Raw genomic sequence first — 66,399 nt, 5'->3', positions numbered from 1 at the left:
CCACTGCTACGTGAAAATATAGACTAGAGAATACCTTTCCATACGATCATATGTTTTATCCATAGTTTCTAGTAACCTTTGACGTCGAAGCCATAAACTACAAATCTAGATTATTGTAAAACATAAACATGGTATGGCCTTGTGATGCGTAGGGAGGAGATGCATGTGAATAAGAGATATGTATATGGAAATGGTAGTGCAAGGTAAAGAGGGAGGAGGTCGACCGAAGAAGACATGGATGAAGTGTATGAATGCCGATAAGAGAGAAAGAGGAGTGAGTGTTGAGCGACTGATAGAGGAGAATGGAATAGAAAAAATGGCTTTACCGACCCCACCTAGTGGGATAAGGTGGAGACAAAGAAGAAGAAGATAAACCTTTTTACCTACAGGAAATTATTAAGAATAGTGTTGTTTTCTGACCAATTGTTATGACTACAAATTTGGTAACATCCCACTCCACCCCCCTCCACCACCACCACCACCCACCCCACTCGTGACCCGTAGCGTAAGTTTCCAATGTCGCGCAATACGTCACGACCTCATCATACTCGTAGGTTTGAAAATTTGTGAATGGAGAATTGCGATCGGTTTTTTTCTGTCCGCATAATATCCTGTCAGCTTCAGACGTATTTCTTTCCAGTAAATTCACCTTATTTGAATGTGAACTACGAATCATATTAATGACAAATGCAATTGAAGCGTGGGATTTCCATTTCTCGTTCGCAGTGAATTTTCACAATGTCTGCACTCTGGCAGATATTCAACGTTTAATATTCATGTCTAGTGCTTCGGCAGATATGCTTCCTTCACAGAAATTAGGTATTCGTTTCTCAGCAGGAACTTGGACGTAAAAGCTTGAATACTAAAGATGCCCAGCCATTATAATTACATTCTGTTAATTGTAAGTAATGAAATCATCGTTTGTTCTGTAACATTACGCAGCCATTTTGTTTTTAGTTATTGTATTGTTTTGGGTTCTTACTATTGGCGCATAGAGCTACGGATAACTGGTGTTAGAAATTTACCGGCGTCAACAGACATTACAACGTGAACGCTTCCATTCATCTTTAGCAATGACATCGAAGACCCGATGGTAACTTTTCAATAATCCACAACAAGATCGAAATAGTCATATTTCAGTCATGCTTCTCTATAGAAAAGGTTTTATTGATGGTTCATGATACGGCCCACCAAAAGACTCCTTATGTTCTTTCTGATATTTTGGAGATAATATACAGATTTAACAATCTCAAATATGTATACAATGTATACATTTAATTAGAAGTTCCACTTTTTTTATTTATAGTTATATGTTCCTTGTGAAAAAGCATTAGCTATCTAATAAAACATTCACATCACTACATAGTATAAAACAAAGTCGCTTTCTCTGTCCCTATATCCCTATGTATGCTTAAATCTTTAAAACTACGCAACGGATTTTGATGCGGTTTTTTTAATAGATAGAGTGATTGAAGAGGAAGGTTTATTTCTATAATAACATCCATTAAATAGTGGAGAAATACTGTTATCAATAATAAATTACAGTCACGAAGCGAGGGCGGGTCGCTAGTTACATAATATAATCGATAATTACATATAATCGATGATACAGAATATAATCGATAATATTTTTTTCACTATTTAACCTCTGTAGTCACAAATTCATATAGTAATTAAGCTAGACAAATAATTAATAAAGATTTATTAAACTGCCAATTTTCCTCCAATTTTCGAAAGGACAATTTCACTCTCTCTAACTGTCCAGTTTTCATATATGTAGGTATTTTATCCAATCCAAAACCGGCTTGTCTATGGGACCGTTTAAATATTGGCACCTTCCTTGCTACTTTCGGCTTTCCTTGCCTTCCGTACAACCTTTCTTCTGGGAAACATCTTCAAATAGTGCGTGCTGAGATTTTTCAAGGATTGTTTTCACCAAAATATTCTTTTCTCAGCTCATTTTCCCCCTTAAAGGATTTAGTTTGGCTAAACGAACAAAATTTCGATCTTCTCGACAAGAGGACTTTCTCTATTTAGGTACACGCGGAACATTTGAAGAAGCTTAATACGTAGCAAAATTCTTCAGAGCGTAGATAACCATAGTTTTCGAGCAATGCAGATGATCTACTATTTTTTTATACGACCAATTCTGATTACGAAGTTTTGTTGTTACTTCCCTTGTTTACTTTTCACAACTTTTATTTTTCCCCATTGTTTTCATATAAAGTAATCACAATTTAGAAAGAGCAATAAATGGCGCCAAAATTATACAAATAGTAACTTAAAGTCATAGAGCTGCTGAGTTTTCTCTATTTAAATTTGAATGAAAAAAAAAATTAAGCTTTCCTAATTATATTACTAGCCAGTAAGTATAATAGTAATACTAGGTTTAGATCTAATCTATACATTTTATGTATTTATGTTTTAGCCGATCATGTCTATCAACGAGTGTATCGCTAGAACAGACAAGTTTTGCGATAGCAAGAGAAATTCAAAAAAATTCAAACAGTTATTTGGTGTTGTTACATTGACAAAATATTCCCTTTAAAAAAGCGTTCTTAAGTATGTACCCACAATTATATAATAAATAACCTTAATACTTTTTGTTGCAATCATTAATTAATTTGACTATACGAGTACTTCTCTTCTATTCAAATACATTCCATTTCGAAATGTTTCCATAAGTCAGATTATTGACAAAGTAAGTCGACTCGTAAAAGCCCAATGCAAATAAAATGCATCCAAGATATGATTTTAAATCTAAGATCCAATCCACTTCGATGTTCAGCTTTGAATTCGAGCATGTAATACCATATGAAAGAGTCTATTTGGAAGTGAACAAAATTAAAAAGAATATCCTAAGATTTTTTGCTCAGGAAGGAAGTGAAGTATATTTGAATTTAATCAATATAATGCAATAACAATATATGAATTGAATTAAATATAATGTCAAACATTTTCATTATACGAAATATAATTTAAACTATATTTTAGATTGCAAAGTAACAAATATATTATATCATTTGATATAAAATATTTAAATTTTAGAAAAGCTGTAAGCTTCATAAAGATCACCAATGAAAAAGCCACTTAATTTATTCATCGTCACACCTTACATGAAGCTAAGCTTTGTTATTGTACTTTCATATATTCAGTACACGTATGCCCATTTAAATATAATGGGCGTATCATCTTTTATTAAAAAAATTCACAACCATTTCGGTCTTTTCTTAGAGAGGATAAAACTTGAAACAATATTAAAAACTAAAAAGACTCATTGCTGGTCTTTAGTTGGTATGATAAGTTCTAGTTTTACTATAGAACTTATCATACCAACTAGAGTAAAAAGTAAAAATTTTTGCATTGATTGTCCATATTTTTTTTCGGGTATTAGGTACGGACCTCCTAAGAGGTCCCAGCGCTAATTTTTTTTTATGTGTTTTAAGACTTCTGATCTGCGATTCCTATTTTAAATTCAAACTATATAAAAATAATAAACTACGAGTATTCAAAATCCATTTATGCATTGAAAAGGTTGATATTACGATATAAATATTATGGCTTTTAGCAAGAAAGGACCGTTCGGATTGTGGATCATTCCGTTTTCGCTACTTGTTTGAAACTTCAGGTTTTACGAAAGGACATCGGCTCTCTTTTTGTTGTTTTACCGGATGTTCCATTAGGAGTGTTCTGAGGAATTGTCCAATATGATTCCTCCATTTCTTTTTTGCCAGAGCACTATTCGTAATCATAGCTCAGTGAATAGATACTATCTAGAACCACTCTGTTAATTCACACTGCGTTTTTAAACATCTTTTTGCTATTATCAATCCGAATTTGAAATGAACTCGCCTCTCTGGTGTTTTCAGAGAGCTTTGACCTTTTCTTCTTCAAATAAGATATAAGAAGTGGCAATAGCATTTGCTGTTACCCTGATATTGCTGACGTCCATGAGCGACGATAACCACTCACTATTAGATGGGCTGTATATCTACCTACATTGGGAAAATAAAAATAATTAGATGAAATTTTGCGTTTTAGCTTCAGTTTTGAAAGCATTTGTCATCTAGTTGAACTAGACGCATATATTTGTTTTGACACAAACAAAACTATGTTAATAAGTACCAATAGTATCTTAAGACATTAAAAAGAAACCTTCGTTAATTTATATGAGCACTGGACTGTTATGGAGTATTTTTTGTAGTTGTTATTTTTGCCTATATGTAATTCATATGAGTCGTCTATTATCAAAGGTGGCAATCTGTGCATTTGGACAAAACATTTTTATTGACATGTCAATACAGATTTATTTGAATATAATCGTCTCCTTCAAAGAATACGGTTCAAAACCTGCATTAAATAAAGGTTAATAGTTAACCTGTTATTTATCTAAGATGTCGTTCCGAAGAGTTTTGTGACTGCCAATGGAATACAAAGTCAATAATTCGTTTTTCTGATTTACCAATCATTGTCCAAAAGTCAGATTGCCGCCTTTGATAATAGTCGACTCATATAAAGGGCTAATAATAAAAAAAAAATTTTTTTTACTTTAGAGCCTTTGCAAAATGTCAACAGGGATCAGTATGAGAAAGAAATATAATATTTACAAAATTCGATAAAGGATTATGATAATTCAAAATTTTAAAATTTGATGAGTTCGATTCATAGAACAAGATTGATTACACTTTACAATAGCTTCAGCGGAAAAAAATTCAACATTTCCGGTGTGTCATCGGACGATAATTTATTACGTTACCTCTTATCATCCGCCATTATAGAATGACCAAAATTTTAACAATATTGCTCAGAAAATTCTGTTTTGGCTTGGATTGTTGGATGTTTGGAGATTTCTACTTCATGTCTCGAAGTAGACAGTAAGTTTGGCTGCCTAATCACAATAAAATATGAAGAAGAAATACAGAATCGCAATTCCGTTATGTTTAATAAAGATTCGCATTCGAACATAAGACAAATGAGTCGTCTATTATCAAAGGTGGCAATCTGTACATTTGGACAAAATTTTTTTATTGATATGTCAATACAGATTTATTTGAATATAATCGTCTCCTTCAAAGAATACGGTTCAAAACCTGCATTAAATAAAGGTTAATAGTTAACCTGTTATTTATCTAAGATGTCGTTCCGAAGAGTTTTGTGACTGCCAATGGAATACAAAGTCAATAATTCGTTTTTCTGATTTACCAATCATTGTCCAAAAGTCAGATTGCCGCCTTTGATAATAGTCGACTCAAATATGAAAACGTGTACAAACAGCGCGAAGCCAGAAAAATGCACAAGTGGCTATAAAAACTTTTCTTGGGAGCTCGAATCACAAAGCTAAACTGAGGATTCAAGCAAAAATGACGTTTAAGAATTTCATAACAAGAGGAACCGGGAAAGGGAGTAACGCAGCTCCGTAAATTAAAACTTGCGCAATTTAACTTTTTGTACTACCACGAGAGCCGCTCTGTGATGGGCGATCCTTTGTGGCCTTGTTCCTGCCTAATTCGCATGTTGACTTCTTATTTATTCTGTGCAAATCGTGTTTTTTTTAAAATTTAAAAACAACAAAACCTTTTATTTTATTTTATTGCTTAGATCTGTGGACGAGCTCACAGCCCACCTGGTGTTAAGTGGTTACTGGAGCCCATATACATCTACAAAGTAATTGCGCCACCCACCTCGAGATGTAAGTTCTAAGGTATCCAGTATAGTTACAACGGCTGCCCCTACCCTTCAAACCGAAAGGCATTACTGCTTCACGGCAGAAATAGGCAGGGTGGTGGTACCTACCCGTGCGGACTCATAAGAGGTCCTGCCACCAGTGAATCGGAGTTACTTAAAATACGAATAAATCTATGTGAATCAACTGAAGAGCGGGCCAATAATATTAAAGCCAATGTTTTTTGCCAATATTTTCTTACGATAAAAAGTCAGTCTTATTGCCTATCTATCTAAACGTAATTCCAGATAGATTTATTAAAGCATATTCCAGAAAAAAAAACATGCCTACTAATTTATATCATTATAATATAATCCTCTGAAATTGAATTCTAAGAAAGTAAGTAATAATCAAACAATATAAGTGATTCGAGGAATTGTTTTCCTAATGAAGAAACGGCAAGATTGGTTTATTCCCATGTTATTTGTTTTCAGGTAAATATTAATATCGTAAATACTGGTACCCATAATTTCATTCAAACAAAATAGCTAATAGGTACGGGTGTATAGAAATAATAAGCTTTGTACAGTAAGCAAAGGATCTTACCACTTATAGATCATACCAACATTATATTCTGATAAAAAAATATAATTTGCGTAATCACTGGTGGTAGGACCTTTTGGGAGTCCGCACGGGTAGGTACCACCACCCCGCCTATTTCCGCCGTGAAGCAGTAATGCGTTTCGGTTCGAAGGGTGGGGTAGCCGTTGTAACTATACTGAGACTTTAGAACTTATATCTCGAGGTGAGTGGCGCGTTTACGTTGTAGATGTCTATGGGCTTCAGTAACCACTTAACACCAGGTGGGCTGTGAGCTCGTCCACCCATCTAAGCAATAAAAATAAAATAAAAAAAGATCCAGACAGACCATTTTCAAGTAACATTTTCGGTTGTAAAATAAGATGATCGATTTCTTCGATCATATCATCTATTATTCACTCGTGTATAAAATCTTGATCTTAACAAAGCACGTTCAATTTTATTTCTTATCTGTCAAAGTAGCAGCCTTCGAAATTTGTAAGCCATCGGGTATCGATCAAACGTCTTTAAACACGATATTTTCGGCATTCGATCCTCAAAGCCTCGTGAAAATCGCCTTACGGCTGTCTATCGAGTGGATCTAATGAAAACGTCCATTTATTCCCCTGTCCGGTCTAATGGAATCGATATCGGCAGATCTTGATTCTCGTTTTGACAAACTCTTTAGACGAGACGAGCCCCAAAGTTTAAATTAAAATTTAACGCTCTGTAGTTTTAAATAAACCTCTTTTGTTTAGGAGCTCGATTTTTTTTAGAAACAATTACGATAATGGCAGATTTTATTGTTTTGTGTTTGTAATCAACCTAAAAATTTCAAGCATCAATTGGCAGAGAATGAGAAACACCTAAGAAAAAAAGAAAAACTTAAAATTGTTAATAGCGTTTGTATACATCCAGTTGAGAGTTTTATAAATCAGGGTCCAGAAGATAACGAAGACTTTTTTTTTCAAACAATCCTTACCTAACACGTTTTCGCGGCGAACGAAGGACGATGATCCAAAATATCATTGTAATTATATTAATTATTATTATCATTAGTAAGGCGTATTAAATGCAATAGATACTTCTGCTACGAAGCAGTTATAAGGTTTAGGCAACCTCAACTTGGTCTTGAGGTGGCTGCCGTATCCACAATTTAGATGTTTAACATCCGGTAACCGCTTAATACCATGAAAGCTGTTTGTCGATCTACTCTAAAAATTAACAGAAAAAAAATACATTGTAAAAACGACGCAGAAACTAAGATAAAAACTATACGAAATGAAGCTTCGATGCGGCTTCCCATTCATTACAGTAAAGCAAAAAACATGTCACATAATGTTAGTTTGTGGACTGCAAAGATTTTGGCGGGCGGAGCTGTGACGTCATGACATGTATTTTCCGTCTGTAGAAATACATGCTTACACTTGAGGCCATAACTGAAACGTATTTCAGGTGTTATTTAATATTATTTAACTCGCGAATGGAGGGATTCATTGATACTTTTGAATTTTGAACATAAAACTAAATCCACAGAAATTTTATACATATTTTTTATGTAAATAAAATCAAATATATTATTATGTATGTAATAATGCAATCTATATATATTATATGAATCGCTGTTCGTTAGTCTCGCTAAAACTCGAGAACGGCTGGACCGATTTGGCTAATTTTGGTCTTGAATTATTTGTGGAAGTCCAGAGAAGGTTTAAAAGGTACATAAATATTTTTTAATTATATTTTTTAATTATATAAAAATAACAATTTTATTTTTCCTTAAAGGTGTCCCCCAAAAGTTTAGGTCTTTTATTTATCGATTAAGGCACTACGAAGTCTGCCGGGTCAGCTAGTAATGAAATAAAAATGTATCTAAATTTCATGAATCAAACAGATTTTAATGGGGTTTACAGTTGCACTACCTTACTATGGGTTAGAGAAAATGAAAACCAGACACCATTACTATTGCACAGTTTTTAAGGGCAAATTAAGTTTATGCTGCCGCAAGCAGAGGAGTTGGATAAGGATAACTAAATTTACTTAAAACTCTAGTGTATTAATTTATAGGTTTTTTTTTTAATTAGCCAGTTCCATTTTCACGAAATTTTAGCGATTGTATAGACTCCTCGACTATTTTTTTTATTTTTATTCTTTATTAGAGCCATACACCTATTAGGTTAAGTCGGCTAATCTCCTCGACTATGATTAGTACAACATATTGAATCTGTACTTTATTAGTTACTGAGTTAGTCGAAAAAAGACGCGTGTCCCTAAATCCAAATGTAGCATATCCGTGCGACAGCTACAAACATAGGCGGGTCGAGAGAGGTCTCGCCGGCTCGAATAATGAATGTGAACGACTTTCTAGCCCATTGTAATGCTCGTGACACATTCACACAAATTACCCAGTTTTTTTTTTTGTATATCCGTAACATAAGCGTGGAATGTCATACTGAGTATTTTGTATGGAATATACGAGAATAAAAATATACTAACACAAGCTTGTTGTGCCGATGTGTAGGTTACATAAGATACGAAATTAATTCGGGTGTTTGTCTGTGCGCCTGTACAACAAAATCCCACAAATGTTCAAAACCTACATATGCATAGGCCTAAAAAAACTATTAAAGAACATCTGTGCAATAAAGCTTACTATAAAGTCAATGATTATCTAGAAGATTGCACAAAGTGGGAATGAGTTGCTCGCTCCGGGCATTTCAATATTGCAATAATTGCTACGTTATAATGCTCATTTAAAAAATTATCTAATATTTAAAAAATAATAATCTAATATTTAAAAAAAAAGACATGCCCACTGAGTTTCTTGCCAGTCCTTCTCAGGGCGGAGGCTGGTTTTTGTGAATTGGCAGTAGTTCTTTTGACGTTCATGTACTTTCATTTATGTTGAATAAAATTTGTTTGATTTGATTTGATACTCTTCTATGAAAACAGGCTGGACAAGAAATATTACGGCTATATACCATTCGATTCTGGAAATTGTAGCGAAAGGTTTTTATTGTTTTCTCAAAGCAAAACTGTTACCTTAAATTAGTTTATGAATTCGAACAATCACTGTAAATTAAACTGTTATTGTGTGTGGACGACATGAAATGTTTCGTATTAAAGACGTAGGTACGCTTATTTTTAAGAATATTCATGATATGCCTAGATTGGTTTCATTTATGATCAAACGAGAAATACACGTATGTAGCTCATTTAACAATAAAAAAACATGGCCCATTCATTTAAAATGAAACAGTAAAGCAATTTGTCACTACACTCGAAGATTTTTCTCTTGTAGAACAGAATCCAATGGTAATTTGTATGGTAGCCATTTTCACAAGACCTATAGTATCATATTAAATTGTTCTTATCGTTATACGTTTAGACTTTGTTGAAGATGAGGGCGGTAGATCAAAGAAAATGGTTCTAGCAACATCAAACGACATGTCTTGTTATCACTAGACTTATTACGGTTTCTGCTAAGTTTATGTTACAGATGACGCTATTTATTTGAAAATAAAAATGGTAGCACTTGATATGCGAATATAAATCTTAAACATAAATGTATGCTATAAATTTTGAGGTTCTAGTACTTAGTGTGCGGACAAAATTTGTAATACAATTACATATATACATTTTTATGACAGTCTCAATTAAATAAAGTATTTTGAACGAAAAAGTTTCGTTTCATAATAACGTACCTTTAGAAAAATGGTACAAAAGAGAAGTTAGTTCCAAAAATGAGTGGTGTATTAATATAAATTTTCGACACGATTATGTAAAAAAAAAACAGAAACGGTAAAATTCTGGACTGCACGCAATGTAACACAATAATAAATAAACGACACGCGAGGTCATGCACCTTTTTTTTTTTTTTTTTATTTCTTAGATGAGTGGACGAGCTCACAGTCCACCTGGTGGTAAGTGGTTACTGGAGCCCATAGGCATCTACGACGTAAATGCGCCACCCACCTTGAGATATAAGTTCTAAGGTCTCAGTATAGTTTCAACGGCTGCCCCACCCTTCAAACCGAAACGCATTACTGCTTCACGGCAGAAATAGGCGGGGCGGTGGTACCTACCCGTGCGGGCTCACAAGAGGTCCTACCACCAGTAGGACCTAGATTGAGGAATATATAAAATAATGACGCACCTGGAAGTGGTCAAATTAAGAAATTTTCTTCCACTTCATAAACGCTGTATTTTTTTTTTCTCCACCTTATCCCACTAGGTGGGGTCGGAACAACTTTTTTTTCTCTTCCATTCTCTTATATCAGCCGTCATCGCAACACTCAGTCCTCTCTCTCATATCGTCATTCACACACTCCATCCATGTCTTTTTCGGTCGACCTCTTCCCCCTCTACTTTGCACTGCCATTTCCATACATCTCCTAGTTATATGCATCTTCTCTCCCACGTCCTTACGGATCCATCAGATCCAATAACCTTTGCATTAGACGCTTTCAGCTCTAACACTAGGAGCAGGCTTAGGGACCTCGGTAACCGTAATCGTCGAACTCGACAAAGAGTTCGCCGTGCAACCTAACCCATGAATCAGCTCGCTGAATTTCTCGCCGGATCTTCTCAGCGGGTCGCGATTCCGATCCGGTAGTAGATTCATTCGCGAAGCAGCTACTCTTGAGCTGTTAGGTCTCCTTCGGAGGCGCTCGGGTAGCTGTTAGCAAATCCCACCTCTCCTGGCTGAGCCTTTGCTCGCCCACGTGTCCTGGTGAAACTGGAAAGGCCTCCGGGCCACCAGTAATCTTTCATTCATTAAAAAGCATCTTCTCTCTACACATCACATGTCCATACCACGCTAACCGTCCGCTCTTTAATTTGTTGATTACCGGGGCTACTTTCACACTCCCTCTGATATACTCATTATAATAATTCTCATAATAATTAAAGAAAAGACACACCCTTTTTAAAAGCGTCAAAATGAGCGGTTGCAATTCAAATGGGATACAGGCAAAGTATGAAATTTTCATCTAATGTACTCGAAAAAGAGGAATATAAAAGAATTATTCATAAAGCTCTCCGACAAATAGGCGTCGGAGTGTATCCGTCTTTTCAGGACGTGCATGTTTCTGCTTTACTTATTTCTTTTCACCTTTCAAATATATCATGTTTATGAAGGGGATAAACAAATTTTAAAGAACGACATACACTTTTCAGTAAATTAATTATACATGTCTTGTTTCTTTAGCGGATAGGTATTGGTTTGTAATCCAGTTGTAGTAACCACTTTCTTGGGATGGAAGGATCGTGATTGTTCCAGAGAGATCCTTGCCGCTTGGCTAGGATGGATGGCGAACTTAAGTGCTCCACAGGGGGCGGCTTGTTAACAGTTATCCGAGCTACTCAGATCTACTCAGAGAAGGCCTAGTGGCTCAAGGGCAGGTGTTTCCCGAATCCATCTATCACCGGTTCGGAATCGCGACTCTTTGTGAAAATAGCTACTTAATGTAAAGTAATCTACACTTTTATAATTATGTATTTATAATGATTGTGAATGTTTGTATGTTTGTTATATATTCACAGCAATGGACAGCTGTTAATGGATGTAGACAAAAAAATATAGTTAAAAAACTAAATTTATAATCTAGATTAACACATAGGATGGTTTTTAGATATGTGACAATGCCCGGAAATTTCGATTATATCTCCTATAGCAAATATGTCAGTGTATGTATCTGGTTCATGATTTTAGGTACTATCGGATCTAAAAATCGACTAATAGTAAATAAAAAAATAATAATAAACAAATAAATAAAAAAATTAAAAGTGAGAAAAGCAACTTTTTATTCCGGGAAAATGCAACTTATATCCTTCATTTCAAATAAGAATCTTAATGCGGGTCTAACCCCAGGACATGCCTACTTTCAATAAACAAGCTCATGGAATAGCGGCGTGCCTATCAAATTCGATGTTCGAGCCTACAAAAGACGGTTTAGCGGTAGACAGCAGCTAGGCTGTCAGCAGTAAGCAGCTGCTTTGGCTGTACTCCGGGCTGCTTTGGCTGTATTGCTGAAGGCCGACAGTGACGGTAACCACTCATTATCAGGTGCTCGCCCACAATGGCAATAAAAATATCACCCATTAAGCCAACGTAGGGCCACTGTCAGTTAAGCCAGAACCATTTTCCTCTGTTTTGTTTTTTCAGTGACCAATGAGACGTCTTGAAAATTATTTGGCCACTCGTTGGGGAAATATGTGGAACTACACTGAATTTTCCATTTGAATTTCATCAAGTCTTCGCTAAATAATATTACGGATACCATACGTGAAAAGTAATTATAAATTACGGCCAAACTTAGGTTTACTGTTGGCGACAATACCCTCCTAGGAGAATATCTTTTTTTCAACTGGAGGCCAAATCACCTACGTGATCATTGTGCCGAAGGGGTGCGTGGGGTATATGGGATTCTAACAAAGGGGTTCACTAAACGAATACCCTGCACTCTTCTTCCAAGATATGTTCTTTTTCGAAGAGTTGTACAACACAAATGAAACTTTTGATTTTATGTTCTACCTTATGTTCCAGATGAGAGAGCTTCAGGTTTATGTTGTCTATAGGTTACGATAGCGATTTAATATTTCATTGTCTATGAACGGTGATGTGCTATAAAACTTGAATGTCAAATGTCAAAATGGACACCGGTATTGAACAAAATTGCTGGTACCTTGCTCGGTCGCCATCACGTCTAATTTAAAAAGCTACTATATGATCATTATTTAAAAGCCACTCGCTTATGGACTTTAACTAAATTGATAAAGCTTTTTCCTTATTTATTACAAAGGTAGGTGATATATTATTACTACAGAAAATAGGCACCAAGTATGGTGTTTTATTAAATTCTCGCAAATCGTAGACAAAGATAAAACTAGGTTTACGTAAGTTACGAGGACATTTATATAGAAACAACAACATAAACGACAGTTGGTGCTTATCTGAAACCTAGAATCTTCTTGTCATGTCAATGAAACTCCAAGTCAAACAAAATGTCAGACCTTAAGATTAAGTATTTTTGTTTTCGAAAGAATGTAAACAGTCAACATATATTTTAAAAAATCTAAGAGGTTAGTAAGGGCGATCGACGCTGAATTATTTTTCTCATTGTTATATTAATTATAAGTGCAATTCAAAATACTAATAATTAGACTACTAAATTAGAGCGTACAAGTAGTTTACTCATTTAGTATCGTACTCTAGTGCTTATGAACTGGTGGTAGGACCTCTTGTGAGTCCGCGCGGGTAGGTACCACCGCCCTGCCTATTTCTGCCGTGAAGCAGTAATGCGTTTCCGGTTGAAGGGTGGGGCAGCCGTTGTAACTATACTGTGACCTAAGAACTCTTATCTCGAGATGGGTGGCGGCATTTACGTTCTAGATGTCTATGTGCTCCGGTAACCAATTAAGACCAGGTGGGCTGTGAGCTCGCCCACCCACCTAAGCAATAAAAAAAAACGCAAATACTCCTGTTCTAAATGACGTACAAATCATAGATCCAGCTTTGCTATTGAACAACAGACCTTTGTTCATACCACTGCCACAGTAACATAAATAGAAACTGGATTAAAATGCAATCAATTGTTTCTAGAGAGCGCTTCGGAGTAGGTTGCGACAGGAAACATTTTTCAGTTCATTGTTTAACGGAGCAGTTTTAAAAATTCTAAGCGCACCATTGTTATTGAGGGCGCTAATGGAGTTTTTTGATGACATTATCGCGAAGCTTTTGTAGTGAATATCCAAATAAGGCAGTCCGTTACCTTTATAAATCTATTTATATCTATATATATAAAAATGGATTGCTGTTCGTTAGTCTCGCTAAAACTCGGCTAGACCGAATTGGCTAATTTTGGTCTTGAATTATTTGTGGAAGTTCAGAGAAGGTTTAAAAGGTAGATAAATATGAAAACGCTCGGAATTAAACAAAAATAATAATTTTGTTTTTCTTTTGATGTGTCCCCCGTCGGACGGATTCCTTTTGTTTGTTTTAAGTTTATTTTATACAAAAGCTTAGGTCTTTTATTTATCGATTGAGGCACTACGAAGTCTGCCGGGTCAGCTAGTGTCATATTTATATGGCACTGGCTATTTTTAAATAGCAAACATTAGGTCAAGTCGTTAAAGTTAGTCGTTAAAGTATTTTCAATAACATTGACGGCTCGCAAAACCCTAAGCAAATATCAAATTTAACATCACAATATAACTGTTTCAAATTTCAATGCTAATGTATTTCGTAGATAATAAAATATACAATATCATAAAGGCGAGTCAGCGTGATTAAAAAAAAGTTTGAAACAAAATTAAGGATGACCTTCACTCGTATTATGTAATTCCTTTACTTATTATTAACTGCGAGTTGATCCTAAGCCGCACGTAGATACATGTCGACTTCTTAAAAATTAATTCATCATAATAATCATCATCGGCCTACAGTTGTGGATAGCTGGACATATTATGTTTCTCCTTATTTATAACACTAAACGTCTTCTCCTCTTCCATTTCTTGCCGGCCTCACTTCTGCAAGTCAGAATTAAATATGTGAAATAAAATATGTGTTTGGTTTTTCTATATAAATTTTATATTAAAATGACCTGATTATTATTTTACTTGTGAGTATCGGTCTCAATTAACAGTTAAATAACACAAAAGGATTAATTTTTCTTGATTTTATTGCAGGCAATAAATAATATTGTAAAATAAAATGTTTCAATCATCATCATTTAAAGGGTAATTAAGTAATTTTCAATTTGCAAACTCGCAAAAACATACATACTTGAGAAAAATCATGAATTTGTTCTTGAAGTTGTACCATTTCTACCTTTATTTAGTTCACGATTTCAGCAGTATTGAAAGCATCTAGTTTAGTGTACGCTCGGCCAAAATTATCGCCCAAGACCTTTGTGTGTCATCGAATTAAGGTACAAAAGCACTCATTTTCTTTTATTCTGATTTTCATTCGGGCTTCTCATTTCGTCCTAATGGAATCGGGTTGTGTTTACGCTCGAATCTGGAAAACGATACATTTTAGTTCGTAATACGTAATGTCCAAAGTATTTTAAGCGTAATTTCTACCCTATTTTCTAGTTTGAAGGATTATATAATTAATGTTTGCCCGATTTCTGTCGAGCCGTAGACATAAGATAATGCTGTCTAGTTGTATCTGTCTGAAATGTAAATACTTTACATCGTTAATCCTGATTAAACAATTTCAGTATTTGTTGAGTCTAATTAGTTCTGTGGCTTTTCTTGTTAGTTTCTTGTCAAGGTTAGCACCTCAATGAAGTATATTATGTTTCTGACTAAAAAGCCCGACAAACTGAGGCCCTAAAAAATAGGCAGGGTGGTATTACTCATACGAACTCACAAGTAGGTAAGATTGTAATTAGGAATCATAATCAAATTTCCTTCGTCAAACGAGGTGCTGCTGACATCTATTAGCAACGGTAACCATTCACCATCGGGTAAGTTGTACGCTTGCGTGCCTACAAAGGCAATATAAATGGGGGCGAGGTGTATAGCAAATAGATAAACGCCGGTTTTGAACTATTCAGCTTAGGTATAATAATAATACATGTGTTTTTTTAGAAGGTACTACATCGCTTAATAAAAGTAAAATCTTGAAGACACTAACAGTAATAATCACTTTAACAGTATTCCCAGCAATAAAATACAAACAACAAAGAAGACTTACCGGGCACTCAAAAGTTCGTCGGAAAAGACGTAATAAACCTTTGAGTAATGTAATAAAAAATCGAATGAATTAAATGTTTCATTACAATTTTACTTGTCTGTGTTTTCATCGAGGCACTTAAAAGCATCTCATTCTCAAGGAACGAATTGCAACAACATTCGAAATTTATATTTGTGAAAAAGCAAGTTTTTAAGACCTATACCGCTCCCTTTTCCCGCCATTCACACACGCCACAACTCCTTCTATCGGGTCGGTCTATTACACAATACCTAACTTTTTCATGTAGGTACTACCTGTCCTGATTTGCCAAGGACTGCATTCCCACGAAGAGTTAAATTTAATTCTACTGGTCTTTAGTGAGTATAGAAAAACAACTTAAATATATAAAATATTTTATTAGGCTCACAATACACATCACAAGCTAAAGATACATAAAAAAACACAAATAAAAGAAGCAAAATCTGATTATTATTATTTATTGATATCATGTTAGTACAACGCTACCATGTAAGAATAATCATATCAAAAGAAGATTGAAACTAAAAATAAAGAGAGACATCTATGTCTAAATTAAAGGAAGTCGGCGCGGCCTAAAGAATCAGACACCTGGTGTGCTTATATCGAGTGATTATGCTATGACCAAACTGGCTGGCCGGTTGGTTGCTTTCAACTTAAGCTGTTGGCCTCTTTTGGGGGTACTTAGGCAGTTAAAAAACCCTCTCCTTCCGTCTGAGTGGTCAATTTCGCCCCCCTCCTGGTCCCAAGTCAAAAAATTATGTAATATTTTTATATTTAGTGGCATAAATATTATTGTATCTTCAAAGAAAGTTATGTCATAAACAAATTCATGAATTGACTTTATTGTTACTGATTAATTTAAATTTAAGTCATAAAGTGCACTCATATAAAGCGATGTTGGTGCTCAGACAGGTACCATTTTTTTCTAAGCAATTATAATGTTTACGAACACACGTTCGTGCCAATGATATTGTTATTCATGGCCTATGGAACACCACGGGCAAAGAATAACATCGTGTAATAAATGTCAAGCCGCAATAATTACACTTTCCGCAATGACTTGTAGTAAGCCGTTTTATGACCACTACGGGATGAGTACCACAACCCTATCGCTCTACCGCAAAGCATAACTCTTTCGTTATATGGTGGAACAGATGTACCAAGCAATTGAAACTTAGACATCTGAAGGCGGTTGGCATCTTTCGTTGTACCGGGATGGGCTCAGGGGGTTATGAGATCATATACGCATTTTTGCAACAAAAACCCATTATTTCAAGACTTGACTACTAAATCAAGAAAACATAATAAAAAAAACAGTTTATAAAATAACAAGAAGTTGCCACGGAACCATCATTAAACTCCTTCATAAACAGCCCTGACAAACTTTGAATATCAAGCTGAAACACACGCATGAGCGAAAACTATTTGTCGTGTAATATAATACCAATATTTAACTTAACGTTATTTCACAGCTGATATCCTCACTAGCAAACAAAGAAAGATCGGCAAGATTTATTTTGGGACCCAATACCGGACTTCAACAGCATTGCTCATTGACTTACAAAACAAGTGTTGATAGTACAAAATTCAGATTTCACGTCACGTACACGGTTTTTTTCCTATCTTCTTTCTTGAATTCAATTACAAGTTACAGACATTGGCGGGGTAAATGCTTTTGTTGGAATGAATGAGTCGGTCTCTTTGAAGAGTTCATAAACTGCTCCGTGTATCTGTTACTTAGATTGAGCGACAAACAACTTATTTGTGCCTTTCGTAGGCGTATGTTGGTTACTCGTTTTCTCTTGAACTTTAGTCGAAATTGGAGCTTGGTATGATTTCTGTTTTCCTTTTCTAGCAATGAACATTATTATTCTGTGAATTTAACCAAATTTGAACGTCTAAGAGTAATATTCAACTAAATAATAGGTTGGCCAACACTATATATAATAGATATGGTGACCAATTCGCAGAAAATAAAAAATTTGGATTGAAGAAATGTAAAGATATCAAAATGGATACAAAAATACAATACTTATATAATAATTATAAATTTTAAGGGAGTGACATAAACTCTAATTTTATTGTTCAAAGTGGTGAGTATATATTTTCTTTTCTGTTCAAAATATCAATAGTAAATTTTACGGAGCACCCCCCTACGAACAAAATATTTAATCAACAAATCACTATCCTTTAACTCCCAACTTTGAAACTGAGTAAAGTGCTTAACTCTACCGAAACTGGAGCTAAAGAACTTCTGTGGGAATCTAGAACAAAGTGCTAATTTCTCGCGTCTACTTATGGGTTTCCCTGAATAACTTAAAATAAATTAAGCCAAAACAACAAACAAGAAGTACCCACTAATTATTGTTCCGAAACACAAAATTTTGTTTGAAATACTTTTTGGGAATCGGAAAGAACGGCTCATCAAGTTCACAATGTTTTAAATATTGATTATCGTATTTAAGATGTTTGTTCCGAGCTAGATTTTTGGCATTTTACATAAATAAAGTCATAGTTAACGTTAAATAAGTTCGCAATAGATGGACACGTCGCAAAGGGCATTCTTAACCTAATTAGTTACTAGATACTCTTTGACTCTAGTCAAAACTGAGCACGTGTTTTTTTTTTTTAATGTAGATATCATTTATCATTACCTACTTACAAACTTAACTACTACCTACAAAACTTAAAGAATTTTCTAGGTCCTCCCTTCACCTGTGATGGTAATAAAATTCAATTAAATGGAATTAGTAAAAAACATCGGCTCGTCTAACACCGAACGAAAGCCGAGTCTAACTTTAGCGTTATTTCCATAGTAGGCTCCATTTAACCACAAAAGCGTTTAAATAATGCAGGCACATTTTCCTAAAAACTTGTATAGTTGAGCACGTAGTTTTTATTTTTACTCGAAAAAAGTATAACGAACCATGAAATGAATGCAAATGTTCGTGCTGTTGGGATTTACTGAAGGTGAGCTGTCTGTTTTAATTCACAACGACTTTAAAAATATACAATTATATTTGGCTCTAATTGTGCAAAAATATAATATAAGTAAACATAACAATAATCTGTTAACTTTAATTAAGTTTCATTTTTTAATATGTTCATCTTCGATCAATAATATGTTCATGCTAATCTTAATTCCTTTAACGTATAGATTTTTATCCACTCGAAAGCTTATTATAATCTAAACCTATAGATAATAATTAAGAATAGAAACTGTTATTTTTTAAAAGCTACGCATATTTATGTATAATAAGCTGCAATGAACTCACCATTTTTTAATTAATTCATTTAATTTATTTGAATTTATTCATTGTTTACAACCAATTGTAATCCAGTTTACTAACAGAGGAACTTTCTAAAGCACTTACTTGACTACAAAACATTTTTCGTACAAATCTACTTAACAATCTTCTCGCTGAAAGCCCTCGTCAACGAGACATCAGTCATTGTAGTGACGTGACTAATGGGAGTATTTAGCTGTAGTAAGCTGGAGTAGGCCCGAGAGACCTCCTGCCTAGTATAATGGACTAATCACTACATTAAGGTAAAAATCATAGAATGTATGATGTAGATATAATGATGTAATGATGAATAATGATATGATGATGTATAATGAATGATGAGATATTAGGTAGAGTCTACTAATTAAATTTAGTAGTGCATACAAGAAGACATACATACATACATAAGCTATTAAAATCTAGTGCGCTTAGCAGTGTGAGCCGCAATAAACAAGCTCTTTCAAAATCTCACGTTTCGCCGTGAATAAGGATAATAACTTAGATTTTTGAAAACTCAGATTGGCATTAATTATTTTAGAAGTTATTAATTTTTATTGACTATAATAGCACGTTCGACTCAGTTATTTTCAAATATACAGTTTCAATTTTATTTAACTAAAAAATTAAAGTTAAAAAATGAGACGAAATCGTAAATAGCATAACATGACAAACAGTTATTTTCAGGTTGATACTCTATCTAAGTACACCCCGGAGACTTGTCCCAAACAATTCGACTACAGACAAACTACAGACAGTAATTGGTGGAGATAACCAGTGTTTTGAAGTTTCAATATAATTATGTTTGTGCGAGAGAAAATTTATGGGACACTGTTTACATACCTTTAAAGTTACTACTTCAAATTTGTTAATGAGCACACGTTACTATTGCTATCGAAGTAGCCTTCCTAGAAATGCCAACAGCGACACAGTTTCAACAATAGGTCTACCTACAGGAAAGTAAGAAAGTTTACGAATAATTATCTATCTAAATAAAATTAATGACAGGTTGTCGTGTAGTTGTTGTGCGCGTATCGCTAAAAAACTACTGGATAGATTTCAATTCGCTTTCTTCCAGAGACAGATAGACAGCTGTTAGCAAATCGCACCCTTCTTGACTGTCGCCGTGCTCCTCCATCCGTCCTGACGAAACCGGAAAGAGCTCCGTGCTAAAAAGATAACTGTAAGTAAATGTAGCATTGCAGTATGGTACTGTTTTTTTTATTGCTTAGATGGGTGGATGAGCTCACAGCCCACCTGGTGCTAAGTGGTTATTGGAACCCATAGACATCTACTACGTAAATGCGCCACCCACCTTGAGATATAAGTTCTAAGGTCTCAATGTAGTTACAACGGCTGCCCCACCCTTCAAACCGAAACGCAATACTGCTTCACGGCAGAAATAGGCGGGATGGTGGTACCCACCCGTGCGGACTCACAAGAGGTCTTGCCACCAGTAAGCATATGCACTTTCTATATGCAACTTTCTTTTGTTTTTTACTTCGAAAGTGAAATTATATAGAAGCTAAAATAAGACTTAAGTTTATCTCTAATATCGATTCGGGAGGCTTTTAGTGCCTTTTGACAAATACCGGATTATTTGCTGACCCTAAAAATCTTACGACATTCATATCGCTGTGCATAATACATGAAAGCCTCCGTTTCTATTTTAATGTGTGTCTTGTTAACTAAATGTCATTGGAATAAAAACAGAAATACACGAAATAGAAGCTAAGTCTGGTGGTGATATTCTGAATCCACATGAGTAAGTACCAGGTATTTGTACCGAAAATCAATTATTAACCAAGCCATACGCGCTTCGTCTCATCTATGGCAACAATAAAACACAAAGCACTTTCATATAATAGAATCATCGATTCGTACTCTACAATTAATTAATTAATTAACATAATTTACATTAGTTATTGAAATCCAGTTTAAAGTTTAATAAGAAACAATGCGTTCTCATTTTTTCTGAGAAAGCTGTCAATGCCGTAAGTCTATTTTGTCCGAGTAGGGTGGTGGAGAATTATGCCCTACGCCCAAAACGCGTCAAATTGCCCCCAAACTGTCGCGGAAGGGTTCTACCACCGCCGAGGTTCGGAGCAACTGTAGGTTTCAGTCGGTACAACTCCGATATTCCCCGCTTTCTACCCCCAATGCGTAGGCGTAAATTAAGTGATTTCTCGTGACCTAAACAAACACCTGTAAAATGCAATAACTCCACAATATTGCGAACTCATTAAAACTAAAAATCGTAAACAGGACCTGTCAAATAATAATATTCATAATAATCACACAACTGTGAAAATCTTACGACAGTTAGAAACATTCACCATTTCTATCTACAATAATTATGAAAAGAGTTCGGCTATAGACATTAAAATTTCAAGTTAACTTTTATGTAACATCTCTTTGAAGCAACACTGTAACTAAAAGCCTGGAATAACCTTGTTAAGCCGGTGCTCGAGGAAGAAGATCGTGAAGTTTTTGCGATTCAGTGATTTCTCTGAAACGCGGTGCACTGTGTATAATGATATCATTAATCTTAGTAGGGTTTTATGCTCGTTCACCTCCATTTTATAACAATCCATCTTAAATATTACCTACTTTCTTAATGATAATTATGAAATCCTTCAAGAAATACTAAATTTTTTACTTCTATTTAATCTTTACTTTTATCCAATATAGATTACATTTTAAATTTTAAAGTCTCACAGCATATGTATTAGAAAGAAAACGGTAATTCATTAGGACATCTGTCGACTCACGAATCTTATTTAGTTAGAGCATCATGCGAAAACTACCGGATTAGAGCATCATGCGAAAACTACCGGATTAGAGCATCATGCGAAAACTACCGGATTAGAGCATCATGCGAAAACTACCGGATAGGCTTCGATGATGCAGAACTTTAACATACCATTACGAAAACACAAAGATACAACGATAAATGCATTTTTTATCGAAATACGAGGGTGGCACTGAAAATTTCGAGAATTAACGAAGTGACACAACATTACTATTTAAAAATGTATTTATTGCTTTTCGAAGTATTCTCCCCGAAATTTGACACATTTTTCCATACGATGGAACCAATCATTGAAGCAACCATTCCATTCGGAAGTTGGGGTTTCCAAAATGGCCGTTTTGTAGGCGTCCACAGCTTCTTCAGGTGATGAAAATCTCTGTCCACGCAATTTATTCTTTATTTTAGGGAAAGTATACAAATCATTAGGACTTAGGTCGGGGCTGTACGGCGGATGGTCTAATAATTCTATGTTTTTTTGCTCTAAAAACTCTTTTGTTCTGAGCGCGGTGTGAGAACTCGCATTGTCGTGATGGAGGATGATGCGGCGGTTGCAGTCTCTTTACGGAGTTCAGAAATGACCTGTGGCAAACAAATGCTAGCATACCATTCTGCATTAACCGTTATTTGTCCCTCAAGAGGAATAGTCGTAACATGGCCGGTTTTGGAGACAAACGTGGCCACCATTTTTTTTTGCAACACTCCGTGAACGAACAATTTTTGTTGGCTTTAACTCATTTTCGAACACCCAAACTCGTGACTGGTTTTTTGTTTCGGGTTCGTACGCGTATATCCAGGATTCGTCACCTGATACAATGTTGTATACAGCATTTGAGGATCCTGCGTGGAATCTTTCGAGAGTTCTGACGCACCAAGTAACGCGAGCCGCTTTTTGCTCTTCACAGAGCGAATGCGGTATCCATCGGGAAAACAACTTTTTTACACCTAATTGTTCATGCCAGATTATTTGTATTTGACTCATGCCAATGTCTAAAATTGCCTGAATTTCGCAGTATGTCACATATCGATCTTCCTCAATCAACTTACGCACAGCATCAACGTTTTCTTGGGTGACTGTAGTTTTTGGACGACCTTGACGGGGATCATCACTGAGCTTGACACGTCCACGTTGAAACTCAGCAAACCAGCGATAAATTGTGGTTTTGGATGGGGCTTCATCACCAAATGCAGAAATCATCCGGTCAACACACTGTTTTTGTGTTAAACCACTTCGAAAGTCATAATAAATTATCGCTCTTGAATTTTCTCGAGTCAATTCCATTTTCTCAACGACTAAACAAGTTTGACAAAACCTCGTGATAAGACCGAGAATCTTTTTTTAAATAAATAAATGGTATTCGATTTTTAAAACCAAGGAGCTTTCAATTAAAAAGATTTTATTAAGACAGGAACAGTGGAAATATTCCATTCCCGATACTTATAGTGCAGCCTAGTAGCATGGAGATTCCTACTAATGCTGACATACAATACGTCCTCACGCTAGTAAACCACACTGTGTTTATTATTCCAGCTGCTTGGAATGAAACTCTTTGATGAAAGGAACCGAACCGTCACATTACGTTCTAACGGAACACATGCCGAATAAACAACACATTGTTTATTGTCAAAATGAATGCGTTACAAACATTTATAGTTTTGCTTGCTTGTTTTTGCATTATTTACCGCGAATGCAGGCACCGTCGTCTTAACGTATATATTATACGTCTAAGGGTCGATTCGACCAAACAAGAGTAAATCTTATTCTTAGAATAACTCGTCAGTTAATCGAGAGTAAATCAATTTTACGTTTTACCAACTACAATTCTAAGAATAGTGGGCCTATTCGGGAATTGTTACTATACCGCCGTTTCGCACGGAATAACGGAGCTATTCCTAGAATAAAGTAATGGCGTCTGTCAGTCCAACATCTGATTTCTGTCATTTCATAAATATTTATTCTGTTTTAATTTCAAGTCAACGCAATGCACTAAATGATTATTAATAGTCTGAATGCAACGTTTAAACGAAAAAAGATAAAACCACACGACAAAACTTGACAATTCCCTCAAACAAACAAGAAATAAAAATAATACGTTTGACAGCTGGATATCTTACACAACAGCTACTTTTTCACACTAAAATACGACAAAATCGAGTTGACGATTTGTATGCTTTTACACTATGCCGTTGAACAACAACATTTATTTGCCGGATTTTATTTTTGTTCACCATTCACTCTGCTATTCGCGTATTGTTATTCCTAGCGCAAGTATACGTGGAAAAACGACTATGAATTTACTCGAGATTAAAATCATGGAATAGGTTATTCCTCGTATAGTTACTCGAGTTTAAATTTAAGTTTATACACGAGTAACTATACGAGGAATAACCTATTCCATAATTTTAATCTTGAGTAAATCCATAGGCGTTTTTCCACGTAAACGATAGTATACTTACGCTGGGAATAACAATACGCGAATAGCAGAGTGAATGGTGAACGAAAATAAAATCAGGCAAATAAATGTTATTGTTCAACGGCATAGTGTAAGAGCATACAAGGCGTCAACTCGATTTTGCCGTATTTTAGTGTGAAAAAGTAGCTGTAGTGAAAGATATCTAGCTGTCAAACGTTTTAATTTTATTTGTTGTTTGTTTGAAGGAATTGTCAAGTTTTGTCGTGTGGTTTTATCTTTTTTCGTTTAAATGTTGCATTATACAATGCCAGACTATTAATAATGACTTAGTGCATTGCGTTGACATGAAATTTAAATTAAAATTAAAAATGGTAAAACGTAAAATTGATTTACTCTCGATTAACTGACGAGTTATTCTAAGAATGAGATTTACTCTTGTTTGGTCGAATCGACCCTAAGAGCTATTACGTAAATCGAAATGTGGTCACTGTTTTACATCAGGTAGACTGTGTTATCCCATGCATAAATGGAAAAAATACCTATTCGACTGATGCCACGTACATTATCTGAATAAAGTATTTTCTTCGATTAACGAGAATCGTACGTATAATCAAAACTACATTTAGGATTCAATTTTGCATTAATCTTTTAATTCGTTTGGTTATTGTGTCGACAAAATATCGATGAATAATATTTTCAATAATTATAACATTCGATAATTACGAAAACTGAACATTAATTGACACGTTGGAATTAATAATATGAAAATAATGGACATGAAACTAAGCCGTAAGATTTTTTATGTCTGAATTTATTAATTTAGATTTTGTAAGATTTATTCAGATGTAAAATATTATAAAAAAAATTATATCTGTATCGATCTGAGAAAACTATATAATTAATTAGTAGAAAAACAATTCTCAAATTAAAAAATCTTATCTAAATATTTATGGCTTTTTCGTAATCATACATTTTATCAAATATTATTAGGAACTTAATTTTAAGTTTAAGCTTAAGTATTTAATGAGAATAAGTTCCGTAGCTCAAACTTAGCATAGAGTCGACCCTGTCCGATAATGCAGTAATTTATTGGTTCGTATTTCACGTACTCTAGACCCAGAGGGATCCATAGATTGCGACTTTCATTCTGAATTTCAGATCTCTAAGGAAATTTTCTCCTAAAAAGAAATACGTATCTTGATCATTTCAATTTCTGCAACTGAACCGATGCTGAAGGAAATGATGGTTAGCAATTTCGTGACTTATTACTATTTAATCATGAGATGAGGCCTATCATAGTTAAAATATGAGTATAAACAAGCATTCGTGTCTATTCAAAAATGAGGCTAAATGAGTCTCATACTCTATTTGTCCTAGAGTTTGGAATCGAAAAAATTTCACTACTTTTGAATTTCATGTGCTTCTTCCTCCCGTTATTGTATCTTCTTGGTATATTTTGTATGATTTCTCCACCTGAAATCCAATCCATAAGTAGCTTAGACTACAATAATAATGCCCTGAAGATTTATATCTATTCATTGTTACAAAAGGCTTTTTGTGCAGTGCCATTGATATTGTAATCCTACTTAATTGTTTTAAACCTACATCATTTTTTTTTCTAAGTACATAAGCTTATTATTGCATACATATTACAATTTCATTTCATTTAGTTGATATTGATATGTAAAAGAAGTGATTTAAAAAAGCAAATAAGCTTCGCCACTTTTTTTTCTTCAGATTTGTGAATCTCTTTCGAACCCATTTTTGATGTTATTTTAAAATGGAATAAGTATGTGAATTATGGGTACAGTTTGAGCTAATTTATTTCAATTTAAACCCATATCACCGTCACGTACCTCATAAAGTTTTGTCCCTATGTATTTTATGTCGTATGATATGAAATCTCATGGACAACCTGCGGTTTCTTGGATCCATGGACAACACGACGTGAATTTCACTGTAAAAAAAGATTAAAGTATCAAGTGCAATGGCAGATTCACATTTACATTATACATATTATTATATTGCCATGGTTAAAATGTTTAATAACACAAATGAAACCATGTGAGAATGTTAATTAAAAATATTGCAGCAGCTAAGTAACATTCATAAAGCACTTCAAGACTAATCTATACTAATATTATAAAACTAAATTTGTTTGTTTTAACGCGCTAATCTCAGGAACCACAGGTCCGATTTGAAAAATTATTTCAGTGTTAGATAGCCCATTAACCTAACAAACATGCACTTCCTTTTAAAATATTTTTAAAATATATTCGTGGTTATAAAAATTATTTGCATTTAAATAAAAGGGAAAAAATTTAAAAACCTTCAAATAGCGCATTGCAGGCGAAAATGGAAATCTGCGTGGATGGCTGCAATTAGTGTACCGAATCAAAAACCAACAATGCAAATGAAAGACCAAAGCCATTCCAAATTAATAGGACTTAGCGCTCTTGTTAAAGCTGACTATTTGGATTGATGAATATTAAAAAGGCTTTACATCCGTTTAATTGCGGTCATAATGGATTTAGCCTCTGACTTTCCTAAATACACGCAATACCTCTGTTTCCATCTACTTTCGTGCACTGTAGTTCCAACAGAATTGCTTTATCTTTAATTTAAAAAGACCCATTATCTCAATATTACCGAGCGATTTTTAGAATGTGAACATTTTATATGATACTAGCTGACCCGGCAGACTTCGTAGTGCCTCAATCGATAAATACACGACAAACAAAAGGAATCCGTCCGACAGGGCACACATCAAAGGGAAAACAAAATTGTTATTTTTATTTAATTCAGAGCATTTTCATATTTATCTACCTTTTAAACCTTTTCTGGACTTCCACAAATAATTCAAGACCAAAATTAGCCAAATCGGTCCAGCCGTTCTCGAGTTTTAGCGAGACTAAAGAACAGCAATTCATTTTTATATATAAGTATATAGATTTGGTGATAGTATACTATCGTGGAATGAATATTCGTCTATATTTATAAAATGTACCTATAGCTAAAGGATATGTCACATAATCTGAGCGGAAAAATTGTAATTTATTGTGTAACTTCCTAAACCGAATTTGTAACAGAATGCAGTGAAAATTTAAATAAATTTATCAGGTACTCTTAAATTTATTGTAAACGCATACATTATTTAACTGAAAGTTCAAATTAAATCTTAATAAAGCACGAAATCAACTTTCCATCATAGTAATTTCTGAGTTGGTTTTATTAAATGCTGTCTCTAATTTAATTACGAAGAGAAGCCTTTGCCCGGGCGAAATTAAAAAGGTAATTTTCATCAGTCTGGCGACACGCAATAAGAGTATATTTGAGAGTCGGTGTTAAAAAAATTTGAAGGAGAACTTAAATAAGATCGTCATTACTGAGATATTGTGGTAAAACGATTTCATTATGAGAAAATTTTCATTAAGACGATCATTTTCCTACAGGATAAATGTCGTCAACAACAATTAAGATAGATGAAAAAGAATTCATGTTCAAATTACTTAGCACGCACAAAAAATTTTGCTAAAGACGTCTGTTGTTTCTGAACTCTGCTTAAAATAAACCTGATTTTATTTACCGACATTATTATGAAACTATCTTACTAAATGTTACTATTACGGGATAAATCTACGCTTTAGCATATCTTTCAATAGCCAATAGCCAATAGCCAATTGCCACTTTTTTTAGTAGAATCTACACTGAATAAGTGCATGTATTTACTGCGACATTCAGACTTTTAATTTTGTGAAAGAAAGTGTCTTATCTGATATCTACAAAATGAACTACAGCTGTGGCATCTATTACATGTGACAGACTTAACGTACATTTGTTAGACTTTGTAGTAATATTGCTTAAATTCTAAGTACCGCGGTAAACTATAATAGTACCCACCCGCGCAAGCTATCAATATGCCGTAATGTCATGTTAATTACATTTTTTTTATGATAGAAAGATTACTAATGGCTAGAGGCCTTTGTAATTCCACCAGGACAGGTGGGCGAGCAAAGGTTCAGCCAGGAGGGTTGGAATTTGCTAACAGCTGCCCGAGTGCCTCCAAAGAAGACCTAATAACTCAAGATCAACTGCTTCGCGAATTCGCGAATGAATCCACTACCGTATCGAAATGGCGACCCGCTGAGAAGATTCAGCGAGAAACTGAACGAGTTTATACATGGGTTAGATTGCATGTCGAACTCTTTGCCGTGTTCGACGAGTAAGGTTACCAAGGTCCCTAAGCCTGCCCCTAGCGTTAGAGCTGAAGGCGTCTAGTGCATGTTATTAGATTGGATGGATCCTTATGGATATGAATTACATTGTACTCGCACTAAGCCAATTGAGACGTCTAGCTTATCTCATGGTTCACCATTGTCGTAATTAACACTTCAATTCACGAAGTCTACACTTCAGTTCAAGTTGAAAAGAACAAAATAACTTTTTTTTTTTTTTTTTTTTCGGGTAGAGGGCCGAACCTCCTACGAGGTCCCTGCGCAAAAGGGGCGCGCGGGGTATGTGAGACTCAACGATCTGCATGGTGTTGTGAGCAGACCGCGGGCCCAAGGATTTTAGGACCCACCCACTAAACGACTCCCCTGCACTCTTACACCCGACGTCCGATCCCCTCCGAGGTCAGAACCCGGATGAGGTAGGGGGGCTACCGCGGTCAACACTACAACCAGACGGCGCGGCTCACCCCAAGGACGCCCAGCCGACGGAGCCTTCGAGGCGAATCGAAGGCTCTGAAACGTCGGCCGTCTCGGTACGGCAGCCCGTCGGGCCGCCCAGACGGTGCCGCTGGTGTCCCGGAATACCCCGCTGGACCAGAACCAGCCTGCCGGGTCGGGACGCGATACACCGTCGACCGGTCGCTCTATTCACTCCACGGCAGCGCGCTAGAGTGCTGGTAGCGCGCCGCGCGGCCTCACCCCCTCAGGTCGCCCCTTGACCTTCACCGGGGGGAGGCCGCTACCTACAGGGGCCGGGACGTACGGGCGTATTCCCGCCTCCGGCCCCCGGCTCGACGGCGACGGATCGGTGCGGAAAGGGAAGAGCTCTCCCTCTCTCGCTCCGCCGCCTCCTTCTGTGAGATGGTGGACTCGCAGAAGTCGAGCATCGCCTTCCAGGACGCGTCGCTGCCGAGCATCGTAGCCACGACGCGCGGCAGCGAAAGGTCCTCTCCTATGACCGCGACGAGGGCGGCGCGTTGCTCGTCGAATCCAGAGCAACGCGCCAGCGTGTGTTCCGCTGTGTCTTCCTCGTCGCGGTCCGCGCAGTGGTGGCACTGCGCCGTCGGTTCCCTTCCGGCTATCTTGAAGAGGTACCGGCCAAAACACCCATGGCCGGTCAACATCTGCGTCAGCCGGAAGGTGAGGCATCCGCGGTCGCGGCCCACCCAGTCCGCGAGGACCGGACGGACCGCCTCGACGGTACGGATGCCGGCCGACGGGTCTGCCAAGCGGCGAGACCACGCCTCCAGCACGGACCGCCGAGAGTGGAGCCTCCGCGCTCGAACTACACCTTCGCCGGGGCGCCCTTCCCCCCTAGATCGGAGGTCGCTACGCCACCTGTAATCAGCAGCGAGCGCCTCCGCCTCCAGGTCCCAGGGTGGCGCCCCGGCGAGCAAGCACGCCGCCTCGAAGGAGACGGTGCGGTATCCTCGGATGGCCCTGACCGAGATCGCGCGCTGCGGACGTCGCAGCGCGGCGACGTTCTTGCGGGTCAGGGCCTGGCACCATACCGGAGCACCGTATAGTGCCATCGACCGCACCACCCCCATGTATAGGCGGCGCGCCGCCTCATCGGGACCCCCAACGTTAGGGAGAAGCCGGCTCAAAGAGCCGGCTGTCGCGATCAGCCGAGGGCCCAATTTCTTAAAGTGAGCGCGGAAGCTCCAACGACCATCCAGTTCGAGGCCGAGGTACCTGAGACCGGTCACCCCGACCCCGATGCGAACGCCTCCGATCACGAGGTGGGCATCCGCAGGCGGCGCCCGTCCCGGCCCGTGAAATAAGAGGGCCTGGGTTTTTTCGAGCGCCACCTCGAGCCCCAACCGTCGGATCCTTGCGACGACGTTTGCCACACCTGCGCAAGCCAGACGGGCAGACTCCCGGTAGTCCCTCCCCGGGGCTATGACCAGCGTGTCGTCAGTATAGCAGACGACACTTAGCCCGGGGAGGGAACCCCATAGGGCGCCCCGCAGGACCCAGTCGTAACCGATGTTCCACAGCAGGGGGCCAGGACAGACCCCTGCGGAACACCGCGCTCGACGGGGAAGCGGTAGACCGCCCCACCGTGTCCGACGCATACGATCGACCTGTCCTCGAGATAGGAGCCGATCAGCCGGCGGAGGTACGCGGGGACGCCGTGATACTCCAGCGCCCCCGCAATCACCGACCAGGGCAGGGTGTTGAATGCGTTCCTTATGTCCAAGGACACCGCCATTGCCACCCCGCCCCGGGTTACGGCCTCATCAGAGAGGGCACGCACGCGCAAAATCGCGTCGATCGTTGAGCGGCCCTCTCTGAAGCCGTACTGCTCCGCCGAAAGATCGGGACCCATCCCGGTCAGGTGCCGGACGATGCGGGCAGCCACGATCCTTTCCAACATTTTGCCCGCCTCGTCCAGCAACACGATGGGGCGATAGCCCGCGGGTGAGTCCGCGGGGCGCCCGTCCTTCCTCAACAGGACCAGTCTGCCCGTTTTCCATTTCGACGGGAACCGTCCCGACTCGAGGCACGCTTCAAAAAGCCCCCCGAGCCGGTCCCCTAGGGCCTCGAAGGCCAAGTTCCAGACCCGGCCGTGAACGCCGTCAGGGCCGGGGGCCGCGTCCTTCGCTCTCATTTTGGACACGGCCGCATGGATCTCCGCCCCCGTGATAGGGGGAGGGGGCTCCTCGGCAGCGGGAACGCTGGGGCGACGCGGAGGCGTGCCCCACGTGGCGTCCATCTGGGGGGGGAAGGTTCGGCCCCTAGCCCGAAAAAAAAAAAAAAATTCGTTTCCGTAAGTTTAAGTTTAGTTCCACGCTGGGGGTGAGTCTCGTGATACTTGGAACATGCGCAACGAACGTTCTCGTAACTGGTGGTAGGACCTCTTGTGAGTCCACACGAGTACGTAGGTAGGTACCACTACCCTGCCTATTTCTGCCGTGAAGCATTAATGCGTTTCGGTTTGAAGGGGACAGCCGCTGTAACTATACTTGAGACCTTAGAACTTGTATCTCAAGGTGGGGGGCGCACTTACGTCGTAGATGTCTATGGGCTCCAGTAACCACTTAACACTAGGTGGGCTATGAGCTCGTCCACCCATCTAAGCAATAAAAATAAAAAAAATTAAATAATAGATTAGAAATAAAAGATTCTTGGGGTCGATATTTGAACCCGTGTTCGGCATGGAAGTCATTTGGAAGGTAAACCCAAATTTTGATATAAAATGTTAGGAGTACTCATCAGAGCGAAACGGTATTTCGTACCCGAACAAAGATTTGGGCTTTAAAAAAAACAACTCTGGCCTTACGTTGACTACCGCTCCCTTCTCTAGTTCTGGCCGGAGTTCCCAAGTACCCGTACCAGTATAAAGTACCAGTACTTTGTACAGAAGGGGACCGTTCGGATTGACGATAATCCTGTCCTCACGGATCACTTGGAGCCTCTGGATCTACTGAGAGACTTCAGTTCTCTCGCGTGTTTGGTACCATTTCCTGCATGGGGAATGCTCTGAGAAATTGTCTGAGATAATCGTTTCATCTCCTTTTTACTATCACACCTCCCACCACCGAATCATAGTTAACCCATATTATCTGGAGCCGCTGCGTTATTAGACAGTGCGTTTCCAAAGATGTTTTTGGCCACGTAGTAATATCCAGCTCTGAACTCGCCTTCATAGTATTTCCAGAGTGCGACCACCTTCTTGAAACGACGTTTGCGGAGAGTACTCAATGGTAGGTAGCGACTTGGCTATGGCCCTGGCATTGCTGACCTCTATTAACGACGGTAACATTTTTAGGAGGGCGGTATCATCGTCTGCCAACAATCAAACACAAAAACAAAACGATAAGATTTTCGGTGTAATCATTCAAATCCTCAAGGCAGGTACTAAGTTTTTAACGGTATACACTCTTAACACGTATTCGCGACGGGCTACCACAAAAATAATCTTGCGTAATTACTGGTAATAGCCCGCATTGTAGTCCCGCACGCATAAATACCACCATTCTGCTTAATTCTAAAGCGAAGCAGTCATCTCTTCTAGTAGACCTCATGATTGAAAGTGGATTGCGTCATTCCGTCCGATGACCGTGCGTGATTTGTTCCGAGTTATTTCAGCTATTTCAATTGTGATATTATATGGTATTAATATTTATTAATATTTCATTAACTAGAAAATCCTCACGTATTTATAAACTATAAAAGTCGACAAAATATAGACAAAGCAATAAATAGAATACTAGCTTCAGTAGCCGGTAGACTAGATAACTATTTCGTATATATCAGAAAAATTTAAAGAATTTTAAATTACGTAACGAAGCGGAGCGGAATTTTCTACATTGAATGTTGCCTTTAAAGCCAAAACCTTCTCATTACAAGCTTTCGTTTTTGCCTCCAATAATGATTGCGCGAGCTGAATAAATTTTATGATTACGAAGTTAAAGACGTATATTTTATGAAAACCCTCAATCAGAGAATCGTTTTGTTCCCTCTAATCTAACTATTTATTTGACAAATCTAACATTATGTTTAACATTTTCAGTGCTCCCGGAAACAGAGGACCAAATGTCTCATCAGACATAAGTAGCTGTCGTTGCTTTTATGGACATCTATAGTGCCAATCAAGTTGGTGAGCCTCTAGAGTCTAGAATGATCATTGTGAATATATAATGAGTTGTGCTGTTTTGTAGTAAAACGACACTATGTGTTAGGTCTTCTAGAAACGTGTAGGACAGCCTATATTATTATTCCTGAATAAGTTACCGACACGCCAATCTTCAATGCGGCTTTACAAATAAACTTCAAGCGCAATTCAACGTTGTTTCTACAAGTTTGTGATGACGCGGCCAAAACGTTTCCTTTTTACTATTCCATTAACGCTCTCAATTATACGGCCTACATTCAAATGAATGGCGTTTGTGATTACCAAATTGGCTTTTCGGGTAAATTGCTTTCATTATAGACGCGTTATAAAGTTAAGCTGACTAATTGAGGAGAATTTTCACACCGATGTTTGGTGTCAAACTAAAGTTGTCACAGAACTTCGGTGTTGGGCTGTTCAGAGAAATTTTCTGTAAGGTTTCGTCTTTGTGACGCCTATGGTAAGTAATATTACATGTGATTCTTAAGTGTGATTTAATTAATTATTGAATGGAATGAAGTAAACACGATTGACTCGTATGAAGTAATGCGATTATGTTGATGCTCAAGTGCAAAGCAAGCAGGTACCAATTTTCTTAAGGAAATACATATTTAAAACTTGCCCGTTAAAGATTTTCGCGCTGAAGAAACAAAATTTATGTTTTACTAGTTTGTTTTGTTAAAAAATTTGATAAAAACAAACTTAAATAGCAAGAGACAATAATTAATGTTATCTGTTTCTTTGTGACGGCAGCCATCATAGAAGATACTTAACAAATGCCTGAATCCCGCTAACCACATTTTCAAGTTAATAATATGTTTGCATATAAACAAGTTCCAAACAACAATATTTAGCTCTATATTTAGGTTAATATTTAATATAGCTCTATATTTATCTATCTATCTATAGCTCTATATTTAGGTTAATATTTAATTTAATATTTAGGTTGAGCCCTGTGAGTTCACCTACCAGCCACAGCTTAGCTGGAATAGCCCCATTAGATTACCAGCCAATAGGTAGGGTAAACAACATTTAGAACCGTCTGTCTACTGAGTAATTTCAACCGCTCCGTGGAAGAGGTTTAATTCTATTTATACTGGTTGGGATTTTAGGTCGGTGTAATATAAAATTATTGTATTGTCATCGATGGTTTTCGATGCGTGTGCAACTTCAAGTTAATCGGACAACTTGAAGTTGGTGAAAATCACGTTCAAAGATTTCGATAAGCATTAAAAAAAGCATAGATACAAAGCCAATAAATAATAGCGTGTTAAAAATATCAATCGTAAAACTTTTCGTGTTACGATTAAATAACGCAAGACTTTCCTATTTCTACCTAAAAATATCTAAATGCTACCGACGTCGGTCACGCTCAATTGAAAGCTTAAATTCCCTGAAATAAAATTCACTGTGTTCATACATTTTATATGAGAATAAAATATGCATTATGTAAGAGCCTGGGAGCACTTTAAGAAAATAAACATGCGTTTTGGACAAAAGGTTTTAGAGAGCACAGACGTGCGCCCTATTCGCCCAACGTGTTTTGTATTCACAATATAATCCAAAGTATAATATATGTATGATCCACAGTACAACCCAGCACTTCAATGAAATATTTAATACATATCATTAGATTTCATTAGCAACTTTAACCTGATCATAACTATTTTTTCGGTTTTTAGTTTCGCGTTTTTATTTTCACTATATTATTTCCGTCGCTACGAATACTACAGTTATCATATTTGGCGTACAATTGAAGTGTTATTTGCGTCGACATTTAACTATAGCTATAACTACCGTTTTACATTTCATTTATCACGTTGTCAATGCAGTCTATTCGAGGTGTCAGGAATTTTATAATGACAACAAAAAAACGCTCTTGATCTCAAACCGTAAAAGTGAGTTTAAGTTGTGGCTACGACTCGAGAAAAGCGAAGTACGCACTATAACTTTAACCTCGTATAAATTTATAATACTTTGCCAAACTCAATTCAGCACATACATTTGTGTTCTCCTCGGTGCTTATAAGAAAACGTGTATCATTCTAGAACGTCGTCTAGCGCGGTTTTTTTGACTGAAGCTGACGCGAGCCGTCGCTTGCAAAAATGTTAAAAGTGGTTCGCAGCGAGTCTTCACAATAATCACTTCTAATAAATAAAAAAAAGCCCGCTGAGTTTGTTTCGCCGGTTCTTCTCAGGACTGTGCCTTTTTTTTTTTGGAACCAGTGGTAGAGTTAACATGGTTATTTATATTTTGACATTCAACAAGTGTGTCATACTGACATCTAAGTTGAAATCATGGAGTTAATAAGTACCTGTTGAAATAAATGATTTTGAATTTGAATTTGAAAGGGATACAAAGTTTTTGCTTTACGTATTATTATATAGATAATAAAAATTGAACCGCTTTGACAACAGTTCAAATATTAGATTTATTCCAGCAGTGTCACACGGCATGAAGTATTGAGTTGTTCCATTAAAGCGACATGCATCTTACATAAGAAATCTGACGACATATAATCTATCTTTTGTATGTTTAATAATAAATTATAACTCCTAACAACAGTTCATTGTTCCTTGGGATATAAAAAAATTAACGATCAAAATTAACTTCCCGAGTTTCTGTAACACATAGAACTTTTAAAATAATATAGCAGACTTCGTATGTAATACACTCACGTACTCGTTCTTCGAGTGCAAAGTACATTTACATGAATCACATTCGGATGACACTAGCGATGAATGCTTCGTCCTCCGTCCTGGCCTGAATTGAAATATTTATTTAACTCCCGACGAAGTGAGTGACGTGAGAAATTCAAAATTTATCAATAGGATCGACACAGTCATATTAAATCTTTTGCTGACAATTTTCTAATTATCTAAAGATAGATAATTTTTTAATATTTTTATATGTTTTAAGTTTGATTTTTTTTTTAATCCTACCTAAGCTGGTAGCCTGGAGCGGCTATTCTAGCGTAACCGTAACAAGTAGGTGAGCTCACGGGGCTCAAACCTGACGACGATGCTAACACGAACCCTAGCAAGAGCCGTGCTTCGCAGAATCTACCACCGGATCGGAAACGCGACCCACTGAGAAGATCCGGCGAGAAACTCAGCGGGCTGTGTCTGAGAGTTAATTTACTCGTCGAGCCCTTCGTCACAAGCGACGGGTTCGACGAGAACGGTGACCGGTGCTTGAAGTACCTAGAAGCACCGTTAGTGGATCGGGAGGATCCGAGATGACGTGTTTTGGGCGACGTCGACTGCTTTCCATTCTGTCCGCAGGATCGGTGTTGCTTTGTGAATAAGAGTGGACTGTATTATTAGTATGATTTTATTTATCTATAAGTGACAAAATAAAGAATTTAAAATTAATGACTATAAGAAATAAACAGATGTGTCGCCCATGACGGCTGGAAATGGAAAGGGGTAAGGCGTCATAGCGGACGTCGCTCGTTGACACCTTTGACGTTCCGAATTCAAACATACTCCCCGGTTGAAGTGTCTTCAATAATTGATGGGAAGTGGGCAGATAGTGTTGAAAGCGCGGCGAATGACACCTCGTCGTGTGTAGATGTCTGCAACTCTTCCAATATCGTCGCTACCACTGTACAGCTGAAGTATTCGTCCAAGTGGCCACAGTAGCGGAGATGATGATGATGGTTCCTTTACGATGACTAGATCACCCACTTTCAAAGGCTCTGCAGATGTTTTACACCATTTAGATTTTTGTTGCAACCACGAGATGTATTCTTGAGAGAACCTTTTCCAAAAGTGTTGCTTGAGATATTCTATTCTGCGAAACCTCTGCAGACTAGTGATATTGGTACTATCTGGTACTTGAGGATGTGGCGCAAATATCACTGATCGTCCGATAAGGAAATGAGCTGGGGTTAATGGAGTGAGATCGGATGGGTCATCCGATAGAGGAGTTAAAGGTCTTGAGTTTAGAATCGCTTCTATTTGTGTTAAACATGTTGCCATTTCTTCAAAAGTTAAATTTGTTAGACCTAATGTGCGCTTTAAATGATATTTTGTTGATTTTACTGCAGACTCCCAAATACCTCCGAAATGCGGAGTATAAGCAGGGATAAATGAAAATTTAATACTTGAATCTAAATTTCTAAATTCTAAATCTTGTGACAGAAATCGAGCCAACTCGTTAAAGGCTCCTACAAAGGTTGTGCCGTTGTCTGAGAAAATGTTGCGTGGTTTTCCCCTCCGAGCAATAAAACGGTTAAGAGCAGCTAGAAATGCTTCTTTTGTCATGTCTGAAACAAGTTCAAGATGAACAGCTCTCGTAGCGAGACACACACATACACATATAAATGATTTTACAAGTTTGCATCCCCTGCCTTTTCGGTCAGCTATCATGATTGGCCCGGCATAGTCAATTCCAGTGTCTAAGAATGGAAATTCAAGATGTAAACGTTGTTCTGGAAGATTACCCATCACAGGTTGAAGTGTATTTGCCTTTATTCGACAGCATTTTATGCACTGATGACATGTTTTTTTTGCTAAATTTCTACCGCCAATGGGCCAGTAGTGATGACGAATGCTAGCTAACAAAAGCAAAGGACCTGCATGCTTTAATGTTTTATGAAACATGTTGAAAATGAGATGAGTTATTTTATGTGAACTTGATAAAAGGATAGGATGTTTAACATTATAGTCATAAAATGAGTTGTTGAGCCTGCCTCCTACTCTTATTAATTCGTTTGAGTCAAGAAATGGTGATAGTTTTAATAGTGTATTTTTTACAGGTAATGTTTTGCCTGTACTTAGTAAATTGTATTCTTCAAAGAATGTTTCTTGCTGACTAAATTTTAATAATTTGTTCAATGATTGCTCTAATTCAGAGCTCTGCTTAGTAGGTTTCTTTTGACATTTATTTATAAACTTAATAACATATGCCACTATACGTTGTAATTTACAGAAAGAGGAACATTTTTCTGTAATTTTTGCTAAACAATGTGTGTTTTCAGTTATGTCCACTTGATTGGAACAAACTATATCTGGTAAATTTGAAGATATTTGAGGAAATGTTGGCCAATTCTCTTCACAATTTAACAAGAATTGAGGCCCTGACCACCATAGTGAGAACTTATTGATTCTGTCAGCACTCAATCCTCGTGAGACGAGATCTGCGGGATTTTCTGAAGACGGAACATATCTCCATGATCCACCTGCATTTTCTTGTATTTCAGAAATACGATGCCTAACAAATGGTTTTAGTAAATTTGGTGCCGAGGATAGCCACCCCAAAACAATAGTTGAGTCACACCAAAAGATAGATTTTTGAAAATTTAATGTAAGGGATTGACATACTTTTTTATGTAAGCGAGATCCTAACAGAGCTGCGCATAGTTCTAACCGTGGGATAGTGGTAGCCTTTATCGGGGCTATCTTGCTTTTAGCAGTTAAAAGATGAACATGCACATCACCCGTAGAAGTGATGGAACGAACATAGATGCATGTACCATATGCTTTCTCTGATGCATCTGAGAAGACATGCAATTGTAATTTGACTGGTAAATCACAAGTTATCCATCGGGGAATCTCTAAACTGTTTAAAAGAGGTAATGTTGTTTGAAATTCAGTCCAGAGATCATGGATGTCTGTTGGGACTGGGTCATCCCAAGAACATTTTGCGATCCACAATTGTTGCATTATGATCTTTGCTTTCACAATACATGGTACCACGAGACCAATAGGATCAAAGATCTGAGAAATTGTTGACAAAATATGACGTTTGGTCACCTTAACAATGGGGTATAAATTAATGTTGAAAGAAAATACATCAGCAGTACAATGCCAATTTAAACCTAACGTTTTTGATAACTCATTCTCACTTAGGTTAATGATGTCAGATGGATTATGATTACTTAATAAAGCTTGTGTAATTTCTGTTGAATTTCAATTCAATAACCATGTTCAAATGCTTTTCAATGTAGAACCAATTAATAAGGAAGCAAGCAAAGCATTGCGTTACATCATTGATATTACGAATAAGAATCTTAGGGCTTTATCAACATTAGGTCAACCGGTTCAACACTGGGACACTCTCATTATTCATTTAATGACGAGTAAGTTAGACCAAGTCACAAACCGTCAGTGGGAAGAGTATAGAAACTCATTATGTGATTCACCTACATTCTCTACATTCATCACATTCCTTAATAATAGAGCTGACTTATTGGAAACGATTGAACAGACAAAGTTGGTAAAATTACAGAGCGATTTATCGAAAAACAGTAACATTAAAACAAAAAGTTTAATTGTTTCTGAAAACAAATTAAAACCAATTTCATGTCCTATGTGTAAGCAGTCACATTTCTTATTCCTTTGTCCAGAATTTAGAGAATTATCAGTTCAGATACGTTTGGAAAAAGTTCAACAGTTTGGAGTATGTAGCAATTGTCTTAGAGTAGGTCACAATTCAAAAATTTGTAGGTTAGGTCCTTGTAAATATTGTACTGTTAAACATAATACTTTGTTGCATGTTCATAATGAACCTAATTCAAATAGTGCAACCATTGCTCTCTCAGCGGAACATTCAACTGAAAATAGTAAGTTATTGTCAAATTGTAACAATACAACTAGTTTTGCTTTCTCAGCTAAGCACACTACTGATAGTCGTCTAACATTACTTTCGACGGCCCTTGTTCAAGTGGAGGATTTCAAGGGAAATCAGTACACTGCACGAGTGTTGTTGGATAATGGAAGTACAGCAAACTTCATATCCAAAGACTTAGTCAAAAGGCTAAATTTATCCACTTATAAAATAAAATCAAAGGTAATGGGCATTAATGCAAAAATTTCAAACTGCGACGAAGCATGTGAAATATCATTTACATCAAAAAATCAAGTATTTAGAGCTAGCATACAATGTTTTGTACTACCTAAAATATCATTATGTATACCTCAAGTTTACATAAATACAAAGGCTATTCCTATACCTTCGGACATCCGTCTAGCCGACCCCAACTTCAATACTCCGTCTTCCATAGACATTCTTCTTGGAGCTGAAGTCTTTTGGGACGTCATAGGCGCGGATCGTATCCACATGGGTAGGAATTTGCCCATGTTATGTGATTCGAAATTAGGATGGTTAATTTCTGGGTCAATACCTCAGAATAGTCACCCACAACAAACATGTATGTTAATCAATAGCATACATGAAGATTTAACTCGATTCTGGGAGTTAGATTCTATTGCTACAAAACATACATTAACAGCAGATGAAAGAGCTTGTGAACAAATATTTATCAATACTACATCCCGTAACAAAAACGGACGTTTTGTAGTCAACATTCCTTTAAAGGAAACGCCTAGTGTACTAGGTGATTCTTATACATTAGCTAAACGTCGATTTTTTTCCTTAGAAAATCGTTTAAGCCGCAACGAAAACTTCAAACAACAATATGTAGAGTTCATGAAAGATTACATTAAATTAGGACACATGTCAGAAAATACCAATTTCAAGCAATCTGAACTGTCGAGCTCCTCTTATTTTTTACCACATCATAGTGTAATACGAGAATCAAGCACTACTACGAAATTAAGAGTAGTTTTTGACGGTTCCGCTAAGACATCATCAGGTAAATCATTTAATGACATCCAAATGGTAGGACCCATTCTTCAAAATGATTTACTGTCAATTTTGCTTAGATTTAGACAACACAAATATGTAGTTTGTGCAGATATAGAAAAGATGTATCGTCAAATACTCGTTAATGATTCACACTGTAATTATCAACAGATAATTTGGAGAGAACATCCTACACATGCTCTCAAAACATACACATTAAATACAGTTACTTATGGAATGTCTTCATCACCATATCTAGCTACTAGATGTCTCATGCAGTTAGCTCAGGAGCATCCTGATCCATCCATTCAGTATACTATAGCAAATGACTTTTATATGGATGATTACATATCAGGAAATGCTACTATTGATACAACAATTAGTCAATGTCAAAGTGTAATTTCTGCTTTTCAAGCTGCTCAATTCAACCTTAGGAAATGGAAATCAAATTCAACAGAAATTACACAAGCTTTATTAAGTAATCATAATCCATCTGACATCATTAACCTAAGTGAGAATGAGTTATCAAAAACGTTAGGTTTAAATTGGCATTGTACTGCTGATGTATTTTCTTTCAACATTAATTTATACCCCATTGTTAAGGTGACCAAACGTCATATTTTGTCAACAATTTCTCAGATCTTTGATCCTATTGGTCTCGTGGTACCATGTATTGTGAAAGCAAAGATCATAATGCAACAATTGTGGATCGCAAAATGTTCTTGGGATGACCCAGTCCCAACAGACATCCATGATCTCTGGACTGAATTTCAAACAACATTACCTCTTTTAAACAGTTTAGAGATTCCCCGATGGATAACTTGTGATTTACCAGTCAAATTACAATTGCATGTCTTCTCAGATGCATCAGAGAAAGCATATGGTACATGCATCTATGTTCGTTCCATCACTTCTACGGGTGATGTGCATGTTCATCTTTTAACTGCTAAAAGCAAGATAGCCCCGATAAAGGCTACCACTATCCCACGGTTAGAACTATGCGCAGCTCTGTTAGGATCTCGCTTACATAAAAAAGTATGTCAATCCCTTACATTAAATTTTCAAAAATCTATCTTTTGGTGTGACTCAACTATTGTTTTGGGTTGGCTATCCTCGGCACCAAATTTACTAAAACCATTTGTTAGGCATCGTATTTCTGAAATACAAGAAAATGCAGGTGGATCATGGAGATATGTTCCGTCTTCAGAAAATCCCGCAGATCTCGTCTCACGAGGATTGAGTGCTGACAGAATCAATAAGTTCTCACTATGGTGGTCAGGGCCTCAATTCTTGTTAAATTGTGAAGAGAATTGGCCAACATTTCCTCAAATATCTTCAAATTTACCAGATATAGTTTGTTCCAATCAAGTGGACATAACTGAAAACACACATTGTTTAGCAAAAATTACAGAAAAATGTTCCTCTTTCTGTAAATTACAACGTATAGTGGCATATGTTATTAAGTTTATAAATAAATGTCAAAAGAAACCTACTAAGCAGAGCTCTGAATTAGAGCAATCATTGAACAAATTATTAAAATTTAGTCAGCAAGAAACATTCTTTGAAGAATACAATTTACTAAGTACAGGCAAAACATTACCTGTAAAAAATACACTATTAAAACTATCACCATTTCTTGACTCAAACGAATTAATAAGAGTAGGAGGCAGGCTCAACAACTCATTTTATGACTATAATGTTAAACATCCTATCCTTTTATCAAGTTCACATAAAATAACTCATCTCATTTTCAACATGTTTCATAAAACATTAAAGCATGCAGGTCCTTTGCTTTTGTTAGCTAGCATTCGTCATCACTACTGGCCCATTGGCGGTAGAAATTTAGCAAAAAAAACATGTCATCAGTGCATAAAATGCTGTCGAATAAAGGCAAATACACTTCAACCTGTGATGGGTAATCTTCCAGAACAACGTTTACATCTTGAATTTCCATTCTTAGACACTGGAATTGACTATGCCGGGCCAATCATGATAGCTGACCGAAAAGGCAGGGGATGCAAACTTGTAAAATCATTTATATGTGTATGTGTGTGTCTCGCTACGAGAGCTGTTCATCTTGAACTTGTTTCAGACATGACAAAAGAAGCATTTCTAGCTGCTCTTAACCGTTTTATTGCTCGGAGGGGAAAACCACGCAACATTTTCTCAGACAACGGCACAACCTTTGTAGGAGCCTTTAACGAGTTGGCTCGATTTCTGTCACAAGATTTAGAACTTAGAAATTTAGATTCAAGTATTAAATTTTCATTTATCCCTGCTTATACTCCGCATTTCGGAGGTATTTGGGAGTCTGCAGTAAAATCAACAAAATATCATTTAAAGCGCACATTAGGTCTAACAAATTTAACTTTTGAAGAAATGGCAACATGTTTAACACAAATAGAAGCGATTCTAAACTCAAGACCTTTAACTCCTCTATCGGATGACCCATCCGATCTCACTCCATTAACCCCAGCTCATTTCCTTATCGGACGATCAGTGATATTTGCGCCACATCCTCAAGTACCAGATAGTACCAATATCACTAGTCTGCAGAGGTTTCGCAGAATAGAATATCTCAAGCAACACTTTTGGAAAAGGTTCTCTCAAGAATACATCTCGTGGTTGCAACAAAAATCTAAATGGTGTAAAACATCTGCAGAGCCTTTGAAAGTGGGTGATCTAGTCATCGTAAAGGAACCATCATCATCATCTCCGCTACTGTGGCCACTTGGACGAATACTTCAGCTGTACAGTGGTAGCGACGATATTGGAAGAGTTGCAGACATCTACACACGACGAGGTGTCATTCGCCGCGCTTTCAACACTATCTGCCCACTTCCCATCAATTATTGAAGACACTTCAACCGGGGAGTATGTTTGAATTCGGAACGTCAAAGGTGTCAACGAGCGACGTCCGCTATGACGCCTTACCCCTTTCCATTTCCAGCCGTCATGGGCGACACATCTGTTTATTTCTTATAGTCATTAATTTTAAATTCTTTATTTTGTCACTTATAGATAAATAAAATCATACTAATAATACAGTCCACTCTTATTCACAAAGCAACATATGTTGTTTTGTGAATAAGTTTTGTAATTCCGGCTCGAAGGACCATATGTTGCTTTGTGAATAAGAGTGGACTGTATTATTAGTATGATTTTATTTATCTATAAGTGACAAAATAAAGAATTTAAAATTAATGACTATAAGAAATAAACAGATGTGTCGCCCATGACGGCTGGAAATGGAAAGGGGTAAGGCGTCATAGCGGACGTCGCTCGTTGACACCTTTGACGTTCCGAATTCAAACAATCGGGAATAAGTTTGAAAGGTTCATGGCCCCTTACAAAATTTTCTATGAGTGTTTTAATCATCACTATTGAGAATAAATCTGAACGTTGTTAAATTGAACGAGAAATTACAAGAACGCATTTACAAGAACACTCGTGTAAAACCCTATGTGGCTTTCTCACGCTTCATAAGACCTGAGTGGTTCTCGTCAATGGAAGCCAGTCCTTTGAACTTAGCTGCATAAAGAACTGTCTCGTCGGTGTATTTTTTTAAAGAAAACACTCTCAACAATACTGTGGAAAATAAAGACAATTTCTAACTCGGGACGGGCTTCCAACAGCAAAATTAAATCCTACAATACGCAAAGCATATAAACTTTTTACTGTTGATAGGGCTTCTTGGTAACCCGTACCGGATTGGTACCAACTGTCATCTCCCTGTATTTATTTTTGCTACGAATAGGAAATAGGAATTATTAATGGAACAACTATAATTTATCTCCTCTAAGTTTAACAGCAGATAGGAAGTGAGTTCGACTTTGAATGTAACGAATCTACGTGCTTAATAGTAATTACAAATTTAATCATATATAAGTAGGACAATCGAATTCGCGAACTTCAACTACATCGAAATCTGGTGCAGAGTTTGGTAATTAAAAAGCACTTATCGTAAAGTTCAGAGCTATCTTTGTAAGCTGCACTTTATAAGAAAACTTATATAAAGTTTCGTCTATCGGGGTTGTATCGTGTTTGCACCGATAAATTCAGATAGCAGGCGCAGAATTCCAATATCGGGTTCCACATTACGACTATTTACATTCATTGCAGGCTCCACACCAGGAAGCTGTTGTATGAGATTGCTGTAGAATATTGCATCCGCTCTCCAAAGGAGCTATTAAATTTTTCTTACGAGCATAAAAAACTAGCTTGAGCCTTCAGCTAATAAAGATACTTTAAAAATTAGTTCGAGATATTGCTAAATGTAATATGTGTGATAGGATAGATGTAAATATAATGTGCATTACGAAATAACGTTAATAGCAAAAAGCAAAAAAAACACAGAAGAAAATTAATACGGCTAAGCTGAATTGCACGAGAGTTGTGGGGAATTGGCCACTTTTTAAGATTCATAGAAATCGCTGAGGCTCGTATAATGGGAATCGAGATAGGGAGTAACACAAACAAAAAGAACCTACCGTTCAAGGAAGTAGGACTTTAGTCTAATCTTATAGTGTAAGAGTGCAATTTTCTTTTTGACCTATCATTTAAATTCAATAACCTACATATATCATATATTATATCATTATTATCATTTGAGGGAGTTCATATAGAGTCCCATCTTTATTTCGCCGTAAAGTCGTGTTTTATGTAATTAACACCACAGTTGAAACAATATAAATTTTATTGATGTAGCGGCATAAACCATTCTAGCTAATTATATTATATTAGTTATTTAACACATTATAAATTATTTTTACGGTTTAAATATTTGGCGGTAAAAAGGACCCGTGTCACAGACTATATTCTTTTTCCCACCTCTCGTGCGTTCCGGCTTACGCATCATAAAAAAGTGCGTTCTTGAACGCCACACATTCTATCAATAAATCAAATTAATATTAATCTCTTGATCAATATCAACATCACATATAGGTATCAATTAGATATCAATAATGAAGAAACGTTGGTGGAGCTCCCCATAAAATTGTTTGCGCTTATAATCCAAAGTTTATTTTCTATCACTTTTATTACGCAAATCTCAGTTCAGAAGTGTAATGCCTAAGCGAGTCTAGTTTACAAAACTTAGCTGCCTGCTTAACTAAAGCTGAGATTATATGTTTTAAAATTATTAGTAATTATTAAAAAGTCAATAAGGATTTAAGTTACTGGCTCGGTAACGTATTGACTTAAAAGTCTTTATTTTTATTTGAATAATATAATAAGTTTAATTGTTATTTTAATACAAAATATCTTAAACTAAAATTTTACAAGAAAACGATCCAAATAAAACTATTAATTAATAAGTAATGTTTTTTAATAATTGAATTAGGAAAGGGATTCGTATTTTCGGTACTTGACTTGAAAGCGTGAACTTGGACTGGAAACTTGCACAACTAAAACAAACAATATATCCAACTAAGTTTGTATCATTTCAGCATTATAAATGTTATGAGAGAATTCTTCAGATTCTTAGAGAAAATAAGACAAATAGTTTTGGTAGACTGTTTAGGTGACGTCTCCCAAAAGTAATATAAAATTCGAAATGTGAACTCCCACGTGAATGCCAATTCCGCCTCCACTTTTTCGTGACATTTGACCAGACTAAGAAATTAAGAAAAAGACGCGTTAATATTTTTGAATATCAAAACATAGATCAAGCTTGTGACTTAGCTATTTTAAGATCTTGTGTTAATATCACAGCCCAGCCTGACATTAACTTAATTACTTGATATTCATGGATTAATCACAGTTAGGATTTTGAGATATGAGGTTGAAATATTACTTTGTAACTGTTTTGACATTGAAACCGGAACCCAAACCCAAATGATGATGGCACGTACTCATGCGTGCCCATAACATATCGCTACATAAATTGTGAGGATATGATGTGTTGTACGGGTATTTACCCAAAGGAATTTTTGTGGTTTTAAGGCTACTCACAGACATTCCGGCAGATATTGACTGTCATTCACAGAGTTTATACATATTGTTGTATTGTAATTATGTTTTGAAAATAAACTTTACTAATATAATTATAATTTTTCAGTCAATACGATTGCTGATCGTTTAATATAATGAAATACAAAAGAGGAAACTGTTATTTGACTTATGCCTTTAATTCCAGCAGTTTTGTAATAGGAATATCTCAATAATTGAATGAAAAATCAAAATACCGAACACGAGCTTACGGACTTGTAATATGTGATTAGTTGAGCCTGTAACCATCACTTCTTCTCACCTTTAAGGCCTGAGTTCGAAGTCTCGATTATAAAATGGCTGCCTCATTCTTTAAGCTATACCGTCTCGCGCAATAGGTCCTACCTTTAAAATAAATTATAAATTACCATAACTAATTTAAGTACTTTGTTCAATTGCTACCAACGCACGGTCCATCTACAAAAAAAACAGAGCTTACCACAGCGTGTTTCTAAAGGTTCTACGATTCTCATTACTCCATGACATGACTTTCTTCAAACGAGATTTGAAATCATTCAGCGACAGAAAGCGGCCATACCCTCTCGCCTACTTTCAGCTTTCAAATCAAACATATAATACATTTTTTTTTTAATTGAAGTGTTTACCCACTTTGTTTACATGTAAACATGCGTTTGAATTTTTGTGTGTGAAAATTTAGTCTTACTGTGACTTTTTGAATGAACAACTTTGTAACTGGTGATAGGACCTCTTGAGAGTCCGCACGGGTAGTTACCACCACCCTGCCTATTTCTGCCGTGAAGCAGTAATGCGTTTCGGCTTGAAGGGTGGGGTAGCCATTGTAACTATACTTGAGACCTAAGAACTTATATCTCAAGGTGGGTGGCGCATTTACGTTGCAGATGTCTATGGGCTCCAGTAACCACTTAACACCAGGTGGGCTGTGAGCACGTTCACCCATCTAAGCAATAAAAAAAAGAATGAACATTCCAAAGTTGACTATATACAAATAACAGTTCTCCTGAAATAACAAGAGCAACAGAAAAGTGCTCTCATTCCGAAATTGGTTTGAACCAAACCCGTTACCAGAAATTAAATTGCTCGCCTCAAATCGATGTCGTGTGGGTTAGTTCACCGTTTGTTGGACAGTAACGTTTTGTTACCGCGCCCGCATCCATTTACCAAAGTCTGCCAAATCGGTCCTCTTCAAAGCCTCTGGACCTAAATATCCAAATCGATTATTTGGAACGTTCACGCCACGTTTTGTGGAGTTATTTTAAGCGGGTTGCAGCCTATAGTGCTACATTGAAACGATTGAAAATTTATATGGCCTTTATAGCTTTAGAATGTTTTATTTTTCAATATTTTTACACAAACTAACGATGACTCGTGATTTTCATTTCTTAAATTTAGAATGCCAAAAAAGGCTATGTTTGCTATATATGTGGGTGGGATACCAGGAGTTCTGAACCTTGGACTATTTAGAATTGTCAATATGGTGGCCACCTACTAAATGACTCCCCTTCACTCTCACTCAGGAGCTTAATCCCCGCCCGAGGCAAAATACAGGAATGGGTTACGATGACCAGCCGGTGGAATCAACGACTCTATCCCTGTCGTATCGATGTGGTTGTCCATCAGACCCCCAGATGATGTCGATGCCGGGTCGGAACACGATACACTGCTCAACGAGCGCTCTTCAACTGTTACTATTCATCCAGTACAAAGCACCAAAATGCTGGTAGGGCGCAACGCAGACTCCGGTCCGCCCAGTAGCCCCATGACCTTCACTGGGTGGAGACCGCTTGTATTGTAAAGCGACATCCAACGTCCATTTTTTTTTATTTTAAAAATTTTAGCGTAGGGGATATCGCAATGACATTATTAATTTAATGATACCAAATAACCTAATTCAATCGTATAGAACATTAGTCGAACCGTAACAGGGACTGTGTGATGTTCTGCATAAAAATCAGATATATTACACTAACTCATCCTGCTTCGTAGTACAAATTATTTTATTTGGTTTCCGAGATTTCTCACTGTTAATTATAACGACCAGACTTGTGATGAAGATGTTCCTGGGGACTTAATGGGCCGACTCGTCTGTGCCGACCTCCGCCAGGCGTTTATAATTCAACGGAATTTATATTTGCACTGCTACATCAAGGAGCTGAAAGTAAATTGAGCTTGTTAAGGTGCTCCCGTAAATAAGGACTGCAGAAGATTTTAATCTTACGGAATTTTATGCGGGTTATTATGCCATTGTAATAATTTAATAGTTTAATTTGCAGGCATGTTTTGTGGGTTGCGGTTTTACCGGCATGATTCATTACAATTGTAGAAATAAAATTAAAATAATATAGAAATACTAGCGGACCCGGCGGACTTTGTTCCGCCTTAGAGGCAATAAATGAGCAGGCTTTTGATTTTACCAAGGTCTATTTTTCATTTGGATAATCGATGTAAATTAAAAAAAAAAAAAAAACACGTGTGGCACTCGGAGACTGCCGCGGTAAAGCTATTGCATAGCATTTTTTATCAACTTATGCAATTATAAATCGACAATAATAATTTAATATTAAAACAACAATAAAATAAGACCACGCTATATTTGTAAACATTAACAAAAACAAAACATTAACTGTCCCTTTCACACTCATAACCTAGACGGCGCGAGGGAGAGATGGGTAGACTTTTCATGATGTGCATGCGGCAGTGCGACGTCACGCCGCGCGCTTATTCACAAACACTACACAAGCGCAACGTGTGAATGTGTTTAACGCGAGCTACATAGTAGGCGTAGTGGGGTGTCAGGTTAATTTTGTTACGGAATTTCTTGATTCAGTCGCCGCGCTCAAAGCCCGCGATAAAAGCTATGCAATAGCTTAAAAGCAAGTATTTTAATGATTCTTTATTGGCCATGTATTTTAGTTGTTATTATTATTATTATTATTATAATATTTTCATGTTCTTCTATAGTCCTTTCACTCGCAATTTTTCGAATCCTAGTTGCATTACGGCTTCGTCGGGAAAGATATTATTGTGTTGGTCGCGGCATGGCTTTCTTATTGATTACCTATCTCGGCACAATAAGTTAATAGAAACTCGAATCAAACACATCAACCGGTCAATTTCAGAATTTGACTATAATTAACCATAGACTATATTATGTTTAGGGCGGATTCGACCAAACTTAAATTTAAACTCGAGTAACTATACGAGGAATAACCTATTCCATGATTTTAATCTCGAGTAAATTCATAGTCGTTTTTCCACGTATACTTGCGCTAGGAATAACAATACGCGAATAGCAGAGTGAATGGTGAACAAAAATAAAATCCGGCAAATAAATGTTGTTGTTCAACGGCATAGTGTAAGAGCATACAAATCGTCAACTCGATTTTGCCGTATTTTAGTGTGAAAAAGTAGCTGTTGTGTAAGATATCCAGCTGTCAAACGTATTATTTTTATTTCTTGTTTGTTTGAGGAATTGTCAAGTTTTGTCGTGTGGTTTTATCTTTTTTCGTTTAAACGTTGCATTCAGACTATTAATAATCATTTAGTGCATTGCGTTGACTTGAAATTAAAACAGAATAAATATTTATGAAATGACAGAAATCAGATGTTGGACTGACAGACGCCATTACTTTATTCTAGGAATAGCTCCGTTATTCCGTGCGAAACGGCGGTATAGTAACAATTCCCGAATAGGCCCACTATTCTTAGAATTGTAGTTGGTAAAACGTAAAATTGATTTACTCTCGATTAACTGACGAGTTATTCTAAGAATAAGATTTACTCTTGTTTGGTCGAATCGACCCTTAGCCGTCAGTTGCGTTGCAAAACGTGGTATAACAAATACCACGTTTTATGTCATGTGCCACAGGAACGTGATAAAAAGTATCCTTTTACATATATAAGATAATACTAGCTTTTAATATTTGTTCTCTGCTTTTAAGATTTGAGAGGTAGGATAGCCGTTATGTTTAGGTGTAACTACAACACTAGATGGGTCGTGAGCATCTTCATACATCTAGGCGAAAAAAATGTATTTCTGAGGGCAGTAATGGTTGTACCTTCGATCTGGCCAAATGAGTATTGAAAGCATAACATCTTGAAACTGGTATGGGTAAGCTCACTTATTTTCACGCATTAAGTAAACAGGAAAGTTTTTTGGGAGTAAATAAAAAATGTACCTGATTTAATAACCAATTAAAGGTTAAAATAAAACCTTTATGAATTATTAAAACAACATGAGTTTTCTATATTTCTGAGGAGTCGAAGTCTAGATTAAAAAACGATATTAGCACTTCTTTAATAATTGCCATGTAAAGTAAATATATTATTTAAAGACGAGAAAAATTAGACTGACGTCACTATTTGAGCACGAATATTATACATAAGATTTATTTAACGCATATCTATATATTAATACGTGAAGCAAAAACTTTGTATCCCTTTTTACGAAGATTGCACGGACGGAGGAGTATGAAATTTTCCACACTTATAGAGAATATAGAGAAGAAGTGCACAATGTTAATATTTTTTTAAAATAATGCATTAAATATACATTAAATCAATAAAAAAAACATTACACACACTACATACCATGTATTTGACGCACACACGCATGCATACTATTTATTGTCAAACTTTTGTTCTTGACGTCTGTGGTCAAATTGAGAATAGATTAAATATTGTTTGTCTTTGTTAATATTTTTTATAGTGTAGTCTTGGTGAAATTTGTGATTATAGAAGTATAAAATACAATCATAATAGTGTACAAACTTACAATTCCAATTAATTATAGTCGAATTTCGACTACTGCGGGACCTCTAGTTGCTATAAAACAGCATCGGCATTGATTTTGTCAAAATATCCATCCGTTATTCAGAATCCCTAAATGCATATCCAGAATTCAAAGTATTCCATGAAAATGATAGTGTTTTTCGTTTTATGCGACAACTAGCGATTTTGTATATCCAACAGATTTCATTTTGTATCTGTAGCGCAGATTGACGAATACGAGCTGTTTTTGTTTGTTTTAATAAAAATTCACATTCAAGCTTTTTGTTTACAAAATTTTAAGTCAGATAGGTTTTCATTTGAACTTACTATAAAATTGTGTACTGAATATACATATTATTATATATATATTTTTTGTTGCTTAGATGGGTGGACGAACTCACAGCCCACTTGGTGTTAAGTGGTTACTGGAGCCCATGGACATCTACGACGTAAATGCGCCACCCACCTTGAGATATAAGTTCTAAGATCTCAGTATAATTACAACGGCTGCCCCACCCTTCAAACCGAAACGCATTACTGCAATATTCTGTAGTACGTTAAATTCAATTTTCATATCGATTTTCCCTTAGCAAGTTTTATGGCGATAATTTAACGAACAAATTGCTAATGTTCAAGTTAGTGCGAAGTATTAATAGATTTAAATGGTTGAGCTTCCTACTTGCGTTTCTACATCAATGCGTTCCGTTCGTAGGATTGGGCATGCGTTCTTTCATCGCAATTAACCCTTCAACCACATGGCCCATCATGCTGTAACCGCCCACCGGAATGTCATTCAATTAAAACAAATTTCAGATATTTGTTTTAATTGGATTTTTTAAATTTTATTTAAGGATTACTCCAACTAGTGGTAAGTGCCTCCAATTGGCGCGTGAATTCAACGTTACTAGCAGTAACGGTATTTTACTAATATGGTAGGATCCACGTGTTTCCCGAGCGCTATAACATGTCATGTTTTTCTAAAATTTTAGATTTATTATTTATTTATTTATTACACTTCATGTAAAATTTATATTGGCGGACTTAATGCCTAAGGCATTCTCTACCAGTCAACCAAAGCTAGTGCGGAGTAAATAGTGGTAGGTGCAATGAAATATATATTAAGTTACGAATACATACACAAAAAAGTATATAACTAGTCAGGTCATAAGTATTCTCACACAGTAAAAACTTTTCTTTTAGAATGCTGGCCACAAAAAAGTTTATTGAATTCGATTTTCGAATTATTCATGAAAATAAAAATGTACACTTTTAGAATTTTAGTCATTTTTAAATATGGAGTGGACGCTTAAAGAAGACCGTGTTGCAGTTATTGCGTTGCATCGTTGCGGTTACGCGCCAATTCAAATTTTTAACATACTGAAAAATTTGAATATAACCAAAAGATTCGTTTATCGTACCATTAAACGATACAATGAAGACTCTAGTGTAGATGACAGGTCAAGAAGTGGTCGCCCTCGGTCTGTTAGGACTCCAGCCGTGATAAAAGCTGTGAAGGCGCGAATTCAAAGAAATCCCAAACGTAAGCAGAAACTGTTGGCCCTTCAGATGGGGTTAAGCAGAACCACGGTGAAAAGGGTGTTAAATGAGGACTTAGGGCTTCGGGCATATCGAAGAAAAACAGGACATCGTTTGAATGCTCGTCTAATGGACCTGAGACTGAAGAGATGCCGCGCTTTGTTGAAGCGGTACGCGGGAAAAAAATATCGGGAAATTCTTTTTTCGGATGAAAAATTTTTTACCGTACAAGAGAGCTACAACAAACAAAATGATAAGGTGTACGCACACAGTAGTGAAGAAGCGAGCAACCGTATTCCGCGTGTCCAACGAGGTCATTTTCCATCCTCGCTCATGGTATGGTTGGGAGTTTCTTATTGGGGCTTAACAGAGGTACATTTTTGTGAGAAAGGTGTAAAAACGAATGCAGTTGTGTATCAAAATACAGTCCTGACGAACCTTGTGGAACCTGTTTCTCATACCATGTTCAATAACAGGCACTGGGTATTCCAACAAGATTCGGCGCCAGCTCATAGAGCGAAGAGCACACAAGACTGGCTGGCGGCGCGTGAAATCGACTTCATCCGGCACAAAGACTGGCCCTCCTCCAGTCCAGATTTGAATCCGTTAGATTACAAGATATGGCAACACTTGGAGGAAAAGGCGTGCTCAAAGCCTCATCCCAATTTGGAGTCACTCAAGACATCCTTGATTAAGGCAGCCGCCGATATTGACATGGACCTCGTTCGTGCTGCGATAGACGACTGGCCGCGCAGATTGAAGGTATGTATTCAAAATCACGGAGGTCATTTTGAATAAACTTTAGTGTCATAAGAATCTATGTTTTGTTAAGTTCATTTTGGTATATGAATGGTTACATAATGAATAAACTTGTTTCAATTATTTTACATTAAACATGTTACAGAATTTATGACCTGACTAGGTATATAGGTATATATACATATATCACAGTCACATATACATATACATACATACATATATACACACATACATACATACATATAATAGTTTATACAATATTAAAAGGAATATATTAATAAATTTCCTTAACAAATAACTTTATCTTAATAAGTTCATGACGATTCCGCTAACTTTTCCAACAGCATTCGCCGAACCCTTAACTTGAACGTGCAACGGTTAGTAATAGTCCTGATCTCGAGAGGAAGCGCATTTCATAGCAGAACAGATTGCACGACGAAAGAGTTACGAACATAACTAGAACTATGTGTGGGACAACGAATTAATAGGCTATTGAGAGAACGTAGGGCCCGCTCATGGCTGGAGTGAAGATATTGAAAATAGAGAGTTAGATAGGAAGGAAGTTCGGGAGACATAAGTAAGGAATGAAGAGTCGTCAGTGCACGTAAATTACGACGCTGGCGAATCGGTAGAAGTTTGAGCTGAGCACGATAGGAAGAAGATATATGATCATATTTACGAAGATTAAAAATAAATCGAATGCAGTTATTAAGAAGACGATCAAGTTTATTAAGAAGGTCTGCATTCAGGTCAAAATAACACACATCACCATAATCAATTATAGGGAAGATCAAGGCTTGTACTAGCATAGTCTTAAATGTAACTAACAGAATAGGCTGATATTTTTTCAAATGTGTTTCGCTTTTTTATTGCTATCTTTAATTTTTTTTAATAATCATAATGCGTTAAGTGTCCATAAAGATGTTTACTATATTCGTAAATTTATCATATATTTTTCTTCAATGTTTTTAAATCATACGCAAATTGATTATACACGCAACATCGTGTTATCTGAACGTATTATAAAATAATAATTTGTTTCACTTCTTTATCGTTGGTTTCAAAATAATTATAATTTATTTATACATAAAAATATATTAATCATTAAGTGAAATAAAATTATCGGTTACAGCCTTTGAACTTGCACATAAAAACATTTTTTATGATAATATTATTACATAAAAAGCACAAGATTCGACTTGATTAACAACTGTGTATTTGAAATATATTTTTTGGTTATAAAAAACAACATTAGTTATTATCTAATATATTAGGTTCCGTCTTAAGCGTCATCTTAATCTGTCCTATAAACAAATCCAATGACGATGTCATTCTAAAATTGGCGCGATACTTCTGACATAAATCTAAGAAAACTGGATACAGATAGGGTAACACGGCGTGATCCAATGTCGGGAACAGATGATGAAGGGCGTGGTCTCCGAAAAACGTCATCACCTTGAAAAGGTTTCCATTAATGTCGGTGCGATCCATCACAGCCTCCAGTTCGTGCATACCCCAGTCAGGTGTAACGTCCCTAGAATGATAAATAGAAATATACCACTGAATCACCAAGCTTACTTGACGATTTAAAGGTTTTTTAAAGGTTTTAATGATTGGACCACACCATCCGTGGTGCTAAACTACGAATAAATAATTATTTACAAATATAAATAATTATTTATTCGTAGGTGCTAAATAAATAAGCCCATAATATCACAATGAAAATACAGCGACTTACACTGAATATTAGGTCTCTTTGTTGCATTTAAAAAAGAATTTATATGCCTTTCAAATTGTAAATTACCATTAAAAAAACATTAATAATAAAATCTTGTATGTGTCATTTTAGTATTTAACAAAAATACACTGCTAAGGAATGCAAATACTATAATCGTTTTATTTATAGTAGTGACCGAGTGAAAAGTCTTTAAACGCATTACTCAATCAAGTTTATGCGAGAATCGATATGCAGTCTTTACGAGTAAAATTACGCTTGTAAAGATAAATTTTCTATCATTCTACAAAATTAATTTCGTGTATTTCGACTTTAATGCAGATTGAACATACCATTGTACACAGACATGTACTACATCTAACTAATCTGCGTCAACTGTGTGACAAAGAAACACAAAATTAGAACACATGACAATCGAATCGATTTACGGAACAAGCCCTTCTGTTTCTAACGCGATGAAACTAATAAGACTGTGTGTCTCAGGTTTTGTATGTACTTGTAAGAAGGCTTAGGGGCTGTCTACATATTATCGAATCAAATTTAAGATTTATATTTATATTTTTTTCTAAATTTTAACTTTTTTATACAAACTCGGACAAGACCCCCCCCCCCCCCGCACGAATAAGTCATCGTACCTATTTCTTTCACGTCATAGGCTACGAGGTCCGACGTTAACAATGCATTTAAAAATTCTACTGCAAGGTATGCATATATGCATTAAAATCTATTTGCATCAAAAACTACAAGAACAACAGCGAAAAAATATTTCTTCACGCGATCAACACACATTATTTAACTAAACTTCACATAAGAATATTCTAAATATAATTCTTATTACTTTACGAAGCTTAGGTCGAAACATAAAAAAGGTAGTATTTATTATCTGCGGTGCAGCTTCAATAGTAAACCCGGTGCTGTTTTACGAGGGAGCAATAAAGATACGGTTAGTTTTGGCACACATTTCCCTTAATTCTCGTATATGTCGAGGTCCTTAGTAAACGTTTTGCTTTCTGGGTCAAATGTGCGGAATCTTGTTGAATCCCAGCTTATCGAAAGAGACATAATCGTCTTATATAAAAAAAAAATGTATGTACAAACTAATATTGACACGTATCGATATAATGACGCGGTCATAAAATTAGCGATGGTCAGTTGAAGATTTGGATTCAGCAATAACATTTTATTTGTTAATTGTTTTGATGGTCAACGTCGCTCATGGACATCCTTGTCAACGGCATGGTCGATAATTACGCGTTTGCCAGCTATAAGATATTCAAATTCTGTCCCAAGGTGCTCAAGTGTTATTTCTTTCAGGATTAATTATTCCGTTTTATATGTAGGACAAAAACATAAACAAGAAAATGCAATTATTTTCTTGCCACCCTGATTTTACATTCTAATGTATGTACCACACATTGCAAAACTCTTAAAAAATAAATAGATCCTCGGGGTGAGTAACCAGACTCAAGAAGTGGGTGATCACGAAGGCATAGGCTTACTAGGCATAGGACAACTTCCACACCTCAACCGTTATATACTAATAAATGAAAAAGAAAACGAACCTAACTTGGTCACCGTCCTTAAAGATGTCAGGATGGTGGTGAGCAGCATTCGATCCGATGCTAAAGAATATGTAGCTCGCGGTGCACACAATCCACAACCACATCACCGCTGCTTCGTAGAAACTGCAACCGCTCACGAGCCACATCCAGACAGGTAAAGTGAACCCTACACCATCATGCCAACGGTAGTGCTCGGTGAAGAATCCTTCGCGTAGGAAATTTAAAATTAACCTTAAAAGAAAAAAATTGTAGTAAGCCTAATCCCATTGAAACCACAAAGTGAACCGTCACCCATCTTGAGACATGAGATATAAGTTTCAATTGTATTATATACAATTGAAACTTATATGTACGGTACCATACGGCCGTCTGGTGTAGTGGTAAGTTACATGGTCACTACATACGGGGGTCGCGGGTTCGAATCCCGCCAAGGGAAGATATTTGTATGATAAATATAAAATGTCTTTCCAAGGTTATGGATGTATATTAAATATACGTATGTGTATAATAAAAATCTTATATTTATTTCCGTTATCTGGTACTTGTAACACAAGTTCTTTACGAACTTAGCACGGGACCAGTTAACGTGGCGTGATTGTTAGTCATCCTCATCATCATCATCATCATCATCAGCCTGCGGCAGTCCACTGCTGGACATAGGCCTCCCCCAAAGCTCGCCACTGAACCCGATCTTCGGTTCTACGCATCCAGTTACTGCCAGCTGCCTTGCGCAGGTCGTCGCCCCATCTAGCAGGAGGTGATTGTTAGTAAATATTTATTATTTATTTATTTATTTATATAACGGCTCCAATACTTTAAACCTAAAAGTATGACTTTTCCGCGACAGAAATAGGCGGGATGATAATTCCAAATTCTGATCTCTCCCAAAATACGACTATCAGTACCGTAAAGACATAGCATGGACGATCAGAATTAAGTATTAGTAGTACTAGTGGTAGTTTCTGCTGGTGGTAGGACGTCTTGGAAGTCCGCACCGGTAGGTACCACCACCCTGCCTAATTCTGCCGTGAAGCAGTAATGCGTTTCGGTTGGAAGGGCGGGGCAGCCGTTGTACTGTTAAAAGTGAGACTTTACAACTCATGACGTTTACATTTTAGATGTCTATGGGTTCCGGTAGCCATTTAAGATCAGGTGGGCCGTGAGCTCGTCCACCCAACAAAGCAAAAAAAAAATTAAGATTCAAGTTGCTAGTCTCCATGCCTTCAGATCTTTTGGAAGTTTAGTAGTATACCATAAGTATTTCATCTAAAGTGTAAAAATATAGAGACCTTCAAAACTGTTTTTATTAAACATTATTATCTAATTGTGACACTACAATTTTGGATGGAAATTTTTAAAGATAATAAGAATTTATGAATACTAGACCAAAGGCAATAATATCCCAAACAAACGAAACTCATTCAAATTACATATTTTAAAGCAATAAATTGTTTAGAGACGTCTATCTCATCAGACGTCAATCTTTAAATTGTTTAGAGACGTTTTACCAAAAATCACTTACCGCTTCAGGAAATTTAAAACGAACAGAAACGGGAATGTAATCTGTTCAATCAAAAAAGCAAATTTGGCATGTACCGGCTTTTTCCTCGGATTCCAAATCACTAAAGGCTCAAATCCGCTAACTTCTAAATCCATAAGGGTGTTCGGATAAAGATGGTGAGAAAGGGCGTGTGATACTCTGAAATCCCTGAGAAAAAAAAACGCAATTTTCTAATAACCTTGAAAAAACTTAAGAAATTATTTAAACACATAGATGACATCCATAATACACAAAAACGGTAACAGTATTATTGTGAATATATATGGGATAATATGATATTATTTTCAAAAACATCTTTCTCACCTATAAGACCACAAACTCAAATTGAACAAGTACATTCTCCAATTAGTTTTCCTGTGGATGTAATTGTGAGCGGCAACTGTGACCCATGCCAAACTCAACGAGGCGATCAAATACGCTGACATTACCACCCAATAATCGTTGGCCCAACATGAAACCGCTGAAGATATGAGCAAAGTCGCGAAGAGACCATCGATGATCATATCAGCGTAACTCGGGATATGTTTAGGAACTTTTTTTAATTCTTCAACGACCGCTCTTTTCAATGTGCGGTAGAATCCATCATCTTCAAAAGTAAAAGGCGAATTCCTAGGTGTTTTAGCTTCCCTAACGTAATATTTCTCGAGAACTTTATTCACAGACGAATTGAGGTGATGACTTTCGAAGGCTTCTGTGATATCGGTACCCTAAAACAATATAGATTAAAATAAAACATTAATTTGATATTAACGAAATCCTGTTAGATTCCGCTGTGATTATTGTCTGATGAATCCTCAGTTTTTGAAGCTCCTCGCAAGCCAATGTTGTCCATCGATGATACCGTAATAACAAACTGAACAAAATTTCATCATAGTCGGATGAATTGTCAAACAAACAAACATTCCTTTTTATTGTACAGACTTTCTTAAAACAACGTACGTTTCTCCGTCGTAGACTATCCAACGGTAATTCAATTTACCTTAGAGAGCTCCAACCACTCCGCCCCACCGGGATGCTTCTCGAGGAAATCATTGAAATTGTAAATCCCATTATGCACTCGCCATAAGCCTTCTGCTCCGTCGTCCATGGATTTCCCGATTAACCATTGTACCGGGTCTCTTAACCCTTCGTCCCTTAGCGAGGGGTATTTGAGTTGAGGAAAACTGACATGAGTTTTCTTTTCTGCTGCTCTTCGATGAGCTATTTCAATATATTCAACATTTTTAGGCGCCATATTAATAAAATACGTGCCTTCACCTCAATCTGTTTACTTATACTGATATTCGATGTGCCGTCTTAATAACATTTGATATGTTTTGTCTTTATCGTAAAATAATTAACTTAAACATAGCGTTGTGTGATACATACGTCAATCTAATTAATTTATTTAACGTTGAAATTATTATCAATTACGAAAAGAAAAATTAACCCAGTATGTCTTAATTCTACAAAAATAAACAACTTGAAATTTAGATAAACATTTTAATAGAACGAGAATCGCTACAGCACTGTACGGCTAATATTATAAAATTTTGAAGTCACATTTTCTTTTTCTAAACGAGAGATTGAATCGTGGTAATCGTTTTAATTATTACTACAATCACGAATATCGAATGTAAGCACAGTATTGATTCTCATTACATATGTCTTAGCAGGCCACTAGCAATATACAACTATGTTAATAACGCTTACATAACAAAGTCAAACGCAAATAAACAACTAAGTAATTAATGCTCCAGATTCAACGGCCACAAGATATTTTTTCATAATGTATCACCAATGTCGGAAAAAACACAAGTTTATTGAATAAGTACAAGCAAAACTTGGACTGCAATTTTTTTATGAAATTTACTGACTCCAACATTGATCTAAATCGACATATAGTGATCCAGTAGTCACTATTGTAGCGAATAGGCAAGTACTTCCACATCCCATAGATACAGCCCACTGAGTTTTAGTAAATTAGCCCAATGAGTATCTCGCCGGATCTTCTCAGTGGGTTGCGTTTGCGATCTGGCTGTAGATTCTGCGAAGTACTGCTCTTGCTAGGGCCAGTGTTGGCAACACACCCGGCTTGAGCCCTGTGGGCTCACCTATACGTCAAGGAGAAGCTGAAATATCCTCGCAATGCTATCAGCACAGGTAGGAAAAAAAACTGAGTTATCCGCCAGATCTTCTCAGTGGATCGCGTTTCCGATCCGGTAGTAGATTCTGCGAAGCACTGTTCTTGGTAGGGCCAGTATTAGCAACACTCCCGGTTTGAGCCCCGTGAGCTTACCTACTTGTCCAGTTACGCTGACATAGCCTCTCAAGGTTATCAGATTAGGTAGGAAAAAAAAGAGCTCTACATCGCATCTTATCGTTCGTACCAGCCTGCAACGATTTCCGGTACAACCGCTTGTAGCTACATAGTACTCGTATAAAAGTGACACCTCCAAAATGAAAAACGGTGCGTCTATTGTATTACGCATCGTCGACCAAAATGGCCGACACTATCCCTTTTGTTTTTCGGTTCTCTGCCATATTTAGAACCAGGCCAGGTCTGGCAACCTACCAGGGCCGAACCATTATTATTATTATTATTCGTTAATAAGAATATTATTATTGCTAATTAGTATATATTTTCGTGTTGTTATTATTATTTTTCTTAAAAAAAAATTCTACCCCCCTGTCCTGATGAAACTAGAAAGGCCTCCGGGACACCACTAAGTAATTCGTCATTCATATGTATTTTTTTTATTTCGTTTTTCTTTGTAAAATTTAACAATTCAATAAAAGTAAATAGTTCGCTGTTGTTTATCTTCCGTGCACTGCTGCACGTCAGCTCCGTCTTTGATTATTATACTCGCAACAGTAAGCGGCAAGTGGTTGAAGGCCTAGTACTAACCATTTCACTAGGCCATAACCGATAAGTCGAGGAGCATGCAAAATTTCAATTGCTTGTAAAGCACACAGTATTTTTTTTACTGCTTAGATGGTTGGACGAGCTTACAGCCCACCTGGTGTTAAGTGGTTACCGGAGCCCATAGACATCTACAAAGTAAATGCCGCCACCTACCTTGAGACCTAACTATACTGAGAACTTAGAACTTATATCTCAAGGTGGGTGGCGCATTTACGTTGTAGATGTCTATAGGCTCCAGTAACCACTTAACACCAGGTGGGCTGTGAGCTGGTCTCAGTTTTTACAGTACAACGGCTGCCCCACCCTTCAAACCGAAACGCATTACTGCTTCACGGCAGAAATAGGCAGGGTGGTAGTGCACCTAACCGTACGGACTCACAGTACGTCCTACCACCAGTAGTTACGCAAATTATAATATTGCGGGTTTTATTTTTATTACACGATGTTATTCCTTCACCGTGGAAGCCAATCGTGAACATTTATTATGTGCGTATTTCATCAGAAAAATTGGTATTTGCCTGCGGTAGGTACATTTAATCTTATTAGTTAAACAACACATTACGCTATCTCTTAGTACTTATAATAAAACCACTGAACCGATTTTAGGTTATCCCAAATTCACAACGCGTAAACAATATTCTGGCTAGTCATATTCGAACGATAAAGACATGTATTTTATTTTTATTATAACAAGTTAAAGCTTCGCTACTGAGGGATCTCGAAAGGCTCATCGTGTCCGGTAAAGTGGATGGGAAAAGGCATTGGGGGCGCAGCCCAATACGTTGGTCCGACCAGATTCGCACCGCTCTTGATCCAACGTTTCACAATGCCCTCCACACCGCCAGGTATAAGAACACATGAAGAAAGATTGTGCGTACGAAAATGATACAAAAGGGTATTTACCCTCAACATTGAGGAATACAACGCAAGGTGGAATACAATTTAGTAAAAAAAAAGCAGAAAATAGATCATCAGTACCAGCACCCAGTAACAATAAGTATATTGTTAGTATAGTAGTTAATATAGTAATACTATATGTTAGTTTTTTTTTTATTGCTTAGATGGGTGGACGAGCTCACAGCCTATTCGATGTTAAGTGGTTACTGGAGCCCATAGACATATACAACGTAAATGCGCTACCCAACTTGAGATATAAGTTCTAAGGTCTCAGTAAAGTTACAACGGCTGCCCTACCCTTCAAACCGAAACGCATTAGTGCTTCACGGCAGAAATAGGCAGGGTGGTTGTACCTACCCGTGCGGCCTCACAAGAGGTCCTACTACCAGTAGTTTACTCACGAGTAATCCCTTAGTTAAACTATAGAGAATTTTCGTCCTACAGAATACTAAAAATAGTTAAAGAATGTTGACAATGTCTTTGTGTTTGAAGCAGAACTCATGTATCTCTTTTTAATTGTCAATTACGTTTTAAATAAGTAAGTTCTTTGTAAACAAAATAACAATACAATCACAACTGACATCGCACAGCTATATAACTTTAGGTTATCGCTGACGACTCTTTGAACTATGTTTTATTACAAATGTAAACTCTCAATCAAGATAGCTTTCAATATTAAATTCACAATCACATTATTTTTTCGGGGTTTGTTTTTATTTTTTATTGCCCTTGTAGGCAGACGAGCATACGGCCCACCTGATGGTGAGTGGTTACCGTCGCCCATGGACTTCAGCAATGCCAGGGGCAGAGCCAAGCTGCTGCCTACCGCTTGGTGGGCAGCGCCTTGGTCATATACTAGCGACCCGCCCTCGCTTCGCTTCGGAAACTGTAATTTATTATTGATTTCTCCATTATTTAATGGATTTTATTATATATATAAACCTTCCTCTTCAATTACTCTATCTATTAAAAAAAAACCGCATCAAAATCCATTGCGTAGTTTTAAAGATTTAAGCATACATAGGGATATAGGGACAGAGAAAGCGACTTTTTTATATACTATGTAGTGATGTTTAACTCGCAAATTTATACGATTCTATCTCTAATGTGCAGTATGTATATAGAGTATGTTATCGTATGTTATGGTAGTTACCTCAAAGTCTAAAAGTGTGTACTTTAAAAAGGTTCAATACAATCGTGAAAACAGGCAATATGTAAATTTTACATATTGCCTTAATTCATTAATTAATTAAATTAAAGCCTTTTTTATTGCTTTTTCGGGTGAATGAACTCATGACACACCCGATCTGAAGTCGTCACTGGAGCCCATGGACATCGCTACGTAAATGCCACTCCCCACGCCCACCTAGGGATCTCTAACTCTCAATTGTATACTATAGGACTGTACTACTCCCCAAGTCAGCAGCATTGCTTTGCGTCAGAAATAGGGAGAATGGTGGTAGCTACCCGTACAGACTCACATTACGGACCCACAACTGGTATTTAATTACGTATTCATTTATCGTGGAACTTATTTCTGAACTTAAGTTAGTTAAGTATTTCGTATTTACAAAAAATACCTATCATTTTGTTGATTTTTAAGTACCGTTTCGAATGGGTAGAAAAAGATAGAAATAGACGGCTTTATCTAGTATTTTTTGTTCGATTTCCCTCTATTCGAGCTCTAGGCTAAGCTAGCTGAGTGCTCACCCCTCAGGGAAAAGGTGGCTCGATTTTCCCGCTAGTGAAAATGAAGTTTCCAAACATCTTACCTTATAATTGTTGATTTACGAATTGCCGATTGTTTTTGGATAATGTTCCTATTTATTTTGGAGTCAAAAATATTGACTTTAGTAATTTTCTATTATAGTTGTTGCACAGTACGACTGCGCGCCGCCCTTAGTTGTGTGAGTGATCAATCTGTATTCGCGTCAATGTAGTCTATACGTAGCTAATGTATATGTATAGCTACTAATCGCTTCGTCGGGTATACACACTAACGAAAATGTGTATTTATTTATTTATTCAACTTAATGCACATAAGTACAATGGCGGACTTAATGCCTGAGGCATTCTCTACCAGTCAACCAAGGGTGGTGTAGAGAATCCTGTGGTAGGTGCATAACTTAATGTGAAACCACCAAACTACATTATACAATATAAAAACACATACACGGTATATATATATATATATATATATAATCACATAAACAACGTACACAATCTTATATCATGATAATAATATAAAATCTACACATATATCTATATATAATCTCTATCATATACTCACATATTCCCATACATATTCATATACACACTTAAACACAACTTTACTACTACTTACTATTTACGATTACAACTACAAATAAAGGCCATGCGCGCTCTTACCTTGCAACAACTATACCTGGCTGTTTCTCGTTAGACCGAGCATACTAAAATGTTGCTATAATAAAAAAAAATACATGTATTATTTTATAGACAGTTTAAACAGTACTAAGCTATTCAATATTCTCAGCCATGTCATCGGGACCGTGACAAATTGTCTGACGTGACAAGTGACTAAGAGTACCTACGCACCGTGAAGACGGAGTATTGGATATTTAAGTTTACAAGAATTACCGAGATCAACACGTCTGCAGTAAAATTGAAAACTATTGTCTCTAGACAATCTTAAGTGTACTTTAAATTTAAAAAAGTTAATTTACTCTCGTGTCCAATACATTAATTCTGATTATTTTGGACATTACGAATAAATACATCACAGTTTTCTCGATCGCTGACAGCTAAAGTTTTATTTATCGTAAACTGATTTTTCCGTCTAAGAGAGAGAGAGAGAGAGAGAGAGAGAGTTTTCTTTATTGTACACCAAAAAAATAAAAAATACAATGCGATACATTAAATACAAAAAAGTTCGATTGGCAGTCTTACTGTTTAGACAATTAGAGCATATTTTTTCAAAAGCCTTAATCAACGACATTACGGTATCAACCAAACAAATTAATTAAATACCTTGAAAATGATGATCATATAACGTAAATCAAATTGCTTGTTTTCTTTATCCGCTGATTTGCCAATTGCACTGATAAGACGAGCTTACAACTTACCTGAATTATGATTACGTAGTAGGTTGTAAGCTGTATGTAAGTATGTTTATAGTTTCCGGCTATTGAGCAAAAACTTCACAACCTCTAAGCTGTCACTCACCTTATAAGTTCACACCGAGGTCTTATTTGTACCATCCGATTGAGGGACATCATTTTAAGCCTAAACGTATGACTGGTTCGAGACTAAACTAGGCAGGATGGTTGTGGTCGTGGCGCCGACGACCGCTGGTCCGGCGTCCCGAGGGGGAGGGTGATGGGAGAGATGTGCTCCGCACTAAACGCTTCACTTTCCCCCCTTTGCCTTTTCATGGGTTCTGTCTCATGCGAGGTTCGGACGCGGGTTGTTGAGCGACAGGCGGTTTTAGTCAGTTCGACTCCGACATGCCCCGCTCTCCATCCCCAGGGGAGGGCGGAAGTCCGGCGATTTCCTCCTGACCAAAAAAAAAAAGGCAGGATGGTACCTACCAAACGGAGAATACGCCTTACCACTCGCAATCAAACCAGTTGGCTACACGATGTTAATTTTACACCGCGAAAATTGTTCATTAAATACTTACTTACAATATAAAAGTTAGTTAGGCCAGATCAACTGAATTACAGTACCTTTGAACACACTGTGTTTCTTAACTATTAGGCATCAGGCGATTTGTGAACAAAACTGCTAAGCCCAATTGTAATTACGCAATGTGAGGAG

The 66,399-nt window shown here is 36.9% G+C and overlaps 1 protein-coding gene and 1 long non-coding RNA gene across 3 annotated transcripts; one reads left to right on the top strand and one right to left on the bottom strand.

Moving 5' to 3' along the window:
• The first annotated feature begins 12,848 nt into the window (after positions 1-12,848).
• LOC134199426 (uncharacterized) lies at positions 12,849-16,036 on the top strand. The gene is made up of 2 exons (XR_009973916.1): positions 12,849-13,044; positions 15,839-16,036. It is a non-coding gene; the product is annotated as an uncharacterized LOC134199426 (long non-coding RNA).
• A 38,836-nt stretch (positions 16,037-54,872) lies between these two features.
• LOC101740224 (cytochrome b5-related protein) lies at positions 54,873-60,418 on the bottom strand. Of its 2 annotated transcripts, none has more exons than XM_004923951.4 (5): positions 59,779-60,418; positions 59,103-59,506; positions 58,761-58,946; positions 57,239-57,469; positions 54,873-55,475 (listed from the first exon to the last, which is right to left on the bottom strand). In XM_004923951.4, exons 1-5 carry the CDS (start codon positions 60,031-60,033, stop codon positions 55,193-55,195), a joined length of 1,359 nt encoding a protein of 452 aa, XP_004924008.1. In that variant the 5' UTR covers positions 60,034-60,418; the 3' UTR covers positions 54,873-55,192. The 2 variants fall into 2 exon arrangements, with proteins under 2 accessions (XP_004924008.1, XP_062526095.1); XM_062670111.1 differs by having other exon boundaries at positions 54,873-55,501; positions 57,176-57,469; positions 59,779-60,090.
• Positions 60,419-66,399: the final 5,981 nt, after the last annotated feature.

This window comes from Bombyx mori, chromosome 9, assembly GCF_030269925.1.
Source record: "Bombyx mori chromosome 9, ASM3026992v2".
NCBI classification, from domain to species: Eukaryota; Metazoa; Arthropoda; class Insecta; order Lepidoptera; family Bombycidae; genus Bombyx; species Bombyx mori.
The sequence above is the reverse complement of the archived record's forward strand: the minus strand, read 5'-3'. Positions and strand labels throughout refer to the sequence as shown.

Bases quoted from the DNA above. Each gene is read 5' to 3' on its own strand.
- LOC101740224 (XM_004923951.4), bottom strand. From the start codon at position 60,033: ATGGCGCCTAAAAATGTTGAATATATTGAAATAGCTCATCGAAGAGCA. The intron at 57,470-58,760 runs GTAAGTGATTTT...TTTTCTTTTAAG, and splicing joins GTTTTAAATTTCCTGAAGCG to GTTAATTTTAAATTTCCTAC. The intron at 55,476-57,238 runs GTTCGTTTTCTT...TTATCATTCTAG, and splicing joins AAGGACGGTGACCAAGTTAG to GGACGTTACACCTGACTGGG.